The 72089-nt window shown below is 47.2% G+C and overlaps 1 protein-coding gene across 1 annotated transcript; it reads left to right on the top strand.

The window, feature by feature from the left end:
- The first annotated feature begins 15878 nt into the window (after nt 1-15878).
- Nucleotides 15879-62481, top strand: LOC147101264 (uncharacterized). The gene is made up of 9 exons (XM_085966018.1): nt 15879-15993; nt 19627-19822; nt 25996-26146; nt 32227-32332; nt 37249-37269; nt 49258-49403; nt 50775-50973; nt 52872-52945; nt 62106-62481. Exons 1-9 carry the CDS (start codon nt 15879-15881, stop codon nt 62361-62363), a joined length of 1266 nt encoding a protein of 421 aa, XP_085822144.1. The 3' UTR covers nt 62364-62481.
- The last annotated feature ends 9608 nt before the right edge of the window (nt 62482-72089 follow it).

Raw genomic sequence — 72089 nt, 5'->3', positions numbered from 1 at the left:
GCGGAGCTCTCCCCTGTCAGGAGCGGCGGCTCTCCTTCGGGAGCCGCTGCTCAGGAATCCGCACCTCCACGAACGCGGGTTCGGGCGGCTGGCGGAGTGCAGGGCTGTGCCTGGCAAGGTGACCAGAGTCGGGGACCTGCTCGATGTCGGAGGAGCGGGCTGGAGGAGCTGGCGTGGCGCCTGTCCTGGGCCAACGTCCGGCTCGCGGCCGAAGCCATCGAATCGGTGAAAGCAGCACTGGGCCCCGACTCCACTAGGTTTATCGAGGCGGCTCAAGCACGTGGGGCGATCCCGTCCGAGCTTACCCCCATCCGGGCGGAATTCCTCATCGGTGCCCGGCCCCGAAACTCCCCTCTGGAGCCGGCGCCTCACAACTTGAGCCGTCTCGAGGAAATACCCTCCGTGCCTTTTCATTCCGCGCGGAGGGGTTTCCTGTACGGGCTGTTCCTGCACACTCTCCACTTTGCCATCTTCGTCTACCGTCCGGACACGCCTTGGCGTGGCGTCTTGCCGACTGGCGGTGGCGGAGGTCCCCAATGGAGGGCTCTCTATGCGGGAGTCCTCCCTTGTTCCATCGGGGACTTGGCCTGGAGGGTGTTGCACAGAGCGGTCCCATGCAATAAGGTTTTAAGTAGGTTCACGGACTCCCAGGCCGCCTGCATTTTTTGTGGCCTGGAGGAGTCCGTGTTTCACGTTTATATGGTGTGTGAGAGGTTGCAGCCCCTCTTTCACTACTTGAAGGGGCTGCTCCTCGATTTTTGGTTGCACTTCAGTCCCACGCTCTTGATCTATGGTCACCCGGTGCGGAGGGGAGCGGACAGGCTGGAGGACCTCCTTGTGGGCCTGCTCCTGGGCCTGGCTAAAAGAGCAATCAATTGGTCCAGGCAGCGGGCGGTCGACGGGGTCGTCCAGCCGGATTGCCTACCTCTCTTCCGCGGCCATGTTCGCGCCCAGGTGGCCCTGGAGATGGAGCACGCGGTGTCCGCCGGTGCGCTTGAGTATTTCCGCGACCGGTGGGCGCCGCGGGGACTGGAGTGCATCATCAACTCGGAAAACCAAATTTTAATTTGATTTGTTAAGATTTAGTTGAACTTTTGTTTATTTACAGTCCAATTGGTTTTTTTGGGTTCAAACAAAAAGAGGACCCTCAATTACTAAAGACCTGTTTAATTATTTCTGTAGTCTGTGTCCAGTTATTCAGCATAACTACATTTGAAAACACAGACTCAACAGTGGCGACGAGTCTGATCTTACCTAGCGGCAGTTGCATCAAAGGTAGCTTCGCCTCTGAAACGGGCGTCGATCAAGGACATCCACCCTCAACATCCTGCTGGGCACTGCATAGCACGGGAGGCAATCGGGAACCCGGGTTGGTTTCTGGCCACGAAGTCAAACATCAGTGAACATCCCTTCGACGACAGCGGCGGGTAAGCCCGATCGAGCGGCACGGGGGGGGAAGTCGGCCGAGTTGTCAGTAAGAGAAGGGGAGGGAAACGACGAAAAGGGCGGAGAACACGACCGCAGCCGGTGTCAGGGGCCGGACTGCAATCGGGGCAGAGACACGCAGCAGCCAAAAAAGCGTTTATGTCCACAAGGACCGCGGGAGTGGCGGGGAACAAGAGCAGCAGCGTAGGGGAAAATAAAGGACCGCTGGGAGGCAAGAACGGCAACAGCGCGGTAATCACCATTTTGAGTCGGCGGGGGAAGAAGACAAGCACGGGAAAAGCCGCCAAGCGCGGGAAGCCGCCATTTTGAAAAATAAAATAAAATAATAATCATATCCGAAGGAAAGGAAACTCAACAAGGATGCCAAAAACGGGTAACATCACTGCTTTTGATAGCGATGTGGAAGATTGGGCCACTTATGTGGAACGCGTCGAAGTTTACTGTACAACGAATGAGGTACCGGAGGATAAGAAAGCACTAACCCTATTAAACTCGATGGGTGCGAAGACGTACAGGTTATTAAGGAACCTTGTAACACCAGATAAACCAGTAGGAAAGAGTTTCGCAGATATTGTTACTATCCTGCAAGAGCATTTAAACCCCACGCCGCTGCTGATAGCGGAACGATTTAAATTCTACAAAAGAATTCAACTTAAAGAGGAAAGCAACGCTGAATTCTTAACCGAACTGCGCAAGTTATCAAAGTACTGTCAGTTCGGTACAGGACTAGCAGACGCACTGAGAGATAAGTTTGTGTGTGGGCTCCTAAGGGAAGGAACCCAGAAGCGACTGCTAGAGGAAAAGGATCTTACGCTGGACAAAGCTTTCAGCATTGCAGCATCGCACAAGGCAGCAGCACGAGGCACTGCAGAGATACAGCAAAGGCCATTGGAATTCAGCACCAATGAAATGGCATTGGGCGCAGTAAAGTGCTATCGTTGCGGAAGGATAATGCATGACCAGAACCAGTGCTGGTTCAAAGATAAAGAATGCAGGCAATGTGGCAAACTTGGTCACATAGCGAGAGTATGCCGGTCAGGAAAGAAGACCAGCAGCAAAAAGTCGCCGCAGGAGAAGTACAAAAAAGTACACAAGGTGACAAAGAACAGTTCGGATGAACAGAAGATGGATTCAGACTCCAGCAGTAAGGAACTGGGTTGTCTAAAAATACATAATGTGGGTAACACAGCAGACCACCAAACTATCTGGGTCATGCTTTGGATAGCAGAAGTCCAAGTGAAGATGGAATTGGACACTGGATCGGCATTGACGGTCATGAATAAGCAAGATTACAAAAGGTTATTCTCGCACATTCCCCTGAGGGATACGGAGATTGTATTGAAAACATACACGGGGCAAATAGTATACCCCATCGGAAAGATAAAAGTAAATGTGGTCAACAATGGTAAAGAAAGTCAGGAAATGGACTTGTATGTGTTACCTGATGGAGGTCCGCCACTACTGGGATGGGAATGGATCCGGAGAATAAATGTGGACTGGCATTCCATACAAGCACTGACTGTAGATTCCTGTAAAGAGGACGACGTCAAACCTAAACTATTGTCCAAAATATTGGACGATGCTAAGGAGGTGTTCCAACGGGGACTGGGAACACTGAAAGGAATTACGGCAAACATCAAGGTTGAAGAACATGCAAAACCAAAATTTTTCAAAGCCAGACCTTATGCGATATGACCTGCTGTGGAAGCAGAGCTGGAAGGGCTGGAACATTCAGGAGTACAGGTAGACTATCCTTTATCCGAAAACCTCGGGACCAGCCGAGTTTCGGATAAAGGAGAATTTCGGATTTCGGAAGGTGGGTCGGCGGGGGTCCGCGGGGGGGTCGGCGGGGGGTCGTGCGCACGACTTACGCTGACGCTCAGCGTAAGTCAGTCGGGGTCGGCGGGGCTCGGGACCGGCGGGGTACGCGGGGGGGTCGGCGGTTGTCGGGGCTGGCGGGGTCCGCGGGGGGGTCGGCGGTTGTCGGGGCTGGCGGGGTCGGCGGTTGTCGGGGCTGGCGGGGTCGGCGGTTGTCGGGGCCGGCGGGGTCGGCGGTTGTCGGGGCTGGCGGGGTCGGCGGTTGTCGGGGCCGGCGGGGTCCGCGGGGGGGTCGGCGGTTGTCGGGGCTGGCGGGGTCAGCGGTTGTCGGGGCCGGCGGGGTCCGCAGGGGGGTCGGCGGGGGGCCATGCGCATGACTTACCCTTTATCCGAACCTCCGCAACCGGAACTCTCTAAAAACCGAAGGTTTTTTCGTTCAGCGTAAGTCGTACGCACGACTTACGCTGAACGAAAAAACCTTCGGTTTTTAGAGGGTTTCGGTTTTCGGAAGTCCGGATAAAGGGTAGTCTACCTGTACTGTCAAAGGTGGACTGGAGCGAATGGGCCACACCCATTGTTCCTGTCATGAAGCGTTCGTTGAGCAACAAGCCGGTGGAACCTGGGAAGGTTCGCATCTGTGGCGATTTCAAGATCACTGTTAATCCGGTTCTTCACACAGTGCAATATCCGCTTCCGCGGATTGAAGATATCTTAGCTTCGCTGTCTGGCGGGAAACACTTCACCAAGATAGACCAGGCGCAGGCGTACCTACAGATGGAAGTTGATGAAGCGTCACGCCAGTATCTCACGATCAACACACATAAGGGCTTATATCGGTATAATAGACTGGTTTTTGGAGTGGCAACGGCTCCAGCGATTTGGCAAAGGGCCATGGAGCAGGTATTGCAGGGAATTCCAGGCACACAATGCTACCTGGACGACATTCTGATTACAGGAAATGATGATAAGGATCACCTCGCGAATTTGGAGTAGGTGCTCACCAGATTGAAAGAATATGGGCTCAGAGTTAATCGCCAGAAATGTGAGTTCTTTCAAAAGCGAATCTCGTACTGCGGCCACGTCATTGACCAGGAGGGGCTCCATAAGTCACCTGACAAGATCGAAGCTGTTGTGAAAGCTCCCGCTCCGGAAAATGTATCCCAGTTGAGGTCGTTCCTTGGGTTGGTTAACTATTACCACAAGTTTCTTCCAAATTTATCCACGGTGTTACACCCGCTGAACACTCTTTTGCAAATGGGAATACCATGGAAGTGGAGCGATGATTGTAAGCGGGCTTTTCAAAAAAGCAAGGCACTGATCACCTCTAAGGAAGTGTTGGCTCACTTTAACCCAACGCTGCCTATTCGCTTAGCTTGTGATGCTTCTCCATATGGTATCGGGGCAGTGCTCTCACATAAGTTTCCAAATGGCTTGGAAAGGCCAGTCGCGTTCGCATCCAGATCATTGACCTCCGCAGAGCGCAACTATGCTCAGATAGATAGGGAGGCTCTCAGCCTCGTGTGGGGAGTTAAGAAATTTAACCATTACCTGCAAGGCCAAAAGTTTACGCTGCTGACAGATCACCAGCCATTGGTTTCCATTTTTAACCCTAAGAAGGGTGTTCCGGTTATGACGGCGCAGAGGCTTCAGAGATGGTCCCTTTTCCTAGGGGCACATCAATATGATATCGAATTCAAAGGTACAAAGCAACATGGTAATGCTGATGGGCTGTCGCGCCTGCCACTACCTACAGCGGAAGAGGCACCGGCAGTTGACCCTGTCGAGATATTTCACTCGACCATCATCGAATGCTTACCAGTCACCAATGCGGGTATTGAGAGAGAGACCCGAAATGACCCGACACTGTCTCGGGTCTACGATTTGACAGTGAAGGGATGGCCAGCACATGGTGACCCACTGTTACCAGCATTCTCAGCCAGACGAGAACAGCTGTCCGTATGTCAAGGAACATTGATGTATGGAACAAGGGTGATTATTCCTCCTAAATTAAGGGAGAGAGTTCTGAAGGAATTGCATGAAGGTCATCTGGGGGGAGTCAAGATGAAAAGCCTTGCTAGGGCTTATGTGTGGTGGCCAGGTATCGACAAACAAATAGAGGATCTGACTAAAAGCTGCTCAGGGTGCCAAAAAGTTCAAAATGCACCTCCAATTGCACTGCTGCATCCGTGGGAATGGCCTTCAACCCCATGGCAACGTGTGCATATCGACTTTGCAGGTCCATTCATGGATTCCATGTTTTTGATAGCAGTAGACGCACATTCTAAATGGCCAGAAGTGATTAAGATGTCGACCACTACCTCGGAGAAGACGATCGCAGTTCTAAGAACCATATTTGCAAGGAATGGGTTGCCGGAACAAATATGTTCAGACAACGGACCACAGTTCGTGTCAGAAGAATTCCAGAAATTCATGAAAAAGAATGGGGTGAAACACTATACATCTGCCCCATATCATCCGGCTACAAATGGGTTGGCCGAGAGATTTGTACAAACGTTCAAAAAGGCGATAAAGGCCATGAGTGAAGACCATATTCCACTACAACACAAGGTGGACAATTTCCTGATGGCATATCGAAACGCCACGCATGCAGTGACAAATCAAAGCCCTGCCATAATGTTCTATAACAGGAGGTTGTGGTCCCGGTTGGATTTGTTAAAACCCAATGTGCATAGGGAAGTCGAAAACAAGCAATTCCAGCACGTAAATAACAAGGCCACTCGGAGTTTCGAAATAGGACAACCAGTGTTGGCCAGGGACTATAGGAATGATAAATGGCAATCCGGAACAATTCGTGCCCGACAAGGACCCTTGATGTACACGGTAGACGTTGGAGAGAACGTAATACGACGTCATGCTGACCAACTTGTGGAATCGTGAACAAGGGTCGACCCCATGTCTACGGCAGAGACACCAGTTGAAGAAGTTATTGAGCCTGTAGCATCTACCTCAGACTCGAACGTACATGATGATGTTCAATCCATAGGAGATCAAATGGATGAGTCACCCCAGCAACGAGAACCAGAGACCCCTGAAAGGCGTTATCCGGCCCGGATCAGGAGGCCTCCTCAGAGACTGAATCTTTGAACAGTTTTGTGTGAAAGTTGTATATATGTTATCCATGTAATGTTTAAATTGGGGTGTACACTGTTAAGCTAAAAGGGGAGGAATTGTAGTGTATGTAACCTGTACCACCTTAAGAGGATACCTTAAGGTGATGGACTACTTTTTGATAGCTCCTGTACATTGTAGTACCGGTGGTGACCACACCAGTATATAAACCCTGTGGAGCAAAGTGTATTCCAGTTCAGCCCTGACCCTCAATTACGAAAGACCTGTTTAATTATTTCTGTAGTCTGTGTCCAGTTATTCAGCATAACTACATTTGAAAACACAGACTCAACAGAAACTCTGAAAGGCCCTGAGGCAGGACCTCATTTGAATTTCTTTTCTCTGTTCCCTGCCCGGCAGCCAGCCAGATTAAGAGGCTGCTCGCTGATGGGTGGGAAGGCCTGCTGCCTATTATGCTGTACAACAAGCTCAAGGTATCACGCTGAATCACCGGACTATTTTATTTGTGCTACATTCAGTTGAGGTGCTATTGACAAAATGCGCCACTCAACATCTGACGTCAGCCCGCAGCAGTAAATATGAGGTTGAGTTATTATCCAACTCTAATCTCCTAATTCAAAGATGTTCAGCCTTGAATCCAGCCACGCTACTACCCACAGAAGAAGACGGAACTCCACATTGCTGCGAAACGATCACCCAATTGGTGACTAAGCCTCGAACAGATTTATCAGAAACTCCTATTTCCAATAGTGACTTAGCGTACTACGTAGACGGGTCAGCCCTTAGGGATGACAAGGGATCACCTAGGGCTGGATATGCCATATCAGATGATCACTCGATTGTGGAGGCACTCTCACTACCTCAATCCTTTTCAGCGCAACAAGCAGAACTCTTCGCTCTTACAAGAGCTTGCGTATTGGCTACTGATCAAACCGTTAATATTTATACCGACTCCAGGTATGCTTTTGGTGTTGCTCATGATCACGGACAGATCTGAAAATTAAGGGGATTTTTAACCTCTTCAGGATCAACTATTAAGAATGCTGAACAAATCGATAATCTTTTAAAGGCTCCAATGTGTCCCACTAAGATTTCAGTTATTAAATGTCAGGCTCATACAGGTAATCGGGATCAGACATCACTGGGTAACGAATGTGCAGACAGAGCTGCTAAGTCAGCAGCTTTGTCTGAGACAGGGCCACAAGTTTCAGCCCTTGTTCTGCGTCAACAAAAATCAGACAATGACCCACCTTCTATTAATGATGTTTTAGCCTTTCAGTCACAGGCTAACTCGGACGAAGTGTTAAGTTGGGCAAGGGATTCTTGCTTTAAAATGCCTGAAGGGGTATGGGTTCACCATGACGGCCGCATGGTGGCTCCTAAATCTTTACTCCCATGGATTGCCCGATGCGTTCATGTGTTCACGCATGCGGGCAAAGGGGGGATGGCAGACTATATTAATCAAACATGGTATGCACCAGGTATTTCGGCAATTGCAAAACAAATCAGTGAAAGGTGCACCACATGCCAGGAAATGAATCCAGGTAAAACAGAGAAAGTACAGTCTGCCTCCCACCCGAATCCATCAGGCCCTTTTGTAAATTTACAAATGGATTTTATTGATTTACCTCCATGTCTAGGATTTAAGTATGTATTGGTAATTATAGATATGTTTTCAAGATGGGTCAAAGCCTTTCCATGTAAAAAGAACGATGCTGTAACAGTAGCAAAGTGCTTGTTAAAAGAAATCATACCAAGGTTTGGAATACCTATGCAGCTTTCAAGCGATAGGGGATCGCACTTCACTGGAACAATTGTAAAGGAACTATGTAAAGCTTTGCAGATTAATCAGCATTTTCACTGCAGTCATCATCCGCAATCTTCAGGACTGGTAGAAAGACATAATGGAGTGCTGAAGAATAAACTTTCTAAACTTTGCAATGAAACTGGACTTAAATGGGTTGAACTATTACCCTCAGCATTGATGATAATGCGAGCAGCAACTAACAGGACAAATGGACTGTCGCCACATGAGGTTGTCATGGGGCGACCCCTAAGACTGCCATTCTCAGCACCTTTTACGATGAAACAAATGGACATTCATAAAATGGATGAAAGTATGCTAAACTATTGCATTGCATTAACTAGATGTATTTCTAGCTTCCGCCAACAGGTAAAGGAAGCTCAAACGGAACTAGCAGAAGGAAAGTGCCATAACTTGGAACCTGGAGATGACGTCTACGTAAAAGTTTTCAAAAGAAAGAACGGCCTGCAGCCACGCTTTGAAGGACCGTATCAAGTGCTCTTAACAACAAACACAGCCATAAAGGTCAAGGAAAGATCTTCCTGGATACACGCATCCCACTGCAAGAAGGCACCGAATAGAGACAATTGAATCTTGAAAGACTTAAACAATGAAGACGTTACTCATATTTTGTATACTAATTGGACTACTGAGTCTAATATGCCAGGGAGATGGGGAAAGATCCCGAAAGAAACGAGAATTACACGTGAATACTTTTTTGTACATGTCTTACGAATATGCTAAAGCTGGTGGCAAATCTAGTTGTCGGGTCTGTGCCCATATACCTATTCACACCACGGGAGGGATTACGATTGAATAGGATAAAATTTTAAGGGCTAGATTGGGAACAACAGGCTAGGAAAAAGAAAGAGGACTCCAGGAGCACTTGAGCTCATGAAGATCCCACAGGTCAGGCATAAACTGTGTGGGTCACCACCATATTTTAGTCCTCCTCTATAAGCTGTTTGTTCCCTATCTCCTTAGAAGGTGTTTAGTCACGCCCAACCTGCAGGCTAACATAAGCTGCAGGAAATAAAGGAGAAACCTGCAGGTTAACATAAGCTGCAGGACATAGACTGTAATCTGCAGGCTAACATAAGCTGCAGAAAATAGAATAAAACCTGCAGGCTAACATAAGCTGCAGGAGTATAAAGCAGACATATGCCCAAAATATATCAATAGACAATAAAGGCCCCGGCAATTGAATAGAGCACAGTGAATAAAGTAAAATCCTTAGGATTGGATTGCCCTAGTAAGGACAAAAGGGAGGAATGAGGAAGTGTACTTTTATATTACAAAATGGCTTCACAAGGTACAGAATAGAAAACACAAAATGGCTTCCATAGATTAGTAATTGCTAGTTCTGCTGAAAAAGCAGAACACTCCAATTAACAAAATGACCTCAACTGTTAATTAGAACAAAGACCTTCAAAGGTACATACTGCTAGCCTCCCTATCTCTTTCTCATAGCTAGATGAAGAGAGTCCTTGAGTCATGTACAAACCAGGATGGGGAGTCAGAGAAGAACAGAACTTATAGATTAGATAACCCCATCTGTAGGCACTCCTTTTGTTCCAGTCCTTTTTATCCTTGATTACAGTTTGACTAACACTATATTTTTCTTGTTATGAATTATGATCTCAGACTTCGATCATGTGATTCTGAAGGCTTGCTTTAACTATAAATATGTTACCTTTTGCCTATGATCTTAGAAGTGGTCAGCGTAGCCATTGTCTACATGTCCGCTTCCCTTGTATACAAGAACTAATAAAGTCTTCCTTTGACGATACTTTGTGTTTAAAGAGTCTTACTTGGAAGTCGAGACTTCGACAATTAATGCTGGACTCATGTGATCACGGGTGCCTGTACACCTGAGAATTTGGACTCAATTCAATGAAATCCCCCAAACATACGGAATTGGAGAATGGCTGGGATGTGGTTGAGGTGAAAAGCATATATGCAGATAAGGGGAAGCTACATAGAACATGAAGGAGAAAGGAATATAAGGTTGTGTTGATGAGATGAGATGAAGTAGGGAGGGAGGAGGCTTGTGTGGAGCATAAACACCAGCACTGACCAGTTGGGCCGAATGGCCTGTTTCTGTGCTGTAAATTCTATGTAATGTAATCACAATCACAGAAACCCCACAGTGCAGATAGAGGCCATTTCGGCCCATCGAGCCTGCACCGACACATATCCCACCCGATCCCCGTAACCCCTACACCACACATATCCCACCCTATCCCCGTAACCCCATGTATTTAATCCCCCTAACACTAAGGGTCAATTTATCATAGCCAATCATCCTAACCCGCACATCTTTGGACTGTGGGAGGAAACCGGAGCACCCGGAGGAAACCCACGCAAACACGGGGAGAATGTGCAAACTCCACACAGACAGTCACCCGAGGCCGGAGTCGAACCCGGGTTCCTGGCGCTGTGAGGTAACAGTGCTAACCACTATGCCAATTTTGCTTTGAATTTGCGGTCACCTGGAAGGCAATTTTTCTCTGGAACATATCAGGCAAGATTTTTAGTTTAGTTGAGTTCCATATTCAATTAGAGGGTGAGAAGGTTGGATCTCAAACAAGCGTGCTGAGCTTGAATAAAGGAGACTATGAAGGTATGAGAGCGGAATTAATTAGAGTGGACTGGGAAAATAGATTAAAGGGTAAGACGGTACATGACCAGTGGTGTACATTTAAGGAGTTATTTCACAACTTCCAAAAAATATATATTCCACTGAGGAAAAAAGGGTGTAAAAGAAAAGATAGCCATCCGTGGCTAAGTAAAGTAATTAAGGATAGTATCCGACTTAAAACAAGGGCATATAAGGTAGCCAAATCTAGTGGGAGGATGGAAGATTGGGAAGTCTTTAAAAGACAGCAAAAAATAACAAAAAGATTGATTAAGAAAGGGAAGATAGATTATGAAAGTAAATTAGCAAAAAATATAAAAACAGACAGTAAAAGTTTCTATAGTTATATAAAAAGAAAAAGGGTGGCTAAAGTAAATGTTGGTCCCTTAGAGGATGAGACCGGGAAATTAATGGTGGGAAACATGGAGATGGCAAAAACACTGAACAATTATTTTGTATCAGTCTTTACAGTAGAGGACACTAAGAATATCCCAACACTGGACAAACAGGGGGCTCTAGGGGGGGAGGAACTAAATACGATTAAAATCACTAAGGAAGTGGTACTTGGTAAAATAATGGGACTCAAGGCGGATAAATCCCCTGGACCTGATGGCTTGCATCCTAGGGTCTTGAGGGAAGTAGCGGTAGGGATTGTGGATGCATTGGTAATAATTTTCCAAAACTCACTGGACTCAGCAAAGGTCCCGGCAGATTGGAAAACTGCTAATGTAATACCCTTATTTAAAAAGGGTAGTAGGCAGAAGGCTGGAAACTATAGACCTGTTAGATTAACATCTGTGGTTGGTAAAATGTTAGAGTCCATTATTAAGGAGACAGTAACGGGACATTTGGATAAACATAATTTAATAGGACAAACTCAGCATGGTTTCATGAAGGGGAAGTCATGTTTAACAAATTTGCTTGAGTTTTTTGAGGAAGTAACATACAGGGTGGATAAAGGGGAACCAGTGGATGTAGTGTATTTAGACTTCCAAAAGGCATTTGACAAGGTGCCACACAAAAGATTATTGCTCAAGATAAAAAATCACGGGATTGGGGGTAATATTCTGGTGTGGGTGGAGGATTGGCTCTCTAACAGAAAGCAGAGAGTTGGGATAAATGGTTCGTTCTCAGATTGGCAACCAGTAACTAGTGGTGTTCCGCAGGGGTCAGTGCTGGGTCCCCAACTCTTTACAATCTATATTAACGATTTGGAGGAGGGGACCGAGTGTAACATATCAAAGTTTGCAGATGATACAAAGATGGGACGGAAAGTAGTGAGTGAGGAGGACATAAAAAACCTGCAAAGGGACATAGACAGGCTAAGTAAGTGGGCAGAGATTTGGCAGATGGAATACAATACTGGAAAGTGTGAGGTTATGCACTTTGGCAGGAAAAATCATAGAGCAAGTTATTATCTTAATGGCAAGAAACTGGAAAGTACTGTAGTACAAAGGGATCTGGGGGTCCTGGTGCACGAAACTCAAAAAGTTAGTATGCAGGTGCAGCAAGTGATTAAGAAGGCCAATGGAATGTTGGCTTTTATTGCTAGGGGGTTGGAATATAAAAACAGGGAGGTATTGCTGCAGTTGTACAAGGTATTGGTGAGACCGCACCTGGAATACTGCATACAGTTTTGGTGTCCATACTTAAGAAAAGACATACTTGCTCTCGAGTCAGTACAAAGAAGGTTCACTCGGTTAATCCCGGGGATGAGGGGGTGGTCATATGAGGAGAGGTTGAGTAGATTGGGACTCTACTCATTGGAGTTCAGAAGAATGAGAGGCGATCTTATTGAAACATATAAGATTGTGAAGGGGCTTGATCGTGTGGATGCGGTGAGGATGTTCCCAATGATGGGTGAAACTAGAACTAGGGGGCATAATCTTAAAATAAGGGGCTGCTCATTCAAAACTGAGATGAGGAGAAACTTCTTCACTCAGAGGGTGGTAGGTTTGTGGAATTTGCTGCCCCAGAAAGCTGTGGAAGCTACATCATTAAATAAATTTAAAACAGAAATAGATAGTTTCCTAGAAGTAAAGGGAATTAAGGGTTACGGGGAGCGGGCAGGAAATTGGACATGAGTCTAGGTTCGGAATGGTCATGGCCCTGTGGGTAGTGGAGTGGGCCCAGGGGCCGTGTAGCCTTGTTCTGCTCCTACTGTGTTCTAATTCTGTGTTCGATTTCAGGAGATGGTTTTATTCCTGTTCCTGGCTGGGGTGGAGATCGCCTTTACAGAAGGTAAGTACTGTAGAAAATATAGGGACAGAGTGATCTCCTGGAAGAATTTCGATCGCCTAGATGGGTCGGAGAGGAATTTCCCAGATTTTTTTCTCCCAAATTGGCCATTGTGTCTTTATCTGGTTTTTCACCTCTCCCGGAAGATCACATGGGTTCGGGTGGATGCAGAGTGATAGAAGATTTGAGGTTAGGATCAGATCAGCCATGATCTTATTGAATGGTGGAGCAGGCTCGAGGGGCCGATTGGCCTACTCCTGCTCCTATTTCTTATGTTCTTATGTTCTTATGTTTGTGCATCATCAGTTTTACAGTGAATTTTTCTTTTGAAACTCTGAAAGGCCCTGAGGCAGGACCTCATTTGAATTTCTTTTCTCTGTTCCCTGCCCGGCAGCCAGCCAGATTAAGAGGCTGCTCGCTGACGGGCGGGAAGGCCTGCTGTAAAAGGAGGGAGGGACGAGAGATCACGGCGGGTGAGGGGTGAGTATGTGGGGCTGGGGAGACATCGGAACATGGGGTCGCAGCAGTTCCCGGTGTGGGGTTGGGGCGGGATTGCGGGGGGAGAGATTGGATTGCGGAGGGAGAGTTTTCAGGTGGCGAGATCGCTGGGGGGAAGACATCAGAATCTGGGGAGGTGGAGAGATCGGATCGAGGGCAGGGCGGTGAGGGTGGTGGGGCGGGGGAAAGATCAGATCACGGGGAGGGGGCGAGAGGGGGAGATTTTGCAGTGGGTGGGGGCATCAACCGATCATGTTTAGGGAGGCAGATCATGGCAGGTTAGCTTGAGGGGCCAGGGTGATGGGGCGGGGAGGCTCTCATGCCCGTCCTGGGACACTAGCACTACTGGAAAAGCAGTTACCTGCTGGATCCGGCAGCTCTCGCCTCCCTTTAGCTGCCGGCTTTCCCGCATTGAGATCTCCTGGTTTCCTGGCCAATATTTATCCCTCAACCCAATTTCAATTGGGCATCGGGCCTACCTGCTCAGTGGGGGTCGGCCCCTGTGCCCAGGATGATGCTGTGTAGTTTTCACCCCCTGTCTTTTCCTGTGTATGTGGTCATAGAGTTTTTTTATTTTGCTGTGCCCCTTTCCAGTGTCCTGTTCTATTTTCAATCCTGTTCATGTGAAATATCTTCCAGTTCTGACCTGCTGAGTGTCTCCAGTGTTTTCTGTTTTTGTGATGTTAAACAAAATAAGAGAACTGGAGGCAATAATTCGTAGAGAGGAATCGGATGTAGTAGGGATCACTGAAGCGTGGACACATAAAGAATAGGATTGGCAGTTAAATATTGAAGGATATAACGTATTTAGAAGGATAAGGAAGGAAGAAGGTGGTGGGGTAGCTGTACTAAATAGAGATAACATTAAGGCAGTAGAAAAAAGGGACATAACTAACATTAAGTTAGAAACGGAATCTATATGGATTGAGCTAACGGATAAGAAGGGGTCGATAATGCTAATAGGGGCATTCTATAGACCGCCTAATAGTGGCAGGGAAATGAAGGAAGAAATATTTAGGGAAGTCTATGAAATGAGTAAAATACATAGAATAATAATCATGGGAGATTTCAACTACCCCCAAATAACCTGGCAAGAAGAGGTAGTGAAAGGGGCTAAGTGAATGATGTTTTTATAGTGCGTACAGGACTCGCCTCTGATCCAGTACGTAAGAAACCCAAGAAGGGAAGCATCACTGCTGGATCTAGTAATACAAAATGAACCAGAGCAGAAAAGAGAAGTAAGTGTAGGGGAACATCTAGGCAATAGTGATCACAATATAATAAGGTTTAAGATAATGATTGAGAAAGACATAAGTGAATTAAAGACCAAGGTAATACATTGGAAAAAAAGCAAATTTTAAGGGGATGAGAATTGAACTGGGGAAGATAAACTGGAACAAATATTGACAAACAAAGAGACAGAACAGCAGTGGGAAATATTTAAAAAGGCATCCAATAGAGTTCAGGAGAAACAGATTCTGCCAGAAATATAAGAACAAACTAGCCAATAATGAAACACCATAAATAGATCAGAGCAATATTTAAACTGAAGGAAAAGGCATACACTACACCTGAACAATAAATAGGATGAAAACATTGAATACAAAGAGGTTAGGAAAGTGGTGGAAAAAATTAGGAACGGCAACAAGGAACTACAAAATTAAATTATCAAAGAACAGAAATAGAAATAGTAAAGAATTCCCAAAAACAGATTATCTGGTCATTATCTCTGCTGTTTGTGGGAGCTTGCTGTGTGCAAATTGACTGCTGTGTTTCCTACATTACAACAATGACTACATTTCAAAAAGTACTTCATTGGCTGTAAAGCGCTTTGGGACGTCCTGAGGTTGTGAAAGATGCTATAGAAATGCAAGTTATTTCTTTCCTTATGTATTCACCAAGTACAGGAAACTTTGGTTTATCCGGAGGTTGTATGTCTGGAAACCTCGATCTAACGGCAGAAATCAGCAGCCATTTTGGTTAGGTTTTTTTTCTTCTCCTAGCATTTTTTTTTTAACAGTCAGGCTCTGGAAAGCATCTCTGTAGCTTAGCAACAGCTTCAGAGATGCTTCCAAGGTATGGGCCGAATGTTTACAAGCTGTTGCTAAGCAACAGTGTTTGTTGTCAGATACGGAGATGAAAACCTCCGTATCCTTCAACATTAGCGCTGGTCTATCCGGAAGTTTTGATAGATCGGCAGCAGCTCGGTCCCGTCGGTGCCGGATATCGCGAAGTTTCCTGTAGGTCATTGGGAGAGAGAAATTGAAATGCTGAAGAGCCACTCCAGGTGTCTGAACAAGGTCTGGGGTGTACCGCAGTATTCCCACAGACAGAGTGCATATGATTATGGTGGTTTGCTGCGCCCTGCACGACTTTGCATTGGCGAATGGTCTCAACGTTGACATCCTAGGAGAGGAGGTGACACAGACGAAGATGCAGTGCCATGGGAACCTGAGCAGAGGTGAGTGTCTGACAGGGCAGGACTGTCAGAGCATTACTTGTGGAGCAGGCTTTCGTGCAATGAGCCTCGTACCCCTCCTCATGAACCTCTCCTGGGCGGTGAGCTGAAGAAGGCTCGGGCACTGGCCACTTTAAAAAAAATAGATTTAGAAAGACTTTCATTTATATAGCGCCTTTCACAACCTCAGGACGTCCCAAAGTACTTTAGAGCCAATGAAATACTTTTGAATTTTAGTCACAGTTGTAATGGAGTAAATGCGACAGCCAATTTTTGCACAGCAAATTATTTATTTCAAGAAATTTAATCTCCAACTGTTAGCAATAAATAGAACAGAAAATGGAACTCTTTTGTCTCTGTACATAAGAGGCACAAGATTACAGCTTAGAATGTGGTAGTAATTGCGACACCTGCAAGATAAGGGGTTTTGATAGCGTAAGTAAGGAGAAACTGTTTGCAGTGGCAAGAGGGTCAGTAACCAGAGGACACAGAGTTAAGATAATTGGCAAAAGAACCAGGATTTCTTTATAGGCAGTAAGTTGTTGTGATCTGGAATGCACTGCCTGAAAGGGTGGTGGAAGCAGATTCAATGGTAACAATCGACAAAGGGAATTGGATGTATATTTGAAGGGGAAAATTTTGCAGGGCTATGGGGAAAAAGTAGGGGAGTAATTGGATAGCTCTTTCAGAAAGCTGGCACGAGCTCGATGGGCCAAATGGCCTCCTTCTGTGCTGTATCATTCTATGATCCTATGACACAACTTGAAATATCGATTTCAAGGAAACAACTGCTAAAAAAAAATCAGCTTTGTCATTTAACCTGGAACCCAGCCCGCAGTAACACAATGCCTTATTTTTGGACTTGAAAATTAAATACACAGCCCCTCCCTTTAATCACACTCAAACCAGAACTGTTAAATTGAGCCAAATTCAACAGAAAACTGGTCGCCTGATCCCAGGAGGTTGATGTAAACGACTCTCCCAGAAAGTGAATAATTCTGCGGAACAAAGCAGCTTCAAATCCCATTGGTAAAAAAAACACTTTTAATTTCTCTCTCTGGGCCTCCCTTTCTCCCTCTAGTTTCATTGCACAATCACGGGCAGCACGGTGGCATAGTGGTTAGCACCGTTGCCTCACAGCGCCAGGGACCCGGGTTCGAATCGGCCTCGGGCGACTGTCTGTTGAGTGTGGAGTTTGCACATTCTCCCCGTGTTTGCGTGGGTTTACTCCGGGTGCTCCGGTTTCCTCCCACAGTCCAAAGATGTGCGGGTTAGGTTGATTGGCTATGATAAATTGACCCTTAGTGTTAGGGGGATTAAATGCGTGGGGTTACGGGGATAGGGTGGGATATGTGTTGGTGTAGGGGTTACGGGGACCGGGTGGGATATGTGTCGGTGCAGGCTCGATGGGCCGAAATGGCCTCTATCTGCACTGTGTGGTTTCTGTGATTTCTGTGATTTCTGTGAATCATGATTTTGTGTTTGCTCATCAAGCCTTAAGCTGAAATATAACTTGAAAATGCTGGAAATACTCAGCAGGAAATGCTTATCATTTCTAATTTGCACCATTCGCAGTATTTCACCTTTTGTATTGAGCTTTAACCTGATCTGCTTTTAGTTGTTTCACAATGTGTGTGTGTGTCTGTGTGCATGTGTGAGCTGATCATTATTTGTCACTTTTACCCTCTGGACGGAGGTCGAAGTTTTGTTTGCAGTGTGTCACCTTCATTTTTTAAAAATATTCGTTCATGGGATGTGGGCGTCGCTGGAAAGGCCAGCATTTATTGCCCATCCCTAATTGCCCTTGAGAAAGTGGTGGTGAGCCGCCTTCTTGAACCGCTGCAGTCCGTGTGGTGAAGGTACTCCCACAGTGCTGTTAGGTAGGGAGTTCCAGGATTTTGACCCAGCGACGATGAAGGAACGGCCAATGTATTTCCAAGTCAGGATGGTGTGTGACTTGGAGGGGAACTTGGAGGTGGCAGTATGAGGCACACTTCCTGTCCACAAATCCTTACTTTCTGTGTCATGGTTTTACATTTTAAAAAGCTTTGTTATCATTTCTAATGGTATTTCAATGTTAAAATGTCAACAATTGCCTGTTATACTGACGTGTAACAATTACCTGGCATGTCATTTAGGTGGCACTCTAATCTTTTCCCCATAAATCATCAAAATGCTTTCTGAAAAACTTACTGTTCATCATTTTTTCTTAGTACAGGAGCTGAAATTTCTAATGCCAACAATATGTTCATAAATAAAAATTCAAATAATTACAAATTTCACAGTAACATGGTTACGCTTATCCATTGAATTGTCTTTTGTGTCCTTTAATGCCGTCAATACATTTTTTACATTAACTGGTCAGCATCTCACAAAAGCTTGGGCTTGGACTTAATATTTTTGCTCAGAGCTTTGACTCTGGGCTGGAGACAGGTTTGTGCAGCTTCAGCATAAGCAGTGGGTCCAATTTCCTAGGATGCATCATTAGCATTTAGTCAGCAAACCTGCTGGAATATTTTTCTTTAGCTTCTACCAATTAATGCTTAGTTGTTTTCAAAATTATTTGACGGAAAGCTAGAGGGCAAATTTCAAAAGTTTTATTCAGGAAAAACTAATATGACTGTTTTAAAAAAAAATAAGTTGGCTGTGTGCGTGAGAGTAAAACAGAAGCAGTGAAAGAGAGACAGACGGACAGAGAGTTAGAAAAATGACTACTGGTTGCAAACCTGTTGTAGCTTTTGTCCTGCATTTATAAACTTCAGAAAACAAAGTAAGCTAGAGACAGAGTGCCTTTCTTTGTTCTTATTTGAGTTCTTTTTTAAAAAAAAGGAGTTAAATTGTGCAGCAAACAGAAATGATCTAATCATCGCCTATCACTTGTGTTTTGTTGACAATTAGAAAATGCAGCACTGGAAGGGGCAGTAAAGTGCGGTTCCTCTCAAGGTGTCAGAGTTTCGAGTAACAGATGTTTACTCAGACAAACACATCTGTGGGAAGTTTCTCCAACTGCTTTGCGGAACACCTCCATCCAGTCCGCAAGCGTGACCCTGAGCTTCCAGTCGCTTGCCATTTTAATTCGCTGCCCCACTCCCACTCTGACCTCTCTGTCCTCGGCCTCCTACACCGTTCTAATGAAGCTCAATGGAAGCATGAGGAACAGCACCACATTTTTCGATGAGGTACTTTACAGCCTTCTGGACTAAACATAGAATTCAACAATTTCAGATCATAACCACTGCTCCCATTTTTTCGGACAGCAGGTGCTGGTAATGATTCTGCTGCTGTAATTTACAGCTCCTCTAGACCCATCTTTTGTTTCTTTACTTGTCCCATTACCGCCCACTTTTGTCTTACACCATCATCTCTTTGGTCATTTAATCACTCCTGTCTTCCACCCTTCACAGACCTTCCCTTTTGTTCTTTCCTCCCCTCCTACCACCCCCTTTCTCTGCCTCTGTACTTAAAACCTGTTACATCTGTAACTTTTTCCAGTTCCAACCTGAAACGTGAACTCTTGTTTCTCTCTCCACAGATGCTGCCTGACCTGCTGCGTACTTCCAGCATTTTCTGTTTTTATTTCAGATTTCCAGCATCTGCAGTATTTTGCTTTTGTACCGCATTATTTTTTTCTTTCAGCGTTGACAACTACAACAACCCTTTGCAGCATCAATCAGAGCTCTAGCTTCTCATTCGATGCAGAGGTCAATGTAAACGCTGATGTTGCTGATGTAGCTGCAGGAGGAGCAATGAGTACTTCAGGCTCCATTTCTGCTGTGGGACTGGAAAAACGTACAATTTCTAAAGATAAGGTGCTTGAATATGCGAGAACAAGGTATGTACCTCACAACTCAAGTGAGTAATAATTGTGATACAAACAGACCTTACATTACATACAGAAAAGCATTACTGTAAAACACATTGGCCCAGATTTGCGTTGTAGGGTTTGCGCTGGTTTAATCTCTGCTCTGTTTGATGGCAGCTTTTAAGCTTTTAAGCTATTCCATGTGCCCAGCAATAGGACAATACACCACAAACAAATGTAAAATTCAATATTAACAGAGTTACGTGACCACAGAGTGGCTGAGGATTGGATGCCACCAGAGTTTAGAGAGAACTTGGTCCCAGTTTTAACTCCAGGTGGATTCCCCGCTCAGGCCGGAGTTAAAATTACAGTTGGGTTTCAATGATGTCACCGGGCTGCAACATGCCTATGTAAAGAAGGACCCCGTTGGCTCCGGGCGCGCGTCCTTACTGCCTGCTCAGGAGAGCAGGTTAAAATTGCAGATGTTGCAGTTGCGGCGGTTTTTGGACATGTTAAGAGCCAGGGCGATTTTAACCACCCACCTGCCAGGTTTCTGCTGAGCGAGTAGGGTTAAAATCGCCCCCTTGTCGTGATGGGGCTCCCACAGTGCTGTTTTTATATCAGAAATCCAGCAGCCACAGTATTTTGCTTTTGCTAAATTAATTTGCAGCTTTTTCTCTTTACCAACATTTCTCCAACAGACCATTTTAATACTAAAGTTATTTCATTTTATATGTACCACGGAGGATTCCTTATACAGACCTCACCTCCTTACTTGAATAATGGATTTCCTCTTTTAAGTTACCTCTTACTCTGTTTGTTTTTGTGTTCTCTCTCAGATACACATTGACACACACGAATGAAAGAGTTTCAAATCTCCCAACCAGTCACAACCTGTTTCAAAATAAGCTAGTAATGCAAAATTCAAATCCAAATTTACACGAGAGCACTTCAAGGAAAGTGACTGCTCCTAGCCTTTACAAGTTTGTGCTTGTTAAATTGGCTTATTTACCTCGAGTTACATCTGTAGTGTATGTAACCGTTCCACCTTTAAGAGAACTATTTTAAGAGTTGCACTACTTTATCTTGGCTGCTGTATACTGTAATACCGGCGGTGACCACACCGGTATATAAGTGCTGTGTAATGATTTATTGGGCAGTTCTGCCCTGACCTTCGACTAGTAAAGACCTGTTAAAATTTACTCTTGTGGTCTGTGTAATAATTCTCATTATAACACACAGACTTAACAGTGGCGACAAGTACGATCTTACCCTGCGGCAGAGATACATCCAAGGCAGTTTAACGGACGTCGAGAAGAGGCATCCGCCCTCATCATTCTGCTGAGAAAAGACTCGGGTCTGCAGAGCAAAGGAAGAATTCTGACACGAAGCCTTCCATCAGCAACAGACAGTGATCATCCCTTCTATCACGGTGGTGGGTAAGCCGATCAGCGACGAGCAGCAAGTCGGCCACGTTGACTGTGAGTAGGGGAGAAAAAGAAAAAAACGGAGGATATAAGGGCGGAGAACTCGACCACGGCCGGGGAAAAGAGCCGGACAGAAGTCGGGGCCAGAGGCGCTGAGACTGGGGCAGCATAAGGCACGGAAGCCGCGGTGACTGCAAACACAGCCGGTGTGAGAGACCGGGCTACAAGCGGGCTGGGAGACGCAACAGCGTCGAGAGAGAGCTTGACCGCGACCGGTGAAAAAGGCTGGGCAGCTACCGAGGCCACGAGGCGCAGCGACCGGGACAGCGTAAGGCGCGGGAGAAAATAGCGGGCTGGGAGACGCAACAGCGTCGAGAGAGAGCTCGACCGCGACCGGTGAAAAAGGCCGGCCGGGCAGCTACCGAGGCCGCGAGACACAGCGACTGGGACAGCGTAAGCGCGGGAGAAAATTAAAAAAAAAAACGCAGAGAACTCAGCCGCAGCTGGGGGGGAAAGGACCGGACTGCAAGAGGGGCTGGGAGGCACGATTTGAAAACCGCTGGGGAGGGCGAACGCAGCAATACGGCAATCGCCATTACAGCCAGCGGGGGAGAAAGGCAAACACGGGAAGCCGCCATTTTCGTAGGCGGGGGAAGAAGACGAGCGCGGGAAGCCGCCATTTTCGTAGGCGGGGGAAGAAGACGAGCGCGGGAAGCCGCCATTTTCGTAGGCGGGGGAAGAAGACGAGCGCGGGAAACCGCCATTTAAAAAAAAAAAAATAAAAGAAAAATTTCTTTTTGTCTCTCAAGAAGATAGCGAGGATGCCTAAGCGTGGTAACATCAACGATTTCGATCCCGATGTTGAAGATTGGGCCACGTATGTAGAACGCATAGAGATATATTGTAAGGCAAATAAAATATCAAATGAAGATAAAGCATTAACCTTACTAAACTCAATGGGTGCGAAGACATACGGGCTTTTGAAGCATCTTCTATCACCAGCTAAACCGGCGGATCAGACTTTCGCTAATATTGTTGCTGTCCTGAAGAATCGTTTGAACCCCACACTGCTGATGTTAGCGGAACGATTTAAATTTTATGCGAGAACGCAACTGAAAGAGGAAAGCAACGCGGAGTACTTAATTGAACTGCGTAAGCTAGCGAAATACTGTCAGTTTGGGGAAAGACTGACAGAGGCACTGAGAGACAAATTCGTGTGTGGATTGTCGAAAGAAGGAACACAAAAGCGGTTGCTTGAAGAGAATGATCTTACACTTGATAAGGCTGTCACTATTGCAGCATCGCACGAAGCCGCAGCGAGAGGCACTGCGGAAATGCAGCTGAAGGCAGCGGTACTCAGCGTAGATCAAATGGCTTTGGGTACAACGAAATGTTATCATTGTGGAAAGACAACACACGATCAGAACCAATGCTGGTTTAAAAACCAGGAATGTAGAAAATGTGGCAAGCTTGGTCACATAGCTAAAGTATGCCGGTCAGGGAAGAAGACCAGCAACAAAAAGTCACCGCAGGAAAAGTACAGAAAGGTACATAAGGTGGCTGAGAAGAGTTCGGATGAACAGAATTCGGATTCAGACTCCAACAGCAAGGAACTGGGTGGTCTGAGAATTCACAATGTGAGTAAGGAAGCTGACCGACAAACTATCTGGGCCACACTGCAGATAGCAGGAGTCCACGTGAAGATGGAATTGGACACCGGATCGGCATTGACGGTCATGAATAAGCAAGATTACAAAAAGTTATTCACACATATTCCCCTACGGGATACGGAGATAGTATTGCAGACATACACGGGGCAAAGAGTATACCCCATCGGAAAGATAAAAGTCAAGGTGAGACACAAGGGCAAAGAACACCAAGGAATGGACTTATATGTACTACCTGAGGGAGGTCCACCACTTCTGGGACGGGAGTGGATCAGGAAAATAAATATGGACTGGCACCCCCTAAAAGCAATGACGGTAGATTCCGGAAAAAGAAAAGATGTCAAACCTGAACGATTGTCCAGAGTACTGGATGAGGGCATATGCAGCAGTGACAGTGACAAAGCAGAGAGTGAGAACTCGGTGAAGACAATCAGCTCAGACTCTGGAACTGATGATGGTAAGACCAGCCCATGTGCAAAAGACAAGTCTAAAATGGACTTGCAGACTAATGATGGAAAAACGAAGGAGTGCATAAATGCTTCAGGAGAGAACAAAGTATCAGAACAGAATTTCACTGGACAACAACAACATAGTTTGACAGAGAATTCTGAGTCTGTCCAGTCTACAGACATGCACATTTCTGAGGAACACCGGGCTCGAACTCAACTCAATTTCAAACTACAACAGCAATTAGAACGAATGATTCGCTGTTTTGAGCAAGAGATGAATGCAAAGAAAAAGTTCTTTGACACAGAGTGGGAGAATCTGGAAAGACAGCAGAAGCAGCTGATTGAGAAAATGGAACAGGAACACACAAACCGTCGTGCGATGAGGCCAAACGAATCAAAGCTGAGCAAGAAAGGGAATATGTCAAATTCATCGATCAGTTGAAAGCTAAGAAGAAAGAGCACCCTGTTGTGAGCCGTGTCAGCAGTAAAAAGCCACTCAGGGAATTGGTGGCAGAAGCAAAAGCTGAAGTGATGGAGGAAATAGAAGTCAATAGAGAGGAAGCAGAAGATGATGACTCATCTGAACTATTATCACCCCTACCAGGTCACGCAGGTGGTCCCTCTGAACTGAGCCAAATCAGTCTGGAAGCCGAAAAACTTCCCAAGGTACTCGAGCCTTTAGAAGTCAACAATGCTGGTTCTGAAGTAACGAAAGTTCAAGCTGTTAAGTCCAGTGAAGGACCATTAGATGAGTCACCCCAGCAATGAGAACCAGAGACACCTGAAAGGCGCCATGCTGACCAGATCATAGAGTCATCCGAAAAGGGACAACCTACACCACAACTTTATACGCCTAATGATGAAGCAGAGATACCCATAGTATCTACCTCCGATCCGGTGATACTGGAACCAGATGAACCCGACACTGGCATTCAAGCCGAATCGACCTTGCCAAAAGAAACGACTACACCACCGAGGCGTTATCCGGACCGAGTCAGGAAGCGCAGGAGGCGCCTTCGCAGAGACTGAATCTGTGAACTGTTTTTACATGAAGTTGTGTATATATGTTGTGATATGTTTAATGGGGAATATATATACTGTTAAGCTAAAAAGGGAGGATTGTAGTGTATGTAACCGTTCCACCTTTAAGAGAACTATTTTAAGAGTTGCACTACTTTATCTTGGCTGCTGTATACTGTAATACCGGCGGTGACCACACCGGTATACAAGTGCTGTGTAATGATTTATTGGGCAGTTCCGCCCTGACCTTCGACTAGTAAAGACCTGTTAAAATTTACTCTTGTGGTCTGTGTAATAATTCTCATTATAACACACAGACTTAACAACATCGAGCCTACGGCACAGAAACAGGCCATTCAGCCCAACTGGTTTATGCCGGTGTTTATGCGCCATACGAGTGTTTAATGTAGGTTTTTGCAAGTTCAAAATATATGGGGGGAAGAATTCAGTATCGCCCCGTTTGGGGTGCAATTATCGGCCGGGCGCAAAGTTTAGCGCCTGGCGCTAATTATCGCCTCCGACTGCAAACTTGGCTTTTATCGCCCTGGAGGTGATTGGAGCGCTAAATCAGGCGCTTCACACCTCTCTTAAGGCGCTAAGGCCGAGGAGCGAGGCGCTACCTCAGAGCACTGACGAAGCTCATGTGATATCAGTCAGCAATGGAACACAGACACAATGGCGCCAGCCAGTTCTTAAAGGGGAGGGTTGATCTTGCTTTCCATCCACATCCTGCTCATTGCAGCCTTGAATCTCGGCCTGGAGAGACCTGTACATCAAATCCACTGGAAAGAACAATGGAGAGGCCCAGGGAAAGAGCTCAGAGTGCAGCCCCCACAGTCTCTCCTAAATCGATACAAGGAAGGGCAAATCAAAATGAACCTGCAAAGTGCTGCTCAGTACCCAAAACCCCTTCACACAGCGTTGAATCTCTCCAGAAGTCTCTCACTCTCTCTCTCAGAATGCGTGGTGCAAAAATGTCACCAACAAAAAAAGGCAGGAAGCGGTCGCCTTTAAATAGCGCTCCCCCAATCCTTTCCTGAATGCAAAACGCTCCCCTCAACCTGTCGTTGCTAGCGGCAGGTGGTAAGGCAGGGGGCGCCACTCAATATCCGGTCCGGGGTGCTACCGGGGCGTTGCGCACTCGACTGACGTCACGATCTGCCAGCGCAGGAGATCGTGGTGGTTGTGTTTATCGCCACCGCAAAATGTCCAGTTAATTTTGTGAGCGGCGCAAACATCGCCGCGCCCGGGCGCTAGTTGCTTTGCGCCCCAATAGCGCTCACTTAAGGCGCTAACGGGAGGCGCAAACCAACTGAATTTTTCCCCCATGGCCTCTGGATTATGCAGGGATTTTGAAAAAAAAGAATTGTTTCTGGGATGTGGGCTAAGCTGAATTTAAATCCCTATCCCTGGTTGCCCTGAAGAGGTGGTGGTGTCCATCTCCTTGAACCACTGTGTGCCTGTGGTGGTGGTACTCCCACAATGCAGTTATATCACTGGCATAATTATAGGTAACCCGATGGGTTGTGTGCATGTGTGTGGATTTGTATCTAAGTTAAAAATGCAACACAGCAGCATCTCCTCCAAAAATTGCGAATCCTTATTCAGAAATGCATGACCGATCCCTCTTCATGTCTCAGGATGTTGGACAGAGAGCATAGATTCATGAAGGAGCTTCGCAATAATTCTGTTCACGTCATAACAGAAGTAGTGGAGATCAAGCAACAGTGTTCTATTGAAAAAAGTTTTCATGGAAACGTAAAGGCGAAAATGTCAGGCATAAAGGCAAAGGTGAGTGTAACTGCACTTTTGCTGATGTTACTCCGAGTCCCTCAGTATTGGGAGTCCATGGCTCCAGCTCCATCCCATCTGCGTTGATGATCTGGTTTGGGACAAGTTAGTGGAAGGGCTGTGGATTTATGGCCCCGATTGGTCAAATCAAATGGTTTAAAAATTAAAAGAAGATAAAGCATTTGCAATCAGGAATAGAAATAAGTTTTACCCCAATGAAGTTGCTTTTCGAATAACTGTGGATAATTTATTATAGTAATAAAATCACATTGAATTCCTTTTAGCAAACTTTTTGCTGCAAGAATGTTACAGATAAATACAATTATAAAATGTCAAATAATAATGATTTCCCCAAGAATTCAGTATTTTTTTAACTTCCTACCCCGCTGCCAATCTTTTCCTTAAGGCATTGGCCTAGAAATTCAGTATAGCCAGTTTTGGGGCGCTAACGTTAGCGCCCGCCCCAAAGTTGCGCCCCCTTTGCCGAAATTCAGTTGCTTCGCCCTAAGAGGTTGCTGGAGTGCTAAAAGAGGCGTTGCACGCCTATCTTTAGGCGCTAAGCCGGCGGTGCAGAGGGATAGCGCCGAGGCGGGGCGCAGCGCGGGTGTGGTCATTTTTTGATTGACAGCAGACCCCGTGGCGCCGGCCAGCTCTTAAAGGGGGAAGGGACGATTTGGTCTGCTGCCACGCCCTGCACACTGCAGCTTTCAAACTAGGCCTCAACACTGCTGCTGAGGCCAAGGAGCCATGGCAACGCATGATAAGGCCCGTGAGCGTGCCCTGCGCTTCTCAGAGTGTGATCTGGATATCATGCTGACAGCATTGGAGAAGAGGCGCAGGATCTTGTTCCCAGACAATGGCAGGAATCCCACCCACCGCGTCTACACCAAAGCCTGGAGGGAGATCGCCACCAGGGTGTCGTCCTACGGCGATGCCCCCAGGGACAAGGTGCAATGTCGGAAGAAATACAATGACCTGACCAGGATTGTCAGGGTGAGTACCCTTTCCACTCTCCTCCTCATTCTTGCATGTACACCTGACATGATGGGCAAAGGGACCTGAAAGACCTAATGGACAGCCCTCAGCCAGCAGCTTTGGGACAGTCATGAGCATCAATTGCACATTCTGCACTTTACACACTGGCCAAGCTATTCCACCATGAGAGGCAGTGCACACTAGATCAGGGCTACACTCTGGCCAAGCTATTCCACCATGGGAGGCAGTGCACACTACGTCACGGCTACACACCATACTTAGAGCCCGTCCTTTCTCTTGCAGGCTAAACTTGCGAATAATCGCAAGCGCCGCGACATCACCGGGGGAGGCCGTGCCAAGTTCCAGAAGCTCACTCCCCTGGAGGAGCGCATGAGTGGCCTCATGGGAGGCCGCGTGATTGTGCCCAGAGCGTGCGGAGAAGCCGACCCTCCGCTGCCCGGCAATGGTAAGGACCTCGCCTTTTGGCCCTCTCTCGTCACACTTGCGCATCCGAGCTACCTCCTTTGCCACTGTGCCACCAATGCGCTGAATGCCACCAGTCATGACTCCCTCGCTGATGCCCTCTCCTCACTCTGAAGCTACTCTTGTGCCTTCCTGCTTTCAGCTGGTGACAAAGAGCTCCCTGAAGCTGCCAGTGACAGCCCCTCCGAACAGGAGGAGGAGGAGGAGGAGGAGGAGGAAGAGCAACCCGGACCATCAGGGGAGGACTCAGGTCCCGCAGCAGAGGGCGAAGTGTTGGACACGTCTTCCCTGGACGAGAGCCTGGAGCAACATTCGGAGGGGAGTGCAGCTGCTGGGACCAGTGGCGTCCAGCCACCCAGGAGGGCTGCGGGTGGGCCGCGGCCTTCCCCCCAGAGGGGGGAAGGATCGGAGGAGAGTGCAGTTGCTGCGGACATTCGGCGCCAGCAACGTGCCAAGGGTCGCCTAGCTCGGACCCCTGCTCCCCAGCGGGAGAGTCCCGCCTCCAGTCCGGCCACCTTCACCTCGGAGGAGGTGCGCCAGCTGGACCAAATGGCCGCGGATTCGGACCGCTGCTACACAGAGCTCATGCAGGTGGTGGAACGGATGCCTGAGGCCATCGAGTCGCTGGCGACCAGTGTGCGGGAGTTTGGGGCATCAAATGCCGAGAGTGGCCGGATGATGATGGAGGTAGTGGAACGGATGCCTCCGGCGATGGAGTCGCTGGCTGATGCCGTCAAGTCAGTGGCGGATGTGATGCGGGCGCAGACCAGGGCAACAGGGGCACTCACTGCTGCCACACGCGCTGCCTCAGCCAGGCATCGCCAGGACACCCGCCGCGCTGCAGCAGCACAGCGATCCGCCCTTCGGCTGATTGGTGCGGATCGTGCAGTGCGTGCCCGGGCGAGTGCCAGCGTGCGACATCACCAGCCAGCGCCTCCAATACGCCAGCTTGCCCACATTGCGCCATCGGTCACTGCCACTCCCCCAGTGGAGCGTCAACGGCAAGCGGCTGGAGCTGATGGTGGCCATGCACATGTGCGCCAATCAACAGCCGGCCCCTCGAGGCCCAAAGCCCGTGTAGGCCGCCCCCCAAGGCCATCTGGCGGAAGGATATCTGACCCTCAGGCGCCTTCCCCCAGCCTCGCAGCAGCCACTGGGCAGAGCTTGCGGAGGAGCAGCAGGCCGGGCAGGGGCGCCAAAAGGCTGGACAAGGTCTCGCCCTCGCGGCCCACTAAGTAGAGGGTGTGGCCAGCTTTCATTTTATATGGCGGTGGACATCTTTATTTTGCCCATGGTTGTTTTGTTTATGGGTATGTTTTTTGCGTTAAGGCCGAGGTTGAGGCCTGGTTTGTTCAAATGTGGAGTTACTCCTCCCCAGGTTGTGGGAGTGAGTCGTTTGTTGCACTTTTTGTGGGGGCCGTTGATTGTTTTTGGGATTCATGTGGGAAGGGGTTTCATTTTTGTCAAATATAAATTTATCTTTATTCAGACAGTGTCCATGGTTGTTCTTGTTAGTCTTTGTTGCCTTCGCCGGCTGAGGGCTTGCGGAGCAGCTGCATTCATCTTGCTTCATGGCCACAAGGCATTCCCTGACAGGGGGCTTAGAAGTTACGTTCAATAAGCTGGCGACGGACGGCCCTTGGACCTTGTCGCTCCCTCCTGGGAACGTACTCCTCCTCCTCCTCCTCCTGCTCCTCCTGCTCCTCCTCCTGAGGTGGTGGTCCAACGTCAGGTGGCAGTGCCTGAATCCTGCGGAGAGCCAGGTTGTGTAGCATGCAGCAAACTACGACAAATTGGGAGACCCGGTGCGGCGAATACTGCAGAGATCCGCCGGAACGATCAAGGCAGCGGAACCGCTGCTTGAGGACCCCAATAGTTTGCTCGATGATGTTTCTGCTCCTTTGATGGCTCTCGTTGTATGCCTCTTCAGCAGCGGTCCTGGGCACGCGGAGCGGGGCCATGAGCCAGGTACACAAAGGATAGCCTTTGTCCCCGAGTAACCATTCTCTTAGGGGAGGCTGTGCCTCGAACATGTCATGCACAGTACTCTGCCGCAGGATAAAGGCATCGTGGCAGCTGCCTGGAAAGCAGGCATCGACAGCCAGGATGCGCTGCTTATGGTCACACACCAGCTGCACATTGAGAGAGTGGTAGCCCTTCCGGTTGCGATACTGCTCGCCATGCTCCAGAGGTGCCCGCAAAGCCACATGCGTACAGTCAATGGCGCCCTGCACCAAGGGGAAGGCCGCGAGTCTAGCAAATCCCACTGCACGCTGATGCTGGCTCTCCAGGACCATGGGGAAGGAGATGAATTGGCGTCTCCTTCTGAAAAGGGCATCGGTCACCTGGCGGATGCAGCGATGCACGCCGAACTGGGATGTGTTCGCTATGTCCCCAACAGCGGATTGGAAGGAGCCGGTGGCATAGAAGTTCAATGCCACCGTCACCTTCACTTCCACCGACAGAGACGTCCTGCACCTGAGCTTTGGACGCAGATCCCTGCGAAGCAGGTGGCAGATCTCTGCAACCACCTCCTTTCGGAATCTCAGCCTTCTTACACATCGCACGCCACTCATGGTGAGGTAGGAGTGCTGCTGGCGGTATACCCTGACTGGGTAAGGCCTATGTTGCCGACGCCTGTTGCCCCCTCTGCCTCTAGCCAGGGCTGCCCCTCTGACCCCGCGTCTGCGAGCCCTACGCACATGGCGCTGAAACTCCGCGTTGGCACCCCATGCAGCCCCCATCAAATGCTGGCAAACAGTCAAATTTCCAACAGGGCACTTGCAGCGCTTTGGCCTGAGTCCAAAAATACCTGAGCTATTGCTGCACGAAACCAGTTAGCTCTCCTCCTTGTTGTGTGTCCAGAAATCCGTTGCACAAGAGTGTTTGCTGCAAAATGGCTGCCCTTTATACTGCAGGGTACATGCCCTTTAATTTGCGCTCCCCGGGGCTCGCGTCGGCTGTGTTGCGTTCCATTTTACAAACGCTCTGGCCGCCAGCCGCACAATGGGGTGGTCCGACTGAAGTTTGGAATCGGGGCGCGCAAAGGGCGTTGCACGAGGATGTGACGTCATTTTCTGCGCGCGCAGCCGGGTGGGCGCTAAACTTTACGCCGGCACTAAGGGTCCACTTAATTTGGGGCGAGGCGCAAACTGCGCTGCGCCCGGGCGCTACACGCATAGCGCCCGAAATTCACTTCTCTTAAGGCGCTAACTGCTGGCGCAACCAACTGAATTTCTAGGCCATTGACTTTTGCTAGTGTACGCTTTCATGGCCTATTATACTGAAGTCTGGATTTTACTTCCATGTTGCGATCCCATTGGAACTGTGGTGGGGCAAGATTTCTGCCTGTCCAACTGTACCAGCGCTGACCACACCATCATTTTGGCTTTACTTGGAATATGGGTGAGCTCCAGGTGTGCCCATTCACCCATCACCCCTATGCTCACTGACCTACATTGGCTCCCAGTCTGACAATGCCTTGATTTTAAGATTCTCAGCCTTGTTTTCAAAGCCCTCCATGGCCTCACCCCATCCTATCTCTGTAACCTCCTCCAGCCCTACAACTATATTTAGCGCCCCGAAAAAATTAGCGCCCCTGCGGCCGATTTTCCGAGGTAGCGCCCCGAGAGGGAGGAGGGTTGCTACTGGAAGCACCCAGCGTCCCTCTTGGGGCGCTGCGAGCCAATATCGCAGCGCTACTGCAGGCCTTCCTCCCCTTATTAAAGGGGAGGTGCCTGGTGCAGTGCATCCTGGCGCCCAGCTGGGCCACCAGGGATCGGGGAGTGCCAACAAATGGGCACGGCACTCAAGAGGAGTGCCGGGCTCACGGAAAGCAGCCGGCACCCCTTGGGGGGGCTTCAAGGGGACAGCAACGGGGGCAGGTGCTGGCAGGCGGCCAGCAACAAAAATTGCCGTCCACCACCTCCCCTTTAACTAGCGCCACCCCGGCCGCAGGTAAGCCCCCCTGACCCTGTCGGACATAACGTCCGGCGGTAAGTCTGGGGGCGCCACCCAATATTACAGGCGGGGCGCGAGCGGGGCGCTGTGCACGGCAATGACGCCATCACCGGCAGCGCAGCGCTGCCGCTAACCTCCCGCTGAATTTCGCGGGAGGCGTTAGCGGCGCCGCGCCCAGGCGCTAGTTGAGTTGCGTCGCATTAGCACCCCCTTAGGGCGCTAACAGGATGCACAAATCAACCGAATCTAGCCCCCAAGAATTCTGTACAACTTTAAAATATCTGTTCTTGGCTCTTCAAATTTGCCTCTGCATTTTTCCCACAACCCTGAATAACCATTTTACACAGATGTAAAATAAAGCTGAGCTCAAATGAGACAGTAATGATATCACCACGTTATTTGCATCTCATTTAAGTCACCGCCCTGTGTTGGAAATTATTGCGAAATTTAGGATTGCTGTCTCTGCCCACCTAAAGCTCGGGATATATTCATCGGGAAATCCATGCTTGACTGTCAGCAGACTCTGCGACCATGAGGGGAATCACAGCCAAGCTGGAAATTGAACGTGGGGTCTTCCTGGTGTGCATGGCTAGTTAAGATTTGTTATTTAAGGATTCTTAATCAGGAGATAAATTAAAAAATAACTTGCTTGACTCTGCTAGGTTACACCAGGAATGAGTACAGCAAAAAGCACAGGTATGACACTTATTCCAGGAACCACCATTGCATTCAAGGTTTCACACTTCACTGTTATAAATGGCACCCTTGGTAAGTTATTCAGAAAAAGTTAGCAGATGATAGAAGTTGAAGTATTTGATAATTGATCAGTTCAGGCCGAATTCCAGCTGTTTCCTCCCATTTCCATGCAGCTACTGATTGCATCAATAGGGTTCCTTTGGGCAGGAGTTCCCCGGAATGGGTGATTGCTGCTGGCAACTTGGGAGAAAGTCTTTGCATGCCCGCTTATCGCAACCAAACCGCTGCTGCTCTCCCCGCTATTCGGAACCTCTCTGGTTGCGAGGATGAAGGCATCGGGGCAAAAATCATTTGGAAACTCTATGAGTCCTGAGAGAGCAACTGGAAGGGGGTGAGAGAGAGAGAGAAACACAAACTGGGGGAGGGAGGTAGGAGAGAGAAACGCTAACTGGGGTAGGGAGTGAGGGGAGTGAACCACAAACTGAGGGAGGGAGGGAGGGAGGGGAGAGAAACACAAATGGAGGGGGAGGGGGGGAGAGAAACACAAACTGGGGGGAGAGAAACACAAACTGTGGGGGAGAGGAACACAAACTGGGGGGAGAGGAACACAAACTGGGGGGAGAGAAACACAAACTGGGGGGAGAGAAACACAAACTGGGGGGAGAGAAACACAAACTGTGGGGGAGAGAAACACAAACTGGGGGGAGAGGAACACAAACTGGTGGGAGAGAAACACAAACTGGGGGAGAAACACAAACTGGGGGGAGAGAAACACAAACTGTGGGGGAGAGAAACACCAACTGGGGGCAGAGAGAAACACAAACTGTGGGGAGAGAAACACAAACTGGGGGGGAGAGAAACACAAACTGGGGGGAGAGAAACACAAACTGGGGGGAGAGAAACACAAACTGGGGAGAGAGAAACACAAACTGGGGGAGAGAAACACAAACTGTGGGGGAGAGAAACACAAACTGGGGGGCGAGAAACACAAACTATGGGGAGAAAAACACAAACTGGGGGGGAGAAACACAAACTGGGGGGAGAGAAACACAAACTGGGGGGGAGAGAAACACAAACTGGGGTGAGAGAAACACAAACTGGGGGAGAGAAACACAAACTGGAGGGGAGAGAAACACAAACTGGGGGAGAGAAACACAAACTGGGGGAGAGAAACACAAACTGGGGAGAGAAAAACACAAACTTGGGGGGAGAAATACAAACTGGCGGGGAGAGAAACACAAACTGGGGAGAGAGAAACACAAACTGGGGGAGAGAGAAACACAAACTGGGGGGGAGAAATACAAACTGGGGAGAGAGAAACACAAACTGGGGGGAGAGAAACACAAACAGGGGGAGAGAAACACAAACTGGGGGGGAGAGAAATACAAACTGGGGGGAGAAATACAAACTGGGGAGATTGAAACACAAACTGGGGGGAGAGAAACACAAGCTGGTGGGGAGAGAAACACAAACTGGAGAGAGAGAAACACAAACTGGGGGAGAGAGACGCACAAACTGGGGGAGAGAGAAACACAAACTGGGGGGAGAAATACAAACTGGTGGGGAGAGAAACACAAACTGGGGGGGAGAAATACAAACTGGGGAGAGAGAAACACAAACTGGGGGGAGAGAAACACAAACTGTGGGGGAGAGAAACACAAACTGGGGGGAGAAACACAAACTGGGGGGAGAGAAACACAAACTGGGAGGGGAGAAACACAAACTGGGGTGAGAGAAACACAAACTGGGGGAGAGAAACACAAACTGGGGGGGGAGAGAAACACAAACTGGGGGAGAGAAACATAAACTGGGGGAGAGAAAAACACAAACTGGGGGGGAGAAATACAAACTGGTGGGGAGAGAAACACAAACTGGGGAGAGAGAAACACAAACTGGGGGAGAGAGAAACACAAACTGGGGGGGAGAAATACAAACTGGGGAGATTGAAACACAAACTGGGGGAGAGAAACACAAACTGGGGGGAAGAGAAACACAAACTGGTGGGGAGAGAAACACAAACTGGGGAGAGAGAAACACAAACTGGGGGAGAGAGAGACACAAACTGGGGGAGAGAGAAACACAAACTGGGGGGGAGAGAAACACAAACTGGGGAGAGAGAAACACAAACTGGGGGAGAGAGAAATACAAACTGGGGGGGAGAAATACAAACTGGGGAGAGAGAAACACAAACTGGGGGGAGAGAAACACAAACTGGGGGGAGAGAAACACAAACTGGGGGAGAGAGAAATACAAACTGGGGGGGAGAAATACAAACTGGGGGGAGAGAAACACAAACTGTGGGGGAGAGAAACACAAACTGGGGGGAGAGAAACACAAACTGTGGGGGAGAGAAACACAAACTGGGGGGGAGAAATACAAACTGGTGGGGAGAGAAACACAAACTGGGGAGAGAGAAACACAAACTGGGGCAGAGAGGAACACAAACTGGGGGGGAGAAATACAAACTGGGGGGAGAGAAACACAAACTGGGGAGAGAGAAACACAAACTGGGGGGGAGAAATACAAACTGTGGAGAGAGAAACACAAACTGGGGGGAGAGAAACACAAACTGTGGAGGGAGAGAGAAACACAAACTGGGGGGGGAGAGAAACACAAACTGGGGGGGGAGAGAAACACAGACTGGGGGAGAGAGAAACACAAACTGGGGGGGCAGGGGGGGAAGTCAATGAACTGAATTAGGTTTGGGTTTGGTTTTATTTATTACTTTTAGAACTTGCTGTGTATTGTAAAATGTTATAAAACTGCACGAACACTTTAGACAGCAGTTATTTATATCACTGAGGTTTTTGTTGAATCAGTGGTATTTACTCGATGTTTCTCACTGCGGTCGATACTATAGAAACAGTTGTTGTTTTCATTTAAACATTACTTAACCTTCCTATACTTCTGCGTTCTTTCTTTGATTTATTAATTATGTTATTCATCTCACTTAAAACAAAAAATCAAATACTTTATTCAGGGCTTGGTGACACTGAGACACTCAACTAAGATAAATGCAATAATACTTACAAAGAGTGGGCAAATGTCACGTGATCAAATGTCCTGTGATCACGCATCACATGAGCGGTGTCATGTGATCATTTGCCATGTGATCAAATGTCACATGATCAAATCTCCAGGAATGCGTTAAACCAGTGTTGGCAACTGTAAAGTCTGTGGGTTGTATAGCGAAGTAATACACAGACTACAAGAGTAACTTAAACAGGACTTTACTATTCGAAGGTCAGGGCGAATCTGCCCAATAAATTCTGCCACAGCACTTATATACCGGTGTGGTCACCGTCGGTATTACAGTATACAGCAGCCAGGATAAAGTAGTGCCACACCTAAAATAGTTCTCTTAAAGGTGGACGGTTACATACAATAGTTCTCTTAAAGGTAGAACAGTTACATACACTACAGCAACCCCAAAGAGAATAGACACATTTTTTCTCACCGATTGCCCAACTGGTGCAGAACGCCAGAGGTTCTTGCTTTGGGCTATTTGCCCAGGTGCCCTCCTGGCGCAGGCCTGTCTCCCTGGCAGGAACTTGTGCTGGGATCAGTCGGCCATAATACAGGTGGGTGAAAATGGCAGGGAATTTGTCGTACAATATATTCCTATCATTCCCTTTTGCAAAACTAGGCACAAGAAACACGAGTGTGTTCCAGTCCTTAAAGGGGCGGGGCAGGAGATGTGGGGCTAAATTTTAAAGAAATCAACCACTGAGCAATTGATCACAATAGTCAAAGCGGGAATTTTAAAATATGCAACTTTAAAAACAAATTTGATTCTTCCGCCCCCACCACCAGATATTCTATGCTGTGGTGAGGTGTTGCAGTAATTCTCCTCCCCACCCTCCCAAAACTGAGGCAGGAAATCTAGTGGCAGTACAATGACATTCAATGGAACCACACCAGAATGTTTCCCCAGTGGTGGCATCATTGAGTGGTCTAGCAGTAAGAACATCCAATATGGTGTGTCTCTGTTGGAGGTAAAGATATTTTTTAATCAGTACATACAATAAGGGTCAACTTACTGGACCTTCTTTCTCTTTTATCTTTCTTTCCCTTTAATGGTATGGAGATCACTAGGGCCTAGATTTTCTGCTGTGGCGGTGCTCCTGTCAGAAGTGCTTTGGGGCGGGACTTCCACCGTTGAAGTGACCTGGCTCTGACCTTGGTGCATTTTCCAGGTCAGGATCATTATAATACTCAAGGCAGGCTCCCAGTGCGATTAGGCCTCTATCAAGAGCTCACCTCCTGGGTCATGTGTAGGGGGAGGGTGGAATCCAGTGCTGCAGCACATTTCATCTGGCTGGGGCAACTAAAGGGGCAGGCAACAATTTGAAAACTGGAGCAACAACTTGCAATAGTGCGCCCAAAATAAGCTAAAAGTAGCACCCTGGCGAAGTTAGCGCCCCAAAGGGGGCGCGACTCAATTTCCCCCCCCGAAGACTTTTACTTGATGGGCTAAATTTTCCTCAGTGGTGGAAGGCCACCATGAAGGGATACTGAGGAAAATTGGATTGGTTCCCAGCGGAGTTACACTGACAGGCGGAGGTACAGTTTTAGTGCTATTTTGGGGATAAGTCCTCTTAGCCACCTTGGTGACATCGCTAAATTGGTGGCGGTGGATACTGACTGCGAAGGCACCGCCATCCACTGTGCCTGAGTCATTTCTTTGGTTGGTCTCCTTCCCTTAGTCCCCAAATAACTGGTCCCTTTATTCCCTTATTTGAGCTAATACAATATTTGTGGAGAGTCAGAAAACTCAGGACTCTGGATCCTGTCGCTGGCGGCGATGGGGCACTAATGGTTAGCGCCGCCGCTAACCTGCCGCTGAATTTTGTGGGAGGCGTTGACGGCGCCGCGCCCGGGCGCTAGTTGCTTTGCGCCCTGTTATAACGGGAGGCGCAAAGCAACTGAATTTTTCCCCCTAATTAGAATTTGAATGCTGAAATGTGTTTCCTTTCTCGTTCTTTCAGGTGCAGAAGAGGAAGAACATGGTAAGTTTGTCTTTCATAATGCTCTGGGTTTGCATTACCATGAAAATGTAATTAATCCAAACATTCCCACTGAGCCCAAGACAGCGCTGAAAGCAGATGATAAGCCTACTGTCAATTTTTTGTCTTATAACACTCCTGTGAAGCACCTTGGGACATTTTACTATGTTAAAGGCGCTATATAAATACAAGTTGTTGTTGTACTGTGAGCGCTGTCTGCAAATATGTTTTTCTAATTTCCGGTCATCTCAGAATATTTCGCAGATTGCTTCACTGCCGAAATCGAACTCCACTTCATTTTTTGAGATGTGGAATTGGTCATTTAAAAAAATTTATTCTCAGGATATGGGCGTGGCTGGCAAGGCCGACATTTATGATTCATAAAGACGGAGATCAGAGGAGCTTGTTGCAAAATAGAGTGGTTATAATGGGAGACTTGAATGTTCACACAGACCGGGAGAAACAAAATAGCTCAACTCCCAAAGGCAGCAAATATTTTGAATGTATTCGACACAGCTTTCTGAAACACTGGCCCAGAAATTCGGGTCAGGGGCTTCCCGCGGGTGCAAGCCCCCGACCTGCACTTACCTAGCGCGCCGTCTGTTGTGCTGTGGGCCCGCGTGGGATTCCGATCCTGGGCCTCCTCCAACTGCCGGCGCGCAGTGCTTGCGTATCCCAGGGGCGCAGTTAGTTCGAAGCATCCCCTGGGATCACGTGGGCCATGGAGAGCCAATCGCAGTAGGGAATGCTTCATTCATAAATTTGACAGGAAGACCTATAAATACTATAAGCCCCAAAACATCACTAAAACCTCAAATACATTTTTTTTTAAATCACATTTTTAAAATAACTATAAATTACATGAAATAACTATTTTAAACAATAATTAAAATTCTTGAAAAAATTAATTACATTTTCTAACGGGGCTAAAAATAAACTTACCTTTCTTTAAAGTATTTAAAAATAATAAACCTGTGGAAAAAATGTTTTAATTTTAATTAATTCACCACTTACCTTGTTAAAAGCAGGCCTTGCGCCTGCTTGTTAAAAGTGTAACTGCTGGAGACTTACCCTCCCGGAGAACCCTGCAAAAAAAACGTAAGTTCGATGCGCACGCGCTGCCTCTCCGGCGCACGCATTCCACCCGTCGACCCCTTCTTTCAAGGGAACGGAAATTCCAGTTTCCCACGCATGCGCAGTGCATGCACGAAACCGGCACTTTCGTTGGGCCTACGCGTGAGTACCCAGTGTGTACTCACGCGTGGGGACCCGAATTTCTGGGCCAATATGTTCTTGAACCAACAAGAAAACAGGCCATATTAGATTTATTGATGAGTAATTAGACAACAATATAACACTAATTAGACACCTAGCTAACAGTGTCCATATCATGTGAGTCAGGTACTAAGGGGGCAAAATTTGGTTGCTTTGTACCTCCCGTTAGCGCCCCAAGGGCGTGAAGCAACTAGCACCCGGGCGCGGTGCCGCTAGCGCCTGCCGAGAAATTCAGCGTGAGGTTAGTGGCGGCGGTAGCCGGTAGCGCCCTGCGGCGCTGCACCTCAGGCGATGACATCATCGGCATGTGCAGCACCCTGTTTGCGTCCCAGATGCAACCTTGGCTCACACCCCCTGACCTACCGCTGGACGCTATGTTCAATAGGGTCAGGGGGGCTGTTTTGCAGCCTGGGCGGCAATAATTAAGGGGCAGGTGCTGGGTGGCCTTTTTTTTGGGGCCGCCTGCCAGCACCTGCCGCCTCTCGCCACCTCAGGCGGGATGCTGGCCGCGATCTGTCAGCCCGGCACTCCTCTTGACTGTTTTGCCAGCACCCCGCTCCCTGGTGGACCAGCAGGGCCTCGGTGCACGCTATGCTAGGCCCCTCCCCTTTAATCAGGGGCAGGAGGCCTGCAGTACCTCAGCGTTATCTGCCGATGAACGTGACGCTGCTACACGTAGGGCCGCGATATTCAATGGGAGCGCCCCAAGAGGGAGGGGGAGCACTTCCAGTAGCACCCGCCTCCTGCTTGGGGCGCTACCACTGAACTTCGGGCACGGGGGCGCGAACTTTTTTGGGACGCTAAAAGTAGTCACCCCAAAGGAGGCGTGAGCAAATTTCCCCCCTAAGGCTTTAATGGGGAAAATTTTTGTTGCTTTGCGCCTCCCGTTAGCACCCTAAGAGGGCACTAATGGGGCGCAAAGCAACTAGCGCCCGGGCACGGTGCCACCAACGCCTCACAAGAAATTCAGCGGGAGGTTAGCGGCAGGGGTGACCGTTAGCGCCCCACGGTGCTGCGCCACCAGCGATGACATCATCGCCATGCGCAGCAGTCCGCTTGCGCCCCGGCCGCGATCTTCGGTAGCGCCCCCGACTTACCACCGGATGCTATGTCTGACGGGATCAGGGGGGCCTACCTGTGGCTGGGGCAGCGCTAATTAAAGGCGAGGTGCCGGGCGGCCATTTTTGTTGCTGGCCGCCTGCCAGCACCTGCCCCCGTTGCCGTCCCCAGTCTACAGGCCCCCTAACAGTAGCTACATTGTTGGACAGAGTATAAATCAAGAAATAATGGGGGCTTGTAAGAAAGGTACAGCAATAATCATGGACGATTTTAATCTTCATATTGATTGGACAAATCAAATTGACCAATGTAGCCTAGAGGAAGAGTTCATGGAGTGTATCCGGGATGGTTTCCTAGAACAATACATTTGGAACCAACCAGGGAGCAAGCTATCTTAGATCTGGTACTGTGTAATGAGACAGGATTAATAAATGATCTCATAGTAAAGGATCCTCTAGGAAAGAGTGATCATAGCATGGTTAAATTTCAAATTCAATTGGAGGATGAGAAAGTTGGGTCTCAAACCAGTAATCTGATCTTAAATAAAGGCAATTACAAAGATATGAAAGCAAAATACTGCGGATGCTGGAAATCCGAAATAACAACAGAAAACGCTGAAAAACTCAGCAGGCCAGGCAACATCTATGGAGAGAGAAACAGAGTTAACGTTTCAGGTTGAAGACCCTTCGTCAGAACTGAGAAAAAAGCAGGAAATGAAACAGATTGAAAAGCAAGTTTGGGTGCTGGGAAATGGGGGAGGGGATGAAAGAACAAAAGGGAACAAAAGGACCTTCCCTTTTGTTCTTTCACCCCCTCCCCCATTTCCCAGCCCCCAAACTTGCTTTTCAATCTGTTTCATTTCCTGCTTTTTTCTCAGTTCTGACGAAGGGTCTTCAACCTGAAACGTTAACTCTGTTTCTCTCTCCATAGATGTTGCCTGGCCTGCTGAGTTTTTCCAGTGTTCTCTGTTGTTATTACAAATGTATGAAGGCAGAGTTGGCTAAAGTGGACTGGGAAAATAGATTAAAGGGTAAGATGGTTAATAAGCAATGGCAGACATTTAAGGAGATATTTCATAACTCTCAACAAAAATATATTTCAGTGAGAAGGAAAGACTTTAAGAGAAGTGAGAACCATTCGTGGCTAACTAAGGAAGTAAAGGATGGTATCAAATTGAAAATAAAGGCATACAATGTTGCCAAGATTAGTGGGAGGCCAGAGGATTGTGAATTTTAAAAAAACCAGCAAAGGACAACTAAAAAAATAATTAAGATAGAGAAGATGGATTATGAGAGTAAACTAGCAAGAAATATAAAAACAGATAGTAAGAGCTTCTACAGGTATATAAAAAGGAAGAGAGTAGCTAAAGTAAACATTGGTCCCTTACAGGATGAGACTGGGGAATTAATAATGGGGAACAGGGAAATGGCAGAGACTTTGAACAAATATTTTGTATCTGTCTTCAGAGTAGAAGACACTAAAACCATCCCAATAATACATAATCAAGGGGCTATAGGGAGGGGGAAACTTAAAACAATCACGATCACTAAAGGAAAAGTACACTGTAAAATAATGGGAGAAAAGGTGGACAAGTCCCCTGGACCTGATGGCCTGCATCCTAGGGTCTTAAAAGAAGTGGCTGCAGAGATAGTGGATGCATTGGTTGCAATCTACCAACATTCCCTGGATTCTGGAGAGGTCCCAGCGGATTAGAAAACCACAAATGTAATGCCCCTATTTAAGAAGGGAGGGAGACAGAAAGCAGGAAACTATAGATCAGTTAGCCTAACATCTGTCATTGGGAAAATACTGGAGTCCATTATTAAGGAAGCAGTAGCAGGACATTTAGAAAATCATAATACAGTCAAGCAGAGTCAGCATGGTTTTATGAAAGGGAAATCATGTTTGACAAATTTGCTGGAGTTCTTTGAGGATGTAGCGAGCAGGGTGGATAAAGGTAAACCAGTGGATGTGGTGTATTTGGATTTCCAGAAGGCATTCAATAAGTTGCCACATAAAAGGTTACTGCACAAGATAAGAGCTCAAGGGGTTGGGGGTAATATATTAGCATGGATAGAGGATTGGCTAACTAACAGAAAACAGAGAGTCGGGTTAAATGGGTCATTTTCCGGTTGGCAAACAGTAACTAGTGGGGTGCCGCAGGGATCAGTGCTGAGGCCTCAACTATTTACAATCTATATTAATTACTTGGATGAAGGGACCGAGTGTACTGTAGCCAGGTTTGCTGATGATACAAAGATAGGTGGGAAAGCAAGTTGTGAAGAGGACACAAAGAATCTGCAATGGGATGTAGACAGGCTAAGTGAATGGGCAAACATTTGGCAGATGGAGTATAATGTGGGAAAGCGTGAGGTTATCCACTTTGGTAGGAAAAATAAAAAAACAAATTATTATTTAAATGGAGAGAGATTACAAAATGCTGCAGTACAGAGGGACCTGGGGGGTCCTTGTGCATGAAACACAAAAAGTTAGCATGCGGGTACAGCAAGTAATCAGGAAGGCAAATGGAATGTTGGCCTTTATTGCAAGGGGGTTGGAGTATAAAAGCAGGGAAGTCCTGCTATAACTGTACAAGGTATTGGCGAGATCACACCTGGAGTACTGCATACAGTTTTCGTCTCCTTATTTAAGGAGGGATAAACTTGCATTGGAGGCAGTTCAGAGAAGGTTCACGAGGTTGATTCCTGAGATGAAGGGGTTGACTTATGAAGAAAGGTTGAGCAGATTGGGCCTATACTCATTGGGGTTTAGAAGAATGAGAGGTGATCTTATTGAAACATGTAAGATACTGAGGGGGCTCGACTAGGTAGATGCAGAGAAGATGTTTCCCCCTCATGGGGGAATCTAGAACTAGGGGGCATAGTTTCAGAATAAGGGGGTCACCCATTTAAAACTGAGATGAGGAGGAATTTCTTCTCTCAGAGGGTCGTAAATCTGTGGAATTCTCTATCCCAGAGAGCTGTGGAGGCTGGGTTATTGAATATATTTAAAGTGGAGATAGACAGATTTTTGAACAATAAGGGAGTGATGGGTTATGGGGAGCAGGTGGAGAAATGGAGCTGAGCCTAAGATCAGATCAGCCATGATCTCATTAAATGGCCTACTCCTGCTCCTATTTCTTATGTTATGTTCTAAAATCAGAGAATGGCAGACTTACTAAATAAATACTTCATATCGGTCTTCACAGTACAGGATGAGGATAAAGTATCAGAGATACGAGGAAAACTAAAAATAAATCAAGGGGATGAAACTTACTAGATTTAATATAAGTAAAAAATGGTAATGGAGAAAATAATGAGACTAAAGATTGATAACTCTCCAGGACCTGATGGTATTAAAAGGAGTAGTTGTGGAAATTGTTGATGTTCTAGTCATGATCTTCCTAAGGTCTCTTGATTCAGGAATTGTCTCCTTGGATTGGAAATTTGCCAATGTCACTTCATTAGTTAAGAAGAGTAGGTGAGATAATCTAGGACATTATAGGCCTATTAGTCTAACGTCTGTTGTGGGGAATTTACTAAAGTGCACTATTAGGGGCAGAGTGACTGAGCATTTGGGCAAATATGAAATGATCAGAGCGAGCCAGCATGGATTTGTACAAGGCAAGTCATGTCTAGCAAACCTAGTTGAATTTTTTGAAGATGTAACTAACGTGGTAGATAAGGGAATGTCAATGGATGATATTTATATGAATCTCCAAAAGGCATTTGTGAAGATTCCATATAAGAGGCTGCTAACAAGAAAGAAAGCACATGGAATTGGAGGCAACCTATTGACATGAGTAGGGAATTGGTTAGGAGGTGGGAGACGGAGAGTAGGGACAATGGGTATGTACTCAAAAGTGGCAGTTTGTGACTAGTGGTATCCCCCAGGGATCTGTACTAGGACCTCAGCTTTTCACTATATTTATAAATTACTTGGGTGAAGAAATAAAGAGCCATATATCCAAGTTTGCTGATAACACCAAGTTAGATGGCCCAGTAGATAGTGTAGATGGAAGCAAAAAGTTTCAAAGGGACATTGATAGATTTAGTGAGTGGGCAAAACTGTGGGGAAGCATGAGGTCATCCACTTTGGACCTAAGGAAGATAGATCAGAGTATTTTCCAAATGACGAGAAGCTAGGAACTGTGGAGGAGCAGAGAGATTCAGGGGTCCAAGAACAGAAGTCACTAGAAGTTAGTGGACAGGTACAAAAAATAATTTAAAAGGCTAATGGAATGTTGTCCTTTATCTCAAGGAGGCTGGAATACAAAGGGGTGGAAGCTATGTTACAGTTATATAAAGCTCAGGTTAGACCCCATTTACAGTTCTGGGCACATCACCTCAGTAAGGATGTATTAGCTTTGGAGGGTGTAGTGTATGTATCCGTCTACCTTTAAGAAAACCATTGTATGTAACCGTTCACCTTTAAGAGAACTATTTTAGGTGTGGCACTACTTTGTTGGCTTCTGTATACTGTAATACCGACGGTGACCACACCGGTATATAAGTGCTGTGTGAGGATTTATTTGGCAGATTCACCCTGACCTTCGAATAGTAAAGTCCTGTTTTAAGTTACTCTGGTAGTCTGTGTATTAATTAACTAAACAACCCACAGACTTTACAGTGGCGACGAGTCCGATCGTACCCTGCGGCAACAATACTTCCGAAGCAGTTAACGAGCGTCGAGAAGAGGCAACCGCCCTCGTCGTTCTGCTGGGAGAAAACTCGAGTCTGCAGAGCTGGAAAGGAGGAAGAATTCAGAGACAAAGACTTCCATCAGCAACAGGCACTGACTGTCCCTTCTGCCACGGTGAGGAGTGAGCCGATCAGCACGAGAAGCAAGCCGGCCACGGTGACTGTGAGTAAGGGAAAAGTAAAAAGAATAACCGGAGGATAAGGGCGGTGCACTCGACCATGGTCGAGGGGGAAAGGAGCCGGACAGAAGTCGGGCCCAGAGGCGCTGAGACTGGGGCAGCGTGGAGCAAGGAAGCCACGGTACAGACAGGCTGGGGACGCAACGGCGTCGTGAGACAGCTAGACCGCGACCGGCGAAAAAGGCCGGGCAGCGACCGAAGCCACGAAGCGCTGCGACCGGGAGCGTAGGCGCGGGAAGATACAAAGACTCAGCCGCAGCCGGGGAGGGAAGCACCGGATTGCAAGAGGGCTGGGAGGCGCGATTGGGAGCCGAGCGAGCGGGAGAGGCAGAGCCGACCAAGGGAGACTGAGCGAGAGCCAGTCCAGCAGCTGAAACTGTTCGCCGTCAACGGGGTGTACCCAGCGCCGGTAGAGCCGAGCGAGCGGGAGAGAGACAGAGCCCGAGCAAGGGGAACTGAGCGAGAGCCAGCCCAGCGGCTGAAACTGTTCGCCGTCAACGAGGTGTACCCAGCGCCGGTTGCCCTGCCGAGAAAAGGGAAAGCACTGAAGCCGACGCGCAGGCTGTGAACCTGAAAGCCAGCGGCCGTCGCCCGTGGGGAAAGTGTACCCCTCCCGCTAGGGAAGAAACGCAGGAAGCCGCCATTAGGCGGGGAAGAAGACAGAAGCGGGAAACCGCCATTGAAGTGGGCGGGGAGAGAAGATAAGCGCGGGAAACCGCCATTTTCGCAGGAACCGCCATCTTGGAAAAAATAAATAAAAGAAAATTTAAAGAAATAATTCGTGGTGTTATCAGGAAGAGAGGAAGATGCCTAAGCGTGGTAACATCAACGATTTTAATTCCGAGGTAGAAGACTGGGCCACGTATGTGGAACGCATTGAGATCTATTGTGAGGCCAATAAAATAGAAGAAGATGACAAAGCTATAACCTTGCTAAACTCGATGGGCGCGAAGACATACGGGCTCTTGAAGCATCTACTAGCACCAGCTAAACCGGCGGATCAGACTTTTGATGATATTGTGACTGTTCTGAAGGATCACTTGAACCCCACACCGTTGATGTTGGCGGAACGATTCAAATTCTATGCGAGAACGCAAAGGAAAGACGAAAGCAACGCAGAATACTTGGTCGAACTGCGTAGACTAGTGAAACACTGCCAGTTTGGAGGGAATCTGACAGAGGCATTGCGAGACAAGTTCGTGTGCGGGTTGTCAAAGGAAGGAACGCAAAAGCGACTACTCGAAGAGAACGACCTTACACTTGACAGGGCTGTCCTTATTGCAGCATCGCACGAAGCCGCAGCGAAGGGAACTGCGGAAATGCAGCTAAAGGCAGCGGCACTCAGTGTGGATCAAATTACCTCGAGTACAACAAAATGCTATCGTTGTGGGAAGACAACACACGACCAGAACCAATGCTGGTTTAAGAACCAGGAATGTAGGAAATGTGGCAAACTGGGTCACATAGCTAAGGTATGCCGGTCAGGGAAGAAGACCAACAACCAAAGGAAGCCATCACAGGAAAAGTACAACAAGGTACACAAGGTGGCTGAGAAGAGTACAGACGAACAGAATTCGGACTCAGACCCAAACGGCCAGGAGCTGGGCAGTCTGAGAATTCACAATGTGAGTAAGGAAGCTGACTTACAAACTATCTGGGTCATGCTAAAAATAGCTGGAGTCCAAGTGAAAATGGAGTTGGACACTGGATCAGCTCTATCAGTCATAAATCGAAGGGATTACCACCGGCTATTCTCACATATACCCTTAAGAGATACCAAGTTCGTATTGCAGACATACACGGGGCATAAAGTATACCCCATGGGGAAGATAAGAGTCAAGGTGAGAGATGGGGGTAAAGAACACCCAAGAATGAACTTATACGTACTACCTGAGGGAAGACCACCACTTCTGGGACGGGAGTGGATCAAGAAAATAGACATGGAATGGCACTATCTAAAAGCCATAACGAGTGAGGACTCGGTGCAGACAATCAGCTCAGATTCTGAAACGGATGACGATAAGACCAACCCAAATATGAAAGACAAGGCTAAAATGGACTTGCCGACGAAGGTTGGAAGAACGAAGGCATGCATAAAGGCTTATGCTCCAGAGAAGAACAAAGTTTCAGAACAGAACTCCACCGAACAACGACAACAAAGTTTGACAGAGAATTCTGAGTCTGTTCAGTTTACGGACATATCCATGACGGAAGAACACCGAGCTCGGACTCAACTTTATTTCAAATTACGACAGCAAGTAGAACAAGTGAGTTACCGTCTCGAACAAGAGATGAAAACAATGAAAAAGTTCTATGACACCGAATGGGAGAATCTGGAAAGACAACAGAAGCAGCTAGCTCAAGCAGAGAGCGACCATAGAGCCATTGTGACCAATTACCGATCACATCTCCCTTATGCTGTTCAGGAGTTAGAATATTTTCAGGAAGGAGCAAATGAAGAGGAATCTTCAGGAAGCCAGGATTTTATTCCCGTTCTTCTCTACGACTCCTTACAAGCAGAGTTTGAGAAGTTGAAGGAACAGTATGAACAGGCCCAGGCTACAATCCTGGAGGGGATTAACTCGGCAACCTCCGAAAAGCTAGTTTCAGTAGAAGCATATGAGCAACTAAAGGTTGAACATGAGCAAGAAGTCCAAAGGCTGCAGGAAATTCTTGATGAGCTCAAGGCCAAGACAGACTCATCGGTAGAAGTTCCATCCATAGATGAGAAATTAGAGGTGAAAGACATGGCAGAACATGAAAGACAAGATGTCCAAGAACTCATAAAAATATTGAAGAAAACCCAAGACAAATATGAGGCGGCAATGACCGAGGTTCAACAACTTGAAGAACAGATTCAACTGGGAATCCTTTCAGTGGAAGAAAGGGAAACTGTAAGAAACACAGAGACTGTAAGAATGGCCCCTGAACATGAGCTAGAGAGCATCAAGGCGCAACTTCTCCGAGCGCTGAAAGCCAAAGTACAAGAAGAAAAGAAGGTGAAAGCATTGGAGGAAAAGGTGGATGAAATGGAGAAGACTCTGATCCACAGTGTTCCTGTGGAAGAGTTAATGGTCAGCCAACTCCTTCATATGCTGAGGGACAAGACTCTGCAATGGGAACAATCTGAACACGAGCTTCAATCTTCAAAGGGAAGGAGTTCGGAGCTCTCAAAAGTTATGGAAATAGCTGAGGTTGCAACACAGATTTTACTGGGATGCCAAAAGTACGCTGAATCACGTCTATGTGAACAACAGAATGTTGAAACAGCTGCTCCAGTAGAAGGATTGAATAGCCCGATCAATCAATCCCCGATGGAAGGGGAAGTGTTGAAATCACAAATGAGGTCATTAGTGAAGGATTTGCAGGAAACCCAGGAAGAGCGGGATGAATATGAACGCATGAAGAAGTCTCTTCAGGAAAGATGTCTAGGGAGGGAACAACAGTCGGCTAACGTCCAGTTGGGTAAGGAAGAAGTAGCAGGCCCTCTCGCTAGACTAGTTCAGGACGACACCGAATATTACCATGACCTGTTGAGTGACACGGAATATTACGAGGACTTGGTCTGCCCAGCTTGTGATGAAAACTCCCAAAGTGCAGAAATCAGGATGAAGCACTTAAAGTCTAAGGAACATAGGGAGATGGTGGCGCTACAGCTGGCAGCTGATAAGGGAGCCCCGAGAGTCTCCAAGAAGCAGAAAAGAAAAAGACGAAGCAGAAGGTGATAACCATCTAAATCATTATCACTTCTACCAGATCATGTACGTGGGCCCTACGAAGGGAGCCAAATCAGTTGGCAAGTAGGAAAAATTACCAAGGCAGTCCAGCTGTTTGTAAAAGTCAGCACTGCTGGTTCAGCAGGACGGAAGTTCAAGCTGTTAAGTCAAGGGAAAGACTATTGGATGAGTCACGCTAGCAATGTGAACCGGCTACACCACAGAGATGTTGTTCGGACCGAGTCAAGACCAGAGACTGAATCTGTGAACTGTTCCCGCAGAGACTGAATCTGTAAACTGTTTCCCGCATAGATTATACCTGTGAATTGTTTTACATGAAGTTGAATATATGTTATGTTTAATGGGGGACTAAGTATGTTGTAAGCTAAAAAGGGAGGATTGTAGTGTATGTATCCGTCTACCTTTAAGAAAACCATTGTATGTAACCGTTCACCTTTAAGAGAACTATTTTAGGTGTGGCACTACTTTGTTGGCTTCTGTATACTGTAATACCGACGGTGACCACACCGGTATATAAGTGCTGTGTCAGGATTTATTTGGCAGATTCGCCCTGACCTTCGAATAGTAAAGTCCTGTTTTAAGTTACTCTGGTAGTCTGTGTATTAATTAACTAAACAACCCACAGACTTTACAGAGGGGGTGCAGTGCAGATTCACCAGAATGATACCTGGGCTAAAAGCAATCAATTATGAGGACAGATTGTATAGACTAGGCTTATATTCCCTTGAAGATTAAGGGGTGATCTAATTGAGGTGTTTATGATGATTAAAGGAGCTGATAGGGTAGATAGAGAGAAACTATTCCTCTGGCGGGTCAGTCCAGAACAAGGAGGCATAACCTTAAAGTTAGAGTTAGGCCAGATGTAGCCTTTAATGTCTTAAATTTGTGGGGTTTTAAATTAAGTATCTCAGGCTATTAGTTTCATAAGACTTTTTATTTAACCCTGTTGGTTACATTGAGTAAGTTGTTGCTGATTGAAGTGGAATTTCTAATCTAATTAGTGATTTTGTGGTCAATAATCATCCCCTTCCTTTTTTTAAGTGATAGAGTGTAGTGGCACAACAGATGATATTGTTGAGGTCTGTGCTAAGCTGGATAACTTGTCTGAAGATGTGAGCTGTTGTCTCCTCAACAACATCCATGAGATTCTTTGCAACAGTGATGATCTATCAGTCCTTGAACCCATGGTTGGTATCTTAATCTTCTCAAACATAAAACCTAGACCTCACATCCAAGTAAGAAATCCCATAAAAATATAACATGAAGACTATCAAGTACAGGTGAAAATCACAAACAAATAGTTGATGCCAATAGATATATTGCGTCAACCATTAAACTGAGAATTCCATTCCCTGGATGACTTAATGAGGTTACCTGGTGGGTTGATAAATGTTAAGATCAGTAATATCTGTGCTGAACCAGCTGGTATGGATGCTGGAATTGGTCTCACCACCCCTGGTTTAGAGAGAATTTCCCACTTGTCATTGCTAGCCAACAAACAGTGCTGGAAGTCTCCAATACCTAGTAATGGCATCCTGTTCAAAAATATTGTCCTTATGAGGTGAAGGATTCAATGCGAGACAATAGCTTATTCAAATTTTGAATAAAATTTCCAGTCCAAATTAATGCCAAGTTATGAGCAGCTTTGTGCTGCACAGTGGTAATAAAGGAAACGCTCTTTTAACCGGCACCTAAATATCCAGAAATCTCTCTTAACCGGCAAAATTCAGGAGTAGGTTCAGGTAAGTTTTACTATATATTAGTGTCTGTGTAACCGGGGTTCCTGGATCTGTGGCCGTGTAACCGGGATTCCTGCACCTGTGGCCGTGCAACAGGGACTCCTGGATCTGTGACCATGTAACCGGGTCTCCTGCACAAGTGCCGGGGCTCCTGCACCTGTGGCCGTGTACGGGGCTCTCGTACCTTGGTAAGTATACCTCTCTGTAATCTGGACTTTTTGATCAATCGGCACCACGCCTGTCCCGTCGGTGCCAGATAAAAAAGAGTTTCCTGTAAAGAGAAATTTAGGTTAAACTTCTTAAACTCAATTTAATCGGACTTTTACATCTAGAAGATGGAGGGGAGACTTTCATCCCATTAGCTTGGTCTTGACTTGGACCCAGATCCCAAGTACAGTTTCAATCCCCACTTCAAACCAACAGAACTCCCTTGAAGTTCTAAGCCAAAGGGCAGACAGTGACATAGTGCCCTAGCATTCCAATATACTGTGCTACTGTGTGAGAGCAGGATTCACACCAATGATTCTCCAGATGGTCAGTCATTGCTCTCCACCATGCTATCTTGATGAGACATGCAACTCAGAGCAGTTACATCTGCACAGGAAGGATGATACCCAGTGGACACAGGACGACCTTTATTGTCAATTGTCCGGAACTTGTTTTGACTTTTGTATAAGTTTGAGAACAGCCATTTCATTAGATGTACATCAGAATACACAGCACTGGGACAGGCAGTGGTTTTCACATTATATGAAATAGTTATAATGAAAAGAAGTACAGTTCAGCCACAAAATGTAACTTGTTAAACATTTATTTCAGGTTAACAAGGCTTCTGAAGGCTTCCAACCTGACCTCCAAGTGCTAGATCGGATAGAGGAAGAGCACAGAATGTTTCTGGAGAATGTGCTGGGTGTGCTGGGGATTTCGATTGATGATCCACCAGACCAGTCCCTGAACTTGACTCGCGATCAGAATGAGGTCATTAAAGCAATAGCCATTTTCATCCAAGCACTCAATGGTACGATACTATGTGTATTTCAGTAACACTTCCTAACAGTATGAATTAATTTATCACCCACTTCTATTATTATTAAATAACTGAGAATAACATCTGCCCCAACGAAAGGGGCAAGCCATTTTTAATTTTATCAAACTGTTTCTGGAACGGGCATTTCTCTGGCTTTGGGAGTCCTCATGCAAAATTGTAGAGCTCAGGCAGTAAATGATGCTTAATCCATCTGAATGTCAGCAAAACTGAAGCTACCCTCTTCAGCTTCTGCGAAGACTTACTTGCCTTTGCCCTTGACTCCATTAATTTCCCCACTGCTAACTTTCCCCTCCGCCAAGAGGTTTGAAATCTTGAAGTATTGTTTGATCCCAAACTCAGCTCCCTGCTCCACATTCAGTTTTCAATTTATTTTAACTCTTTGCCCAGCCTTCACTCTGACTGTGGCCGCTGAACCCTTTTTACGCGAGGCGCACTGTAGGAATGCAAGTTACTGCTACAGGTGGAAGCGGAAGGGTTTGTCATCACACTGCATCAGATCACGTGCCCTGCCACTCACCTATATATTGGCCCAGAAATTCGGGTCTCCACAGATGAGTACACACGGGGTACTCACCCGTAGGCCCAGTTGAAGTGCCGGTTTCCTGCATGCACTGTGCATTCACGGGAAACCAGTACTTCCGTTCCCCTGAAAGCAGGGGTTCAGAGGTCGAACGCGTGCACGGGAGAAGCTGCGCGTGCGCATCAAACTTCGTTTTTTTTTTACAGGTTTTCCCAGGAGGGTAAGTCTCCAGAAGTTAGACATATAAAAAGCAGTCGTAAGGCCTGCTTTTTACAAGGTAAGTGGTGAATTAATTAAAATTAAAACATTTTTTCCACAGGTTTATTATTTTTAAATACTTTAAAGAAAGGTAAGTTTATTTTTAGCCCCGTTAGAAAATAAAATTATTTTTTTCAAAAATTTTAATTATTGTTTAAAATAGTTATTTCATGTAATTTATAGTTTATTTTAAAAATGTGATTTAAAAAAAAATTTATTTGAAGATTTAGTGATGTTATGGGGCCCGTAGTATTTCTAACTTTTGACAGGTCTTCCTGTCAGACTTATGAATGGAGCATTCCCTGCTCCGATTGGCTCGCCGTGGCCCACGTGATCCCACATTACGCTTACTTCCTGTATCATACTTTTTATAATAAAAACATGTCACAGTGGAAAATCTGTATGCGAACATTTATAATGGGAAAACGCTATTGAAAGGTTATTTCACCATAACATCTCACCATCACACCTTTTTGAATCAAATCATTCAAAATATTTTTGGAACGAAAGTTCATCCATCATATTTTCTCTCAGTAACTGAGGTTTCTGAGGTTCAAGAATAAGGTTTTAAACAAAATAAAAAATTACATATGCATCTCCTTTATCTGCCATTTTAATGAAGGCATTAGCCAATTATTTGAAAGTGGTAGTACTGAGGAAACGTTGCACTTTCGGCGGGGCCGTCTTTCAGATGAAATGATAAACCGAGGGCCCGTCTGCCTTCTTAGGTGGACGTAAAAGATCTCATAGCATTATTTCGAAGAAGAGCAGGGGAGTTCACTCCGGTGTCCTGGCCAATACTCATCCCTCAAGCAACATCATTAAAACAGATTATCTGGCCACTATTTCAGTGCTGTTTGTGGGACTTTGCTGTGCGCAAATTGGCTGCCGTGTTTCCCTACAGTGCAACAGTAACTACACTTCAATTGTACTTCATTGGCTGTAAAGCACTTTGGGACATCCTGAGGTCATGAAAGGCGCCATACAAATGCAATTTCTTTCTTTTCTTTTTTAATGCCTCTGTTAAAATAGTAGACAAAGGAATTGTAGCCTTCACTGTGTGGTCCAATCTAATCTGTTTCATTTTCAGAACTGGAATTTGACACTCTGAAGAATTTGGCTGACAGTTTGACAATAAAGATTATATCCTCACAGCTGGACTTGGTAAGAAACACACATTGTTAATGTAGGTGGAGGAGATAGATGGACATTATCTTGATTTCTGTAAAGCACTGTTTGTAGTGTATGTACTCGTCTACCTTTAAGAGAACTATTGTATGTAACCGTTCACCTTTAAGAGAACTATTTTAGGTGTGGCACTACTTTGTTTGGCTTCTGTATACTGTAATACCGACGGTGACCACACCAGTATATAAGTGTTGTGCCAGGAGTTATTGGGCAGATTTGCCCTGACCTTCGAATAGTAAAGTCCTGTTTTAAGTTACTCTTGGAGTCTGTGTATTAATTAACTAAACAACCCACAGACTTTACAGTGGCGACGAGTCCGATCGTACCCTGCGGCAACAATACTTCCGAAGCAGTTAACGAGCGTCGAGAAGAGGCAACCGCCCTCGTCATTCTGCTGGGAGAAAACTCGAGGCTGCAGCAATAGAAAGGAGGAAGAATTTAGCGACAAAGACTTCCATCAGCAACAGGCACTGACTGTCCCTTCTGCCACGGTGAGGAGTGAGCCGATCAGCAAGAGAAGCAAGGCGGCCACGGTGACTGTGAGTAAGGGAAAGTAAAAAGAATAACCAGAGGATAAGGGCTGTGCACTCGACCACGGTCGAGGGGGAAAGGAGCCGGACAGAAGTCGGGTCCAGAGGCGCTGAGACGGGGGCAGCGTGGAGCAAGGAAGCCGCGGTACTAATAGGCTGGGGGACGCAACGGCGTCGTGAGACAGCTAGACCGCGACCGGCGGGAAAAGCCGGGCAGCGACCGAAGCCACGAAGCGCTGCGACCGGGAGCGTAGGCGCGGGAAGAGATAAACTCAGCCGCAGCCGGGGAGGGAAGCACCGGACTGCGAGACGGCTGGGAGAGGCGTTTGGGAGCCGAGCGAGCGGGAGAGGCAGAGCCGACCAAGGGAGACTGCGCGAGAGCCAGTCTAGCGGCTGAAACTGTTCTCCGTCAACGGGGTGTACCCAGCGCTGGTAGAGCCGAGCGAGCGGGAGAGGCAGAGCTGACCAAGGGAGACTGCGCGAGAGCCAGTCCAGCGGCTGAAACTGTTCTCCGTCAACGGGGTGTACCCAGCGCCGGTAGAGCCGAGAGCGCGGGAGAGAGACCGAGCCCGAGCAAGGGGAACTGAGCGAGAGCCAGCCCAGCGGCTGAACCTGTTCGCCGTCAATGGGGTGTACCCAGCGCCGGTTGCCCTGCCGAGAAAAGGGAAAGCCCTGAAGCCGACGCGCAGGCTGTGAACCTGAAAGCCAGCGGCCGTCGCCTGTGGGGGAAAGTGTACCCCTCCCACTAGGGAAGAAACGCGGGAAGCCGCCATTAGGCGGGGAAGAAGACAGAAGCGGGAAACCGCCATTGAAGTGGGCGGGGAGAGAAGATAAGCGCGGGAAACCGCCAATTTCGCGGGAAAACCGCCATCTTAGAAAAAAAAATAAGTTAAAGAAATAATTCGGGGTGTTATCAGAAAGAGAGGAAGATGCCTAAGCGTGGTAACATCAACGATTTTAATGCCGAGGTAGAAGACTGGGCCACGTACGTGGAACACATCGAGATCTATTGTGAGGCCAATAAAATAGAAGAAGATGACAAAGCTATAACCTTGCTAAACTCGATGGGCGCGAAGACATACGGGCTCTTGAAGCATCTACTATCACCAGCTAAACCGGCGGATCAGACTTTCGATGATATTGTGGCTGTTCTGAAGGATCACTTGAACCCCACACCGTTGATGTTGGCGGAACGATTCAAATTCTATGCGAGAACGCAACGGAAAGACGAAAGCAACGCAGAATACTTGATTGAACTGCGTAGACTAGCGAAATACTGCCAGTTTGGAGGGAATCTGACAGAGGCATTGCGAGACAAGTTCGTGTGCGGGTTGGCAAAGGAAGGAACGCAAAAGCGACTACTCGAAGAGAACGACCTTACATTTGACAGGGCTGTCCTTATTGCAGCATCGCACGAAGCCGCAGCGAAGGGAACTGCGGAAATGCAGCTAAAGACAGCAGCACTAAATGTGGATCAAATTACCTCGACAACAACAAAATGCTATCATTGTGGGAAGACAACACACGACCAGAACCAATGCTGGTTTAAGAACCAGGAATGTAGGAAATGTGGCAAACTGGGTCACATAGCTAAGGTATGCCGGTCAGGGAAGAAGACCAACAACCAAAGGAAGCCATCACAGGAAAAGTACAACAAGGTACACAAGGTGGCTGAGAAGAGTTCAGACGAACAGAATTCAGACTCAGACCCAAATGGCCAGGAGCTGGGTAGTCTGAGAATTCACAATGTGAGTAAGGAAGCTGACCTACAAACTATCTGGGTCATGCTAAAAATAGCTGGAATCCAAGTGAAAATGGAGTTGGACACTGGATCAGCTCTATCAGTCATAAATCGAAGGGATTACCACCGGCTATTCTCACATATACCCTTAAGAGATACCAAGTTCGTATTGCAGACATACACGGGGCATAAAGTATACCCCATGGGAAAGATAAGAGTCAAAGTGAGAGATGGGGGTAAAGAACACCCAAGAATGAACTTATACGTACTACATGAGGGAGGACCACCACTTCTAGGACGGGAGTGGATCAAGAAAATAGACATGGAATGGCACTATCTAAAAGCCATAACGAGTGAGGACTCGGTGCAGACAATCAGCTCAGATTCTGACACGGATGACGATAAGACCAACCCAAATATGAAAGACAAGGCTGAAATGGACTTGCCGACGAAGGTTGGAAAAACGAAGGCATGCATAAAGGCTTATGCTCCAGAGAAGAACAAAGTTTCAGAGCAGAACTCCACCGAAAAACGACAACCTAGTTTGACAGAAAATTCTGAGCCTGTTCAAGTTACGGACATATCCATGATGGAAGAACACCGAGCTCGGACTCAAACTTATTTCAAATTACGACAACAATTAGAACAATTGAGTTACCGTCTCGTACAAGAGATGAAAACAGTGAAAAAGTTCTATGACACCGAATGGGAGAATCTGGAAAGACAACAGAAGCAGCTAGCTCAAGCAGAGAGCGACCATAGAGCCATCGTGACCAATTACCGATCACATCTCCCTTATGCTGTTCAGGAGTTAGAATATTTGCAGGAAGAAGCAAATGAAGAGGAATCTTCAGGAAGCCAGGATTTTATTCCAGTTCTTCTCTACGACTCCTTACAAGCAGAGTGTGAGAAGTTGAAAGAACAGTATGAACAGGCCCAGGCTACAATTCTGGAAGGGGTTAACTCGGCAACCTCCGAAAAGCTAGTTTCAGTGGAAGCATATGAGCAACTGAAGGTTGAACATGAGCAAGAAGTCCAAAGGCTGCAGGAAATTCTTGATGAGCTCAAGGCCAAGACAGACTCATCGGTAGAAGTTCCATCCATAGATGAGAAATTAGAGGTGAAAGACATGGCAGAACATGAAAGACAAGATGTACAAGAACTCATAAAAATATTAAAGGAAACCCAAGACAAATATGGGGCGGCAATGACCGAGATTCAACAACTTGAAGAACAGATTCAACTGGGAATCCGTTCAGTGGAAGAAAAGGGAACTGTAAGAAACACAGAGACTGTAAGAATGGCCTCTGAACATGAGCTAGAGAGCATCAAGGCGCAACTTCTCCGAGCGCTGGAAGCCAAAGTACAAGAAGAAAAGAAGGTGAAAGCATTGGAGGAAAAGGTGGATGAAATGGAGAAGACTCTGACCCACAGTGTTCCCGTGGAAGAGTTAACGGTCAGCCAACTCCTTCATATGCTGAAGGACAAGACTCTACAATGGGAACAATCTGAACACGAGCTTCAATCTTCAAAGGGAAGGAGTTCGGAGCTCTCAAAAGTTATGGAAATAGCTGAGGTTGCAACACAGATTTTACAGGGATGCCAAAAGTACGCTGAATCACGTCAATGTGAACAGCAGAATGTTGAAACAGCTGCTCCAGTAGAAGGATTGAATAGCCTGATCAATCAATCCCCGAGGGAAGGGGAAGTATGGAAATCACAAACGAGGTCATTAGTGAAGGATTTGCAGGAAACCCAGGAAGAGCGGGATGAATATGAACGCATGAAGAAGTTTCTTCAGGAAAGATGTCTAGGGAGGGAACAACAGTCGGCTAACGTCCAGTTGGGTACGGAAGAAGTAGCAGGCCCTCTCGCTAGACTAGCTCAGGACGACACCGAATATTACCATGACCTGTTGAGTGACACGGAATATTACGATGACTTGGTCTGCCCAGCTTGTGATGAAAACTCCCAAAGTGCAGAAATTAGGATGAAGCACTTAAAGTCTAAGGAACATAGGGAGATGGTGGCGCTACAGCTGGCAGCGGATAAGGGAGCCCCGAGAGTCTCCAAGAAGCAGAAAAGAAAAAGACGAAGCAGAAGACGATAACCATCTAAATCATTATCACTTCTATCAGATCATGCACGTGGGCCCTACGAAGGGGGCCAAATCAGTTGGAAAGTAGGAAAAATTACCAAGGCAGTCCAGCTGTTTGTAAAAGTCAGCACTGCTGGTTCAGCAGGGCGGAAGTTCAAGCTGTTAAGCCAAGGGAAAGACTATTGGATGAGTCACGCTAGAAATGTGAACCCGCTACACCACAGAGATGTTGTTCGGACCGAGTCAAGACCAGAGACTGAATCTGTGAACTGTTTCCCGCGGAGACTATATCTGTGAATTGTTTTACATGAAGTTGATTATATGTTATGTTTAATGGGGAATAAGTATGTTGTAAGCTAAAAAGGGAGGATTGTAGTGTATGTACCCGTCTACCTTTAAGAGAACTATTGTATGTAACCGTTCACCTTTAAGAGAACTATTTTAGGTGTGGCACGACTTTGTTTGGCTTCTGTATACTGTAATACCGACGGTGACCACACCAGTATATAAGTGTTGTGCCAGGAGTTATTGGGCAGATTCGCCCTGACCTTCGAATAGTAAAGTCCTGTTTTAAGTTACTCTTGGAGTCTGTGTATTAATTAACTAAACAACCCACAGACTTTACACTGTTGATATGCAATATACAAATTCTTGAGTTGTGTTAGTCAAAATTGCGAGAATGTTAAAATACCTGCTTGATTCCACGATCCCAGCAAAAAATGGAGCCAGGGTTGCTGTTCGAGTGAGACGACCCTCACCTGGGAAATCCTGAACTGACCTCCCTGGATTCAGCCTATTTACGTAATTAGCATGTCCTCCCTGTGCAGTCCGCATGAGCTCAGGGAGCACTATCAATCAAAGTGGGCGGGGAGCAGTGAGAGCAGCAGCTCTTACAGGTGAAAAGATTGGAGCTTGATCTGGCTATTTAGCAATGGCAATGGAAGGTTGCTAAGGACAAGTGGGCAGAGCTGAACCATTTGTTGTAAAGGAGTTGGATGTTCTGCTAGAAGAGGTGCAGCACAGGAGGTAAAATGCTCCAGTGCAAGCAACGTGCAGCTGCATGGCAGGAGAAGGCTGATAGAGCCTGCCTTATCTCTCACTTCTATAGGTCAGGGAGCAGATGAGAAGAAATTCTCAGGCCTGTGGTAGTACCAAAGTGAAGTTGCTCATAGTTTGACAACTCAAATTAAGTCTATACCCATTGTATGCGTGCCACAAGTGCAGTGCTCTGAACATGAAGAAGCATCTGGAATAAAGCATGGGGAACACAGGCATAATCCCTCACACCACAAAGAACGGCCTCCAGTATCACACATAAATGTCGTATGTCATGGCACTAAGTTCAAATGCCACCTGAATCTATTTGCATGTTGTGTAGTCAGCCAATCACACAAGGTGTGATGTAGACTGGGCACTGGGATAGCTGTTATGTCTGCACACTGGGTTGCAGTGCTGCATTAGAGTTGCTCTAGCACATGAAGTTTGATAGTGCTGTTATTGTTATATTATGTCTGATATTGCTAGCACTAGTGCTGTTATCGATATATCATGTCTGACATTGGTGATAGGTACTCGATTGCCTTGGCCTGTAAGAGCAGTTGGGTTGGCCATTAAAAACGACATGAGTTGATTCCTACATGCTGTCTTGGGTTATCTTTGCAAATGCAACATTTGGCGACGAGGATGGCTGAAATTTCTCTTCCACCACCTCCTCCCTTCCTTGCACGACCCGGTGAGCCCCCGATCCCATGGGTTCGCTGGTTACAGTCCTTTGAAACCTACCTCATCGCTCTCGGACAAGAAAATGTGAGTACAGCATGGAAAAAGGCACTGTTATCCCATTGCTTGGGAGCGGAGGGCCAGCGTGTTCTTGGGTGTGCGTTTGACAAGGCCCTACTCCGCACACTGCTGCACTACAGAGCCTCCCAGCATTCCACTACAGGGGTCTCACCCGCATCCCTCATGCTAGGCCGTGAGCTCATGCTGACCCTTGGCAGGCTCCGCCCCTCGCTAGCTCAGAGCCCTGCTCCACGGGCTCAAGCCACAGTCGCCAGACAGCAGGAGAAGATGAAACTCCGCTTCGACCAGTCGAAGAGGGCCAAGGCGCCCAACATCTCAGTCTCCGATTGGGTCAGAGTCCGCAGGCCTCACCGCAACAATAAGATGGCCTCATTCTGGTCCTCCCCTCTCCAAATCAACCGCCAACTTGGACCAGCCACTTTCTGCCTCACTGATGGCTCTCGGTGGCATGCCAGCTGCCTTCGGAAGGTGCCAGCACCCCCTGATGCAGGATTACACGGATCTAACCCCCAAGCCTTACCCCCAGAGTGGCGGGATGCACATGTGGCTCAGCCAGCCAACCCTCAAGCAGATATTGTGCCTCAGCCACAACCTCATCAGTCCCCACCTCGGCCTGCTCCTCACCAGTCCCCACCTCGGCCTGCTCCTCACCAGCCCCCACCTTGGCCTGTTCGTACACGTTCTCGCCCTGGCCACCTACAGGACTTTGTCACTAAATTTCATGTTTGAAATTCTGTGAGGGGGGAGGAAATGTTATGTCTGCACACTGGGTTACAGTGCTGCATTAGAGTTACTCTAGCACATGAAGTTTGATAGTGCTGTTATTATATTATGTCTGACATTGCTAGCACATGAAGTTTGATAGTTCTGTTATCGATATATCACGTCTGACATTGGTGATAGGTACTCGATTGCCTTGGCCTGTAAGAGCAGTTGGATCGGCCATTAAAAACGACATGAGTTGATTTCTACATGCTGTCTTGGGTTATCTTTGCAAATGCAACAATAGCGGTCTGTGTTCTAACTATTTGAACCATATATTTTGTCTGCACATAATGACAGAGACTGGGTAGTGGGCGAGCAAACACGAGTACCGAGTCAACATGAGGAGGTTGTGTTTCAAATCCTGGGAGTGGTGCAGTAAAGGCCAGGGAGAGCTTGGTACCTTATTTTTTTTTTAATTTTATTCGTTCACGGGATGTGGGCGTCGCTGGCAAGGCCAGCATTTATTGCCCATCCCTCAAATAAACTGTACAGGAACCAGTACAACAGCAAAATACAACTTACCTCAAAGCTGCATTGTGTCCCTTTGAGTAGTGCTGGTGGGGGGAATCCCTCGTGCAGCTGAACTGCATTAAGAAATCATTTGATTTCTTCCAGCGCATGCAAGTCCCGCCCGTGCTAGCGCCCTTTCCAAGATGACGACCAGCTTAGGCCGCGCTGGAAGTGGGCAGAAGCGAGGCGGACGACTTTTTTTGCTTCAAACCAACCATAACAGCTGGCGCTAAGGTGCCGAATTTCGTGGCCCCGTGTCTGAAAGATTTAATTGCCAACTGCTTTTGGCACAAGCAACACAGCCAACCAGCAGAGGGAGCAGCTTTTTATTTCTAGTTTAAAAAAAAAACTGAAATCAAATTCACATGGTGGAATTTGAACTCACTGTGTGGCATCAAGGAGCCCCAGTAAAACTGAAGTCAATGGGAATCGGGGGGGGGGTGGTGGGGGGAACTCTCCACTGGCTGGAGTCATACCTAGCACAAAGGAAGATGGTTGTGGTGGTTGAAGGTCAATCATCACAGCCCCAAGACATTGCTGCAGGAGTTCCTCAGGGCAGTGTTCTAGGCCCAACCATCTTCAGCTGCTTCATCATTGACCTTCCCTGCATCATAATGTCAGAAGTGGGGATGACTGCACAGTGTTCAGCGCCATTCGCAATTCCTCAGATAATGAAGCAGTCCATGCCCGCATGCAGCAAGACCTGGACGACATTCAGGCTTGGGTTGATAAGTGGCAGGTAACATTCGCACCACACAAGTGCTAGGCAATGACTATCTCCAATAAGCGAACGTCTAACCACCTCCCCTTGACATTCAATGGCATTACCATCGCCGAATCCCCCACCATCAATATCCTGGGGGTCACCATTGACCAGAAACTTAACTGGATCAGCCACAAGGTCAGAGGCTGGGTATTCTGTGGTGAGTGTCTCACCTCCTGACTCCCCAAAGCATTTCTACCATCTACAAGGCACAAGTAAGGAGTGTGATGGAATACTCTCCACATGCCTGGATGAGTGCAGCTCCAACAACACTCAAGAAGCTCGACACCATCTAGGGCAAAGCAGCCCGCTTGATTGGCACCCCATCCACTACGATAAACATTCACACCTTCCAACACCGGCGTACCGTGGCTGCAGTGTGTACCATCTACAAGATGCACTGCAGCAACTCGCCAAGGCTTCTTCGGCAGCACCTCCCAAACCCGCGACCACTTGCACCTAGGAGGACAAGGGCAGCAGGCGCATGGGAACACCACCACCTCCAAGTTCCCTTCAAGCCGCACACCTTGCCAGCGACGCCCACATCCCATGAACGAATATTTTTTTTAAAAATTTGCTGGATCGTTAGTGCAGGCTTCTCAATTACTTGTCCATTAAGACAACCATTATGCTACCGTGTGGGAAGGGGTTAGAGGGAGCGTCCATGCTCATGAGAATGGGAGTAAACGTTTCTGTTCTGTTTTGCTCTGCCGTTTCTTTAAAATGCATTAATTTGCACTACTGGAAAAGTTGATTTTTTTTGAGAAAAGTGTTTTTGAATTAAGAGTTTTTAAATAGTATTGGAGAGCTAATTTAAAGATTAGAATAGAATCATTGGATTACCTTTTTTTCAGTGGCACTGGTTCAAGATGAAAGGGTTTTACACCTGCAAATATCACTCTAAAGTATTTCTATTATTTATTTTCAAGGTCAAGGAAATCATTGGAAAACCACAGTGTTGTTCATCATTTCTACGCAAATGTGGAAAATTGCATGTTTTCAAGCAAACCCTTACTTTCACAGAGAGGCAGCTGGAATTAACACGAAGGATTCTGAAGGAATTTGGCGTTGAGTTACAAAAAAAGGGTGCTTCAATTTCATACACTTCCCCTTGTAAAGATCTGTTGCCGCTCTTTACTTCCCTGTATGTACTCTTGGTTTTAAAGGAACAAGCAAATCCAGTCTGATCGTACGATCTCTTAAAGATGCAGGACCGGTGTTCCACTGATCTCTGTAAATTTCAAATAAAATTCCGGGAATTGAAAATTAAAAAGTGCCATGCAATCCGAGACTAAATATTGCATTCTCATTTCACTAACACATAGGGAAAAGGTTCACTGAGGAGTTGTAGTCAAAGGGCTCTGGTTGGGTTAGTCTATTTTTCTCATTGAAGCTGATCTTAAAGATTGATTCTGCCCAGCATTGGCCCTAATTCCACAATAAAGGATAAATATTCTGCGTGCACTCTCCCAGTGCAGAGCCTTGCCTGCCAGGAGCACGAGTCAAGAAATGGTGCAAACAGCACATCCTTTTACGCCCATAATAGATGGAAAATGGCGGCCTGCTGTGTAATTTCATGATACAACATCATGGCGGAAGAGGAGTGCACAAGTAGAAAATTATCCCCTAAATTTCACTGAATCAGCCACAGCATGGCTGGAATGGAGAATGTAAATGTTGCACTTCCCCGCAATCTGTCCCTTCCTCTGACTGTGCCTCCCTCGCTCCCTGCCTTTAGCTGCCTAAGGCCCACCTTCTGGCATTCCCTCCAGAAATACCTCCGCTTCTCCATCTGTTCCTTTAAACCCCGCCTTAAAACCCACCTCTTTGACCAACCTATTAATACCTTTTTTCTTTAGCTTGGCGTAGGGTGACCAACTCTGGTTGGACATACTCCTGGAAGTTTCATCACATGGTCTCCTGCCTCCAAATGCCCCGCCCCCACACTCTCGCCATTGGTCGTCCGACACGCCCATCCTCGTGGTGCACGGCCTTCCTACGCCAATTGGAAAGGGAATGGACTCTTCATACCCCGATTGGATGATTCTCGACTGTCAGTCAAACAGCCCTTTTTCCCCCCATGTTCATTATTTTTATAACTAGTAAACAAAAGTGTGCAAAGAAAATGTTTTAAAACACGATTTTTTAAATGATTTTTCTCTTGGGTTGCTTGTGGCAGTGTCCTGGAGATTAGCCTTTAACTCCTGGGGACTCCAGGGCAATCCTGCAGGGTTGGCGACCCTAGCTTGGTGTTTATCTTTTCTTACACCTCTGTGAAACACATTGGGATGCTTCAGCTACCTTAACGGCGTTATATAAATGCAACAGAAAATGCTGGAAACACTCAGCAGGCCAGGCAGCATCCGTGGAGAGAGAAACAGAGTCAACGTTTCAGGTCTGTGACCCTTTCTCTCTCCACGATGCTGCCTGGCCTGCTGAGTGTTTCCAGCATTTTCTGTTGTTATTTCAGATTTCCAGCATCCGTGGTATTTTGCTATATAAATGCAAGTTGTTTTTTCTCAAACTGACAGGTGCTGACTAGTGGGGCACCTTAGGGATGGGTATTGGGACCAAATTTGTTCTCTATTATAACTAATCTGGATTTAAATATATTTTTTCCTCTCCCAGGAGATTACATGGCTGTGCGAGGGAGAGCAAAGTGGGGGTGGGGGGTGGGGGTGGGGGCTCTGGCCATCATGGTGTGTGAGGCAGGCTTAATGGACCAGCTGGTCTTTTCCTGCCCGTCAATTTTGTGTGTTCGTACAAAGATATAAAGAGGATAGGAGACTGGGCAAGTATGTGGCAAATGCAGTTTAATACCAAAATGTGTGAGGTAATAGATTTTGGAAACAAGAATAAAGAATGAAGATAGATTTAAAATGGAAAATTTCCTAGTAAAGTGGAAAAGTATAGGGGCCGAGGTGTGGAGCATCATCCTGATATCCTATCCTTTCTGTAATGAGGAGCCCAAAAATGAACCCAATATTCCAGACATAGCCTGACCATCATTTGTATGGAATCATTATGGCCATAAATCCTTAAAAGTGAAATGACAGGCGGGAAAAAAATCCATTGAGAAGGCAAATGGAATTTTCAGGTTTACAAAAAAGGATTGAGTACAAAAGCAAGAGGCCATAATGATTCCATACAAATGATGGTCAGGATGCTATGATATGGCACGACACAGGGATGTTATGATGGGCCTGTGGTGAGCAAAAGTGATCTAGGTTTTAAGTCATCCTGCTGTGAGGCTGGAGGTATGTTTCGAGGAGGTGGCAGAGTTCTGTGAGCACCACCTTGATGATGCGGAGCCATCTAATAAATCCTTGCTTAATTGGAGGTACGGAAAGTGCTCTCCGAATACCCTCAGAGGGTAAGGCCTCCTGTTGAGAATCCTGATGGCCCTCCTCCTGCCCCTGGCCACATGTTCCAGTCTTTCTCGCTGCCTCTGCTCCCTCTGCCGTAGATCCTGGAGGGCGAGATCGACTGCCAGTACAGCCCCCATTAATGTAAGCCAAGTGTAGCACTTTGATATTTTTTAAGAATAAATGTAATTACTTTTTAATTACCACAATGCTCCTGATACAAAAGAACCTTTAAATTACTGAATTAAACTGTTGCACAATGTCAAACTGACAAGAAAGTATTGAAACTCCACTAACCTGACAGCTGTGATTCATTATTCATGATTCCTTTAAATAACATTACTGGAGCCGGCTTCCGCCTGCTTGAGGCCTCCTCTCCCTGTCGCTGTCTGGCCGAAGGGCTAAGGTAGGTGACGAAAATCAACTTTGCAGATCGGGTGCCCAGTGAGCGTTGCACACTCACTGACGTCACGATCTGCATGGTGTTGAAGTCTCTGGCAGTACCTCGTAACGGCAGCACAATGGGGGACCGGATTTGCCGTGTGGTGCTGGATTCGCCTTGCCCTGGTGCTACTGCATCAGCGCCCCGTTAGTGCCAGCTGCTGGCGCTAATGGGAGGTGCTAACCAACCAAATTTTTCCCCCAGTATATTTTCAATGATGAGTAAAGTGAAAACGAAGCCATGATCCCAAGATAAATACTCGATAGATAAAGAAAGAGATTATAAGAAACTTTTATCCAGTTCTATACCTGGATACCACTCTAGTAATAGACTGGCCCATGGCCAACATTTTCAACATTGGCAACTGTGCCTCCAGTCAATACCATGGCCTAATTGTCAGTAGCTTGATCCTTTATTTAACATATTTTTCTCATGTAAATAGCCTGATAACTGTCTCCACAGGGCTGACGGAATCTTCTACCTGAAACAATCTTTTATTCTCTCTGCACTCAGGTACAGAGCCTTGGCCAGAATCCCTCTGCAGTACTGCATTCAGCTCTGGACACCGTGGGCTCGAATTCCATCGGGCCATTGAGGCGGGATTGGAGGCGTGTGAGGGGTTAAAATTGCAAAAAACTGGTGGGCGGTGGGCGGGCCCAACCCCGCCTCCAAGCAATTTTCATTAAATCGTGTCTACTGGTCCCGTCTCCGTCCCGCCTCCAAGAGGCGGGATAGGCCATTAAGGCCCTTAACAAGCACTAAATTGCCTCTATAATGCCATTTTGATAGGCCTTTGTGATTTAACCCTTTTCCCACGTGAAGCACGCCTGTTCTGAAACACGACGATGAAACCTAGTGGTAGCACAATTGGATTGCTGACTTTTAGCTGCAGCTCCACCATTAAAGAGGATATTTGATCAGCCATCATTTGCAGGTGGCAGGACTTTGTTGTCTCAGGTCTGGGGGGACTTTTAGAAGGCATAACCACAGCTGTAGAAGTTTGGAGCCTGACACCCATCTCCAGTGTGACCTCCTGGGAAACCCCTCTCGCTACCTTGACTGAGCGCTTCCTCAACTGAGGCATCTACCAGAAGCATGGGAGCCATTTTTTTCCTTCCCTTCTGGACATCAGATGAGGACTAAGACCAGCCGTGGCACCAGCAGACCCATGAACAACAGCAGCACCAACAGCAGCAGCACCAACAGCAGCAGCACCAATGGGAGCGCCAAGCTGCTGCTCAACCACCTGAAGCTGCACAGGCCAGAAGGCGCCAGCGCGCGACCACATTGCTGCCCGGGATGCAAGGAATGCACTCATCTTGGCTAGATTTGCTTAGCCTAGCCAATTAAGCACTTTTGCCTCGCAGCTTCTTACCAGAGCATCGACAATGGCCAAGAACCAGGGGATTCCTAGCACTCTGACCACCATACTGACAATTGCAAGTAATCCTAAGCCTCAATGTGGAAGTCCCATTAGTGAAATGACACACGCCACAACTGCAGCAGTAGCCATCAGATTTTTTATTTACAGTAACCATCTGATGGCTTTTTAACATTAAAAATCAAATTTCACCCAAGTGACTACCCTTGTGACTATTTGTACAGTATCTTTCTCTTACGCGTGCTCCTACATAGTGCTTCCCCTGTGGCTTCAGCAGATGTGGAGGCCCCTTGCTCAGTTTCTTGCTGCTCCTGTCTCAACACCTTTGGCAGGCATCCTCTGGGGTGGTGAACCTGTGAGGGCTCGCCAACAGTCTGCTGCTCCTGCAGCTGTGCAGGGGTTGAGACGCCAATTTCAGTTGGGTGTGGACTCTGGTGGGGCACTGACCGAGGACTCTGCAGTGGCATGGAAGTGTGAGCACTTGGAGAGGCACCCCCATTTCCTTGATGTCTGCCACCAACTTCCCTCTCATGGGTCAGGTCCCCCTCAGCGCTTGCAAGTGGCTTGAGAGCACCTTGCTGCACATCAGGGGGACCATGGGGACCCGTATCTGCACTGGCAGTCCTACTCAGAAGGACTTCCATGAAGGTCTGGTTTCTCTGTTCAATAGATGACCATCACTCCTCCAGAGATGTCATTCTATTCAGAACACTCACCATGTTTTCTGCACTCTGGCGACTTATCACCTCCATGGAGGTTGCCATCCTTTCTGTCGTGATGCGTTCATGCACCAATGACTCCACAAAGGCTCTGCTCATGTTCGCTCCACACTCGCAGAGACCCTTGAGACAAAACCTGCCAGAGACTCCTGCATCTGTTCCTGGAGTTCCAGCACTGCTGATCTTGTGGATGGACCCAGAGGCAGAAGGTCGACATGCAGCTGAGCCGAGCTGGGAGAGTCTGCGCCCTCCAACTAGGACTCTCCACTGTCCCTGTCTCCACCATCTGCTGATGCTCACTTGTGAGCTGTGATACACCAGGTGACAACACTGCACTATCTCGCGAAGGTACCACTGAGGTGTGATTGTCTGCGCTGGTGCTGGGTGCGCTGAATTCTGCTGACGCTGTGCCCTCAGAGGTTGCAGCTTCCTCTGAGGAGTCTGGATGCTCATGCTCTTCCTCCTGGCTAGTGGGGATGGGTGCTTGCGATGGTCCTGTCGGGGAGTAAAGCAAAGAGTCAGAGATGTGATGCCAAGGTTACATGCACATTGCATATTGCAGATGATCATAAGTCCATCTGTTAGAGCTTCAGAATCATTATCAGCAACTCATGCAATGTCAATGAGAGAGATGGAAAACTATTCTGTCACCAGCTTGCTGTGATGCACCCGTCTGTCTGTCCCCCACTTGCGCATCGTCCTCCACTCCCACGATCTTCAGGACCGCCTCCTCCCAGGGGTTGAGCTGGGCTACTGAGGATGGCCATCCTCCTGTCCTCGCTCTTTCCCTCTTATTGTGAGCTCTCTTTTCCTGCAATGAGGGAGACAAGTGGAGGTTGAGTGAGAATGAAGGAGTGAGTGTAGAGAATCCATAGCATAGATGCTTAGAAGGAGGCAAAGATGAAGTGAGGTGGTAAGACCAAGGGCCCTCCCTGTGTGTTGTAAGTTGTAATTGCATCACAGTGATAGGGAGTGTGAGGGCTGCATAGACAAATAGTTAGGTGAATGTGACCATAGAGAGAGAGGGAATGGGTAAGGGTGCATGGATGTCAGTGTCAAGTGGGATGTGGAGGAAGAGATTGCTAAAGCTGAGTGCTGGTGAGGAGAGGCAATGGGGATCAGATTGAGGGTGATGGGAAATTCATACTCACTTTTCCAGTGCGCAGAAGGTCATGAAATCTCTTCCTGCACTGAAGCCAGGTTCTGCGGGTTACTGACAAAGAGTTGACCTCCTCTGCCACCTGGAGCCACACAGCCTTGGTTTGCTGGGGAGGCTTCTTCCTCCCTGAAGAAGGGAAGAGCAGCTCTTTATTTGCTCTTGCTCCCTCTACTAACGCCTGCAGGGCAACGGCATCAAAGCGGGGTGCAGACCTAGGTCTCTGGCTGGCCATTCTTCCTGCAGGTACCTCTAACATGCAAGGGCAAAAGCTTGGCAGTCTGCAGAAGAAGGAAGGCTTGCTGCAGACCTTAAATGCAGCAGCAATGATGACGTCATCGGAGGCAACTTTCAGACTGGAGAAACTCATTGGCCAAGGGTTCCCACACGTTGGAACTCAATTGGCCAATTAAGTTAAAATGGCATCATTTTCCCACATCGATTTAGAATCGGGTGGCTAACATGAAATGCAGATTACACAACCCCAGCCCGCCCCAGGATCAAAACCCAGCCTCGTATCTCAGGAAGGATATATTGGCTTTGTTGGAGGAGGTGGTACAGTGCAGATTTACCAGATTGATAAATGGCAGAACAGGCTTGAGGAGTTAAATGACATACTCCTTGTCCAATGAGAGTTTGTGTAGTGATTACCGCAGCTGGGAACAATTTTGCACAGAGGAAATGCTGAAAATGACGTGGAAATTAGGGGCCTAGCAGTCAGAATTGAGGCATTTACTCTTCTCATCCCCTTTCTATAAAGAGGGCAAGTAAAACTTTTACAGTCTTCACACCTTGGTAGTCAGTGGGATAATGGCCTGCAGCAGTTCTATTCCCTTTCCTGCCCTTTCCTTCGTTTTAATTGGACTATTTTAACACATGACTACAATTGGAATTCAGGTAGCCTGTTAAAGGGGACAGTGACATTAGTTTCTGGCTCCTTTAGCAAAGAGCTGACACCGAGATGATGGGCCAAATGGCCTCCTTCTGTGCTGTAAACTTCTATGGTTCTACGGAATGCTCCATCTATTACCATTTTAATCATACTGATCCCTCAATCAAAGGGAATCTTTTATATCCAACAACCCTGCTTAGTCCTTGCAGATTTAAGGGGGAATTTTAACTCCCTCTGCCCACAAAAACCGGGCGGACCAGGTGTTAAAAGGGAAGCGGTGCAATTACTGCTCGTCCGTGGCTATTTTAACGCCGCTGTTTTTTCGGGCGGCTGAGGCAACTGCCTGACTCGAGGAGCCTCATAAATCACTGCAAATCGGGGTCCTATCGCTCCAGACCCCACAAGGATGCTTCCACCAGGCTTCTCCCACTTTCCCACCCACAAAACCCTCCAGACTCCCCCCGGCCCCCCGCAACCCCCAGACTGCAGCCCCCGAGTCCCCTGATCTACGCGGACCGCAAGTTGGTGAGCTGCCTCTGGACGCCCATTTCGGACGTGCAGCCAGCCGTGCGATGTAAATGAGGCAAGTTAAAATAGACCGTGCCTCCCACCACCAGCAGCCCACCCGTCCCGCCAACCTCCCACCCAGGAGTTCAAACTCCCCCCTTTAGTGTCTCTGGCCTCCCCCTACCGCCAACCCCCGCGTTGTACTTAACCGAAGAGCAACATCTGTTTTAAATCACTGTGACGTGAACTGAACAAAACCAGACAGAGATTCCTATTTTTGTCATTGCTCCACTCATGTTAAACCACCATGTACAGATGTACATGATCCCTACTTCATTCCAGAATTCAGAAAACCTGAGCTCTATGTAACTCTGTAATCCTTTCTCCAAGCTGTAATCGTTCTGAAAATGGAAGTTATTAAACGGAGCGTGTTTCAGCCTAATTTGAATGCAAAATATGGTTTATTCCTCAGTTCTGCAATCCTTTGATGCACAAAGAAACCCAAAAGACATCTAAAAAAATAGTCAGCTGGAAGGCCACTCACACTGAAAATGGAAAGAAGAGAAATGGGTTTAGGTTTTGCTTTTTTGACCTTTGCTTCAAGTTCAGAAGTACCAGAAGTTGGGTCTCTGCAAGGACAGCTCTCAATATCATTTCCTTCAGACAATGTGGGGGTTTCCTAGACTGCCAGGCAACAGGAAATCAAGGGAATACTAAGATGTGCTTTTCATGAAACCACCAATCCTCCCCGAACACATCCCTCCCTGCTCGCCTGCCAGAAAATGTGGGCACAGCCACAGAAATCCATTTAATGTAGATGGCTAGACATAGGCCACAACTAGACCCCTGGGGAATTGGATGCTTCCCACTACACCACTGGATATCTCAAAAAAAAGCCTACGTTTGTTGCTGTATGTCACCCAACAACAAGAACTTGCATTTATATAGTGCCACAAATGTAGTAAAACGTCCTAAGGTGCTTCACAGGCACGCAATCAAACAAAAATTTGACACCGAGCAACTTAGAGTCATAGAGCCATAGAGTTATACAGCACAGAAAGAGGCCCTTCGGCCCATAATGTCCGCGCCGATCATCAAGTCCTGTCTATTCTAATCCCATTTTCCAGCACTTGGTCCGTAGCCTTGTATGCTATGGCGTTTCAAGTGCTCATCTAAATGCTTCTTGAATGTTGTGGGGGTTCCTGCCTCTACCTTTCAAGCAGTGAGTTCCAGATTCCAACCACCCTCTGGGTGAAAAAGTTTTTCCTCAAATCCCCTCTAAACCTCCTGCCCCTTACCTTGAAACTATGCCCCCTGGTTATTGACCCCTCTACTAAGGGGAAAAGTTCCTTTCTATCTACCCTATCTATGCCCCTCATAATTTTGTACACCTCAATCAGGTCCCCCCTCAGCCTTCTCTGCTCTAAGGAAAACAACCCCAGCCTGTCCAGTCTCTCTTCATAGCTGAAGCACTCCAGCCCAGGTAACATCCTGGTGAATCTCCTCTGCACCCTCTCCAATGCAATCACATCCTTCCTATAAATCAAAATCAAATCAAATCAACTTTTATTGTCATTGTTAGTGCACAAGTGCAGTACAACGAAATGTAGGCTTGCGGCTCCCGAGAGTGTACAATTTGGATTAGGACACTTAAACATTTCAACATACATTTGTACATATATATTAGCATAAATATGACCATAATAAAGTGCATCGGCAGATGTGCAGGCTTTAGTGTTTATTTGTGGAGTTCAGTAGGATGACAGCCCTGGGAAAGAAGCTGTTCCTAGTGTGGTGAACAGAACTGCACACAGTATTCCAGCTGTGGCCTAACTAGCGTTTTGTACAGCTCCATCATAATCTCCCTGCTCTTATATTCTATGCCTCGGCTAATGAAGGCAAGTATCCCATATGCCTTTTTAACCACCTTATCTACCTGTCCTGCTGCCTTCAGGGATCTATGTACATGCACACCAAGGTCCCTCTGATCCTCTGTCCTTCCTAGGGTCCTACCATTCATTGTGTATTCCCTTGCTTTGTTAGTCCTCCCAAAATGCATCACCTCACACTTTTCAGGGTTAAATTCCATTTGCCACTGTTCTGCCCATCTAACCAATCCATCTATATCATCCTGTAGCCTGAGGCTTCCCTCCTCGCTATTTACCACTCCACCAATTTTTGTGTCATCTGTGAACTTACTGATCATACCTCCTACATTCATATCTTAATCATTAACGTATACTACAACAGCAAAGGACCCAGCGCCGATCCCTACGGTACAGCACTGGACACAGGCTTCCAGTCACAAAAACAACATTCGACCATCACCCTCTGCCTCCTGCCACTAAGCCAACTTAAGGAGATATTAGGCCAGGTGACCAAAAGCTTGGTCAAAGAGGTAGGTTTTAAGGAGCGTCTTAAAGGAGGAAAGAGAGGTAAAGAGGTGGAGAG

Source organism: Somniosus microcephalus, chromosome 24 (genome assembly GCF_052327205.1).
Source record: "Somniosus microcephalus isolate GS21.2 chromosome 24, FLI_Smic_1.0, whole genome shotgun sequence".
NCBI lineage: Eukaryota > Metazoa > Chordata > Chondrichthyes > Squaliformes > Somniosidae > Somniosus > Somniosus microcephalus.
This window is presented reverse-complemented; position numbering and strand designations above follow the sequence as displayed.

Coding starts and splice junctions, on each gene's coding strand:
- LOC147101264 (XM_085966018.1), top strand. CDS start 15,879: ATGGTGGTTTGCTGCGCCCTGCACGACTTTGCATTGGCGAATGGTCTC. Junction 26,147..32,226: donor TGTCAGGCATAAAGGCAAAG/GTGAGTGTAACT, acceptor TGACTCTGCTAG/GTTACACCAGGAATGAGTAC. Junction 52,946..62,105: donor TATCCTCACAGCTGGACTTG/GTAAGAAACACA, acceptor TTTATTTTCAAG/GTCAAGGAAATCATTGGAAA.